The 72,089-nt window shown below is 36.9% G+C and overlaps 2 protein-coding genes across 2 annotated transcripts in view; both read right to left on the bottom strand.

The window, feature by feature from the left end:
* LOC139116515 (growth arrest-specific protein 2-like) overlaps positions 1–5,259 on the bottom strand; it is an 11,739-nt gene extending 6,480 nt beyond the window's left edge. Inside the window, exons 1-4 of the mRNA XM_070679132.1 lie at positions 5,107–5,259; positions 2,185–2,326; positions 756–877; positions 1–3 (exon numbers count right to left, since the gene is read on the bottom strand). The exon at positions 1–3 is cut by the window's left edge and continues 139 nt beyond it. Coding sequence (XP_070535233.1) covers positions 1–3; positions 756–877; positions 2,185–2,311 — 252 coding nt within the window. The 5' untranslated portion in view covers positions 2,312–2,326; positions 5,107–5,259. The remainder of the gene's footprint in view (positions 4–755; positions 878–2,184; positions 2,327–5,106) is intronic.
* A 37,494-nt stretch (positions 5,260–42,753) lies between these two features.
* On the bottom strand, positions 42,754–52,849 carry LOC139147414 (sialate:O-sulfotransferase 1-like). The gene is made up of 4 exons (XM_070718514.1): positions 52,663–52,849; positions 51,965–52,144; positions 44,957–45,163; positions 42,754–44,799 (listed from the first exon to the last, which is right to left on the bottom strand). The coding sequence occupies exons 1-4, from the start codon at positions 52,829–52,831 to the stop codon at positions 44,375–44,377; spliced, it is 981 nt and encodes a 326-aa protein (XP_070574615.1). The 5' UTR covers positions 52,832–52,849; the 3' UTR covers positions 42,754–44,374.
* Positions 52,850–72,089: the final 19,240 nt, after the last annotated feature.

The raw sequence follows: 72,089 nt of genomic DNA, 5'->3' as shown, positions 1-72,089 counted from the left end.
GTCCTGCAAACACGAGACAAAACAGTTACACAATTCCCTTCAGTCATGCACTGCTAGTCTTACAACTTGCTTTCCATGCGTCTATTTTATGTAAAACATAAATGACTCATGTCAAACCAAGCAACTTTTGTACAGGGATTGTAAATTAGAGTTGAAAAGTGCTTTTTACAAACTCAAGGATTGGGTTGTATTTCTCCTTTGTTTCATCTGACTTCTGAGGCAAGCCTTTTAACTTACTGGTTTCAAATACAGTGGGTTAAATTACCCTTTGGGGATTACATTTATACGGTATCAACATCCATGGACCACGGGGGAATGCACCTATTCGTGTGGCTATGTAATACTACCGTACATTGGGTAAACTTAAGATCTTTGAAAGTCAACAACACCATTACTCTTGCACTTTGTACTCCTATGAAGGACAGACATTAAATTTTAATTGACCACAATAAAGATGTATATGTTTTCTGAAGTACACATCTGGGAACTAGCAAAGGTCGATCAGAAACTTTGGCGATTTTTTGTTGATTGACCAAATGAAAACAGCATGCCTAATAAATTTACTTCATCCATTTTGAAGTATACTGAAAATATGGTAGGACCGACCTTCATCACAAGAGACATAAAACTTTTTTATTTGGTCTCATTGGCTTTTAAGTGCCAGACCAAGGCGAAATACGCAATGTAAACAAAATGGTAGACTTGTCGCTTGCGTACATGTGTAAATGACTGCATTCAAAATAATTATTACATACTTCACTGAAAGCTCCATTTTCCTTGCTTTCTTCTGCTTTCTTTTGAATAATCTCGGCAAGCTTGCAAGGAAGTACACCAGTGCTGAGAACATCATAAAAATTCTCACTTGTGACTTCAACATCTGTTGAAAACAAACCATAAACCTATAAAATGAGACTTAACAAAGACGCTATCAGTAGACTGTAAATGATGAAAACAAAATACTAGCAAAAAAATAAATGTTGATTAAAACAGGGAAATTTTAGAGATTTGTGGTATCCCTTTGCAATTTTTTTTTGTAGAGGTTGAATAAGAAAAATAAAATATTTTTGCTATGCCGTAATTCAATATCGTGATTTCAATAATACTGCATGCGCTACTGTACACGTACTGTACTCTACACCAACAAGAACATGTAAATCCATTTTACTGTATTTCTAGGTTTGAATCTAATCGTTCATTAGATCATATTGTTGTACATTCACCGTCACAATGTGACTTAATGGGTGATATTAATTCACTGTTGGACACACACATTAGATAACCAGTCTCATGACTAATGGAATACTGGAGCAAAAGGTTATCTCTCTCAGCATACAGATTGTATCTACAACATTTGAACACTGGATATTTTGAATTTATACATTGTAACTTGAGAACAGAAAAAATCTGTATTTTACAAATGTTTGAAGAAAAGTTATAAAAATATACTAAAAAAATACCTCAATGAAGCTTTAATTCATTGCTGTAGTTAGCAAGCCACATCAGACTAAATTGCAGAAAACCTGTCAATTGGGAAATTTTCTCCCGATTTCGATACCACTAGCAATGTGTCGTGTATTTTGGTACAGCTGTCCCCATTACACTTTTTCCTTTCAGAATTCTCATTAGGAGAATTTCAGTGTCCTACATGAGTAAAAGTTTCAAAAATGTAACCATTATCATACTCCTGCGCATGTCTTTGATCATAAACAGCACAAATGGAGTTGATCCAAGTGGCTAAAATACACACATGAACATGCTGATACATTTTTCTAAATAGGGAAACGTCTACTAAATTGTGCAGAACTATATTCTTTCAAATTAGTCTTCATATTGGGAAAAACTCGCCTGATGGGGGTCATTTCACCCGTTGAATGCCAAAATCAATTTTTGTCACCTTTATAAAATGTACCCAAGTCAATTTTTTTCAGATTTTACAAAAATTTTGATGAAAAACTGTAACCAATGAAATGTGATGTTCGTTTGGTCCAAAATTATCAAAGCAAATTACAGAAAAATTCATAAAAATTCTTGAAATGTTACGATAAAATTTTGGTAGGAAAAATTACAGCACTCAAAGGGTTAAGTTTCCATCAACATCAGGAGAAATCACCAGATCAGGTTTTCTCCCATTTGGTCTATAGTGTGCCTTGATGATACCGCCATGGGTCATGTACATGTACTCACCGAGCAGTTTAGACAACCAGTCAGCCAAGTCCTCCTTCAAAGGTGTCAGACTTGCATCAGCGGACGCCGCAATTTCTTGTGTCATGGCCATGGAACCGCCTTCAGCTCCATTTTGATTGCCATCCATCTTCACATCTAATTTCTTTAAAAAAATTGAAAGCCTGATGTTAGATTTAAACTTAATTTATCCAATATTTTTTTGCATTCTTCAAGTACAGAACATGTTACTTGTGTCCGTATATCATCAAATTTACATTGCATTTTGATCTTAATTGATGCAAATTTATGCCTGTACCATACGGGTATAGAATATACAATCCACTTAAAATTTTTGACATATCTTTTGCCAATGTCATTCACCTAATCAAAGTATGCCTGTGATGAAATCAAAGACATGCTTTCTTGATGATCTGGCAGCTGCTTCTGCAAGTGACAGTTCCAGAAATTCAGAATCAGAACAATTGCCTGCTGACTTGAAGAACTACAGTTAAGCTTCAAATCACTTAATGCAGAGTTTAAAATAGCACCACATGTCGCAATACTGACAGGTACCGTCATGCTGTGAGAGCAGTATAAAAATAACCAAAATTTCAAAATTTTAGGAATGAAATGAGCCAGACGTGATACGTACAGTAATCAATTTTATATGAAACAATGAACCTAAAGATTTACATATACCTTCTCAATTTAACAAAGCCATCAATCAGCAACATTATTTCTGTAGCGATTCACCAATTACGACCAATTGTATGAATTAATTCAGGAGGTAGACGCAAGAGACAATGTGGAAACATATTGCTGAGTGTGTTTACATGTGCTGGTACCATTACATCTATAGTGTTTTGCTGATGCAATTTGGAATAACACACACACAGCCACGTCACTAGAAGGTCACAGATTGGCACCAACACTGGCATTTACTCAAAAAGAGTTCCTGTGTGTGGTGTAGTAGACTTTAGTTTTTAAGCAGCCTTCCACCCCTGTTTCTGTGTATATGGGTTGACCCACCCTATAGAAAAGAATTGGGATTTTTCAAGAGAAGTCATAAAAGGCTTAAATTAACTAAATACCCAATTAGCTGTAATATTTCAGTGTTCACTGTAATATCTTGCATGCTTGTTGACTTGTCTACCAAGCCTGTATGTGTGTACAGAGTCAAACCTTGTTGTTGACAACTGAAATTTGGTTTAGAGAAAAATTCCTTTGTCAACCATAACCTTGCACATAGTAATACACAACACATTACATTGACAAGGCTCCAGGTACTAGATGTATGTCAGCATACTTTCAGGTTGAATATCAAAATATGTATGATTAAAAGGGCAAAAAAGGATGAAAATTTATCAAAAGTTATTGCTATTGTCACTTTGAATAAATTCTCTTTTAATTTTACTTTCAGATTCATTTGGGATCTTCTTATGAATTAGAATTCAATTATCCAGATGTTTGCATCTCCAAACATGCTTACACTGTGTCTCTGTCAATGCAGACCTAGAGATTACACTATAACAGACAGACAAGTGAAATCATTTATACACATATAATTTCAAGTGTCTATCAAATGGATGTACAAGATGCACAGAAAAGCATTGAAAGACCTGAAGTTCACATAGAGCTAGAGCAGGGTCACATTCAAGTTCATGATTGCTTGCTAGTACTAGTGCTATACGGAATCAAGAAAGAGACAATTGCATATTTCCTAGGATTTTCTGAAGTCAAGACAATGGAACTGTCAATCCCCAGGATTAAGTTTGTTCTAGTAAGAGTATTTAGCAGATGCCATAGCCTGTTCTGTTTTCCATTGAAATTGTAATCTGACATGGAAATTTCCTGTCAGTCAATCTGTTACCAGCTGGCACAGAATTTCTATAAGAACACAGCATAGCACATGTATCATTACAACAAGAGTATATGCATATCAAGAGACTTGGTGAAATTTTCTGTCCTAAAAAATGTCAGTATTTTTTGAATGCAATGAAGTGGCGAGACACAATGCTTGGCCAAGCACGGAGAAAAGTAGTGATTTTGCAGTATCTGAAAGCTCTTTTAATGGCATTTTAAGGGAAAAAATGAGTTTAGCAAACATTAAAAACTGAGCAACGGTTCATTGTTGTTTTATGACCTGAGAGTCAAGCTCCAGGTAACTGATTAAAAGTTCTAACTTGCGCCAACAACAATGGTATGTTCTCAATAAGGTACCGGTACGTAACGATGATGTACTGAATGTACATGTGCAAAACAGTCCGATACCTTCTGTACACAGAACGTCCACACTCTTCAATTTACGGTAGCGTCGTATGCAAGTCGACACTTCAACACCCATAATGTCTGTTTGCTCTATAGTCTGACAGCTGTTGAATTACAACGGGATTGTTTATGTGTCTCCTTCAAAACATAACAACACCCTACACCCGAATGGCTCAGTCGACGTTTCTTTATTTTCTACCTCAGTCCATCAATGCCAAAAGGAGGTAGGCCGGCTGAACAATAATGATGCTGGGGAATGACAGTGCATTATTGTTATTCAAACTGCCAATGTTCATTGTTATCGTAGTTCAATGCCTGCAGGTTGAGTTGAACGAACGTAGATTGAATATATAGCTGACTAGATACTAAAGCTATCAGTAAACAAACGTCAGCCTTGATTAGCGCAATGCTGTCTCGGTCGGTTTCCCGGTGGCCCAGTCGCCTTCACAATCATTAACTGTGTGAAACGATTGTCTAGAAATGAGGCAGATCTTATTTCAATTTTGAGGCTGCATCGAAAGACGCTGTATTGATAAAAACAGTATGGCGACAGGAGCAAGTTATACTCCATGATGGAGCCCACGTACAGCAAGAGTACCCTAACAGGTGGTTCTTGTCGACATGATCTCGCAACCAAACGAAAGAAATCGTGGTTATACCTCTTGCTAATCTCACCTTTCAAATATCCCTTTCTTGAAGCCTGATAACACTTGCGTCACTTGAACACGCATATTCGTTGCGTCGCTTTCTCAAGTGGGAGGTCTGTCTCCGACGACTCTCATTCAAATTCTGCCGTTGTTTATCTTAGCTCAATATTCAAGACTTCCGTTTGTCTGTTGGTTGTTTCCTCAGTAAGAAGAATCGAAGGCAGCTGGCTGATTGCGCAGCCTCGCCTCGGATACAGGTGACAATACATCATGATTAGTCCCATGAAACGGTCACGTAAAACGCAAAGATTTAAAACAATGTGGGAAACTACAGGTAAATTATAAAAGAGCTACAGCTTGACACCATCTGTATGGTTTCAACTTTGACCGACAGATGACATAAATTTAAATTTAACAGAGATCAGCGGCCAATCCGTTCATACTCGCGCCAGCGACGAAGTAAGCTTAGAGTCCATAAGCTTAGACCTCCACTGTCTATGCTTAGACAGTTCTCCGACTGTTTATTATTGTGGGCCTATGCTATATTCGTTTGCGTGATATGGGAAACTATGAGCCCTATATCACATACGGGATAAAACGACAATATCGAATTACTCTGGGCAGAAAGACACTGTATAAAGCTTGCAAGGACTGTACTGTGAATTTTACTATGTAATTCGAATGATATTCCTCTCAACTTCTTATTCTTCTTTTTCTCTAATCTTTTATCCATCGCTGAGTGTAAAACCAAAGGTAAATGGCGACAACATGCTCCTATGTGCTTCTTTCGTTTCATTTTGTCTTTCTGTTTAAAAATTCTGACTTATTGACGGCCCTGAATATCTCGGAATGGGTGACCAATTAAAGCTTATCGGAGGAAAATTTATTGAAAAACTGCGACTTTTTAGACCCTGTTAGTCTCCGGGTGAAAAAGGACGTGGAGATTTTTGTGTGAGGTGGGGATCCATGCGTGCCCTTCAAACCCGTAAAGAGGTGTCGAGCTTGAGCTACTACCTTGATAACAAGCACGTTCTGACCACTGTAGGCCTAAGCTTAAGCCTTTTCCAAGAATTGATAAACCATCGTTTATTTCAACTTGAAACACAAACGATATTATCTAGGCCTACATAAAGTAAGACTTATTTAGCACCAAAAGCCATTATGATTGTAAAACACTGCGACATAGGCTGTCGATGTACGCTCTGCACATCTGGACTAATTAGGTTTAAGGCCGTAAGTGCATTGATAGTGGAGTTGTGTTCGATGCGAATATTTTGACTTCTCGTCTAACCCGTTGAAATCAATTCTCGCGAAATAACAAACCGATTATAATAAAGTTGCTGCTTACTTCTCTCTCACTTTCCGTCTCATGTTTATTTAAAAGAACCCATTTAGGACCACCAACTCAATACAGGTTCAAAATTCGGTTATGTTTTAGCACGCACGATATTACTTATGTTTTTTTTACTGACTACCTTATGGTATTAACACTGATCATGAATTTTGTGGGCTTTTTTATACCTCTGACCAAAAGACACTTAGATTTGATTGTTGACGCCAACACGATAAATCAAATAGTCAAATCGCAGCACAGAGGGTTGATTATCGACGCTTACTCTAATATCTACAAAATTTGATAGTAGACGAGTAACCGCGAGCCGCGCACACCGCAAAGAGGAAATAAAGTGAAACATGATCATGAGCTTCATTTAAATTCACCATTCAGGACAATGGCGTTTCTAAATATGACGGGAAGAGGCAGTACTGTAATTCAGACTAAAAAAGTTCTCTTTTACAGAGAGTTGATTGAGAATATGACCAGAGATCCTCAGTGGCACGATCAGTTCCCGAGGATCGGTTTCAAGTTATAGCGCAGTACCAACACAATGGTAAGCTTATGATGCTATCAGTAGATGCACCGTCCATTGATTGAGATTTTTAGGGAGGTTCCGAGTTCAGGCCTCACCTGGGGGACGTGCTCCTTTGATGTTTGCCGTCGAATTGACGCCAGATGCGTCGACACACCTCTTTTTTTTACTTTAACATTTCTCGCCTTGAGGTAGCAAGTTCACACAGGTTGTAGAATTTGGCGTAAAGGAAGGAATGTTGAACTGACTTTGACATTTTCAATGAAAATAATTGACCCCTTTTTTCAATATATTCGTGATACCAACTTTAGCTGAAAAGCTAGTGTATAGCCCAACATTGTCAATTTGCGAAAGCGTTATTTTGCTTCGGTAGAATACGCCACGCGGAGACAGATGTCGGGTCATTCAAATACGCGTAGCGCCCGCACACGGCTGAATTGTCAATTCACCAGTCTCTCTCCTCTACTGTGATATTTTGACCTTTTACCCAAAACGATCATTTTATAACGTCATCACGTTGAATGAGATCGAGGGACGTTACATGAAATGAATATATCTCACGTGAAATGAACGTACCTCACGTGAAATGAACACATCTCAGTTAGCCAGATTAAAGGGGAAGTTCACCAAGGATGATTTTTATATATATGTGCAAGCTTTGTGGTCACATACCCGGGAAAAGCTATTTTCGCCATTTACAACTCGCACGATTTTTTACAAAAACCGGGAATCATGAGAAAAAGCAAGCTCCAGGCCTGGAGCTTTTCCCCATTATTCAAATTACATGGGCAACTTAAGCTTCCTGTACTATTTTTATCGTTTTTTGTAAATTAATTGCGTGAGTTATAAATGGCGAAAATAGCTTTTCCGGGGTAAGTGACCAAAAAGTAGCATATTTATGTAAAAATTATTTTTGGTGAAGTTCCCCTTTAAAGCAAATGTACGTTTTATGTCTGTGTTATAATTTCAGAACAGGAATATGTAAAAGACAATGATTTTCAGAAACAATAGAGTGTTTTTGTGAGGACCCAGACGACACTTCTCCATTATCCTGTACAACCTATCTTTGTAACCTGAGTACGAACTTAGTGCCGCTCTTCATTAGTACACGGTCCCTCTGTGACAGAGGGACCGTGATAAGTTATAAATCTCTGAAGTGGTGAGTACAACTGACTAGGCCTATACTACTTGGTGTGCGCTCCAGTTACTGAAAGTATTGCGATTCCCCGTAGTGCCTCTCAGCTATTTAGACTTCGAGTGAGTGAATACCCAAACAACAACTACAACAACAACGAACAAAGACGTGAGGCTGTTTGATTGCAATCTTGAGTCTGTTGAGTAATGAAATTTTACCGTCTTTTTGTGAAACTCGAAAATTCAATTAATCATATTCTGTGATCCCGAAATTTGTAGCGTTATCTTTTGTTTTCTGATTATTTTAACAGAATGTGTCTAAAATTTCAATTAGGAAAGCTATGAAACTTTGTAACTGTATCTTTCAAGACGCGTATCACTTCAACTCAGCTTGTGCTTAGCAATAGTAAGCGCGTGTGAAACCTAGTGTATGAACATGACAGTTCTTAGGCATTTCGTTGACCGATCACTTAATCAATTGCTTTCAACAATTAAATAAAAAGCATGTTAACTCCTGAGAACCTGTGGTGTACGTTTTAGGTGAGGACCTGATGATATTATAACTGAAAATTAGTAAAAGAAAGGAAATAAACTTATTCTCACTTGCTGGATTACATTTATATTCAATTGATTTAAATATTATCAATATGCCAAAATTACAAACCATTTTCGTCGGACCTTCTATTTCGGATAATATCTACGTGAAAATTCGACTTTCTTATCGTGAATTTGTGAATTCTAGGGAAAGAATAGACTGAAAGATCCGTCGCTCGAGGGCGCTCTCAACGCTTCCCCGAGCGCCCGATCTTTCAGTCACGGGAAATCACTACTCACGAACATGACTATAAAGTCACGGTGCATCAACCACAAATTCGAAAAATTAACTACAAGGATCAAAAACGCGGCTCGGAATTTAAGACGATGTTGTTCGAGCCAGTAGGTTAGAGCAGCTTGTGTCCTTGATGAAGTTCCTGCAGCAAAATCGGGAAATTGACCTCTAGTCAAAGGTGTGGCTCTGGTATTTGTTCCTATATTCACTGGCGGTAAAAAGTTGGATCTCCTTTGTTGTAAAACAACATCTGTCGTTTAATCTGAGAATGAAAATGTTGCCATCTGAGTGAAGATGTGATTCCTCAACCTTTCAACCAGGAATGTATGTGACTCCGAATTCATTTAAATTGCTATGTGGACATGCGTTCTTAGGGAATTACATGCCAGTCTCGCCTATAACTTAAAATGAATTTTTTGGGGGTATAGTGTCAGAGAAGGTAGCTCGGATTTTTTTTTATCTTTTATTGTAAAATATCATCCCGACTGACGGGTGAACCCCCATATACAACAAATATGCTCTTTACATTAATCTATTAATTCTCTCAAAAGCATGCAGTATGTCAACTTTTAAGTGCATCTCTTTAAGAAGATTGTATCTTACATCGAATTCGTTTTTGAAAACCGTCTCGATAGGTACATTTACATTTGCAATCCAAAATTTATGAATACTCCAATTGCTTACTAAAATTGTACAGATTTTCTATATGTGATAGTAATGGTACTTACATTACACTCTGTGAAAATAATATTTGAGGGTGATATTTCAATTTCTTTACCTACAAATCTTTTAATAACGTTTTTTGCTTTGGTCCAGCATCTTACAGCAATGGAACAATTAAAAAATCTATGTTCCAAGGAATCTATTTCTTGGCAAACTGAACACAGCATTGTATCTTTTATCTTCCAAAAATATAAATATTTGTTACATGGGAGTAGACGGTGCAAAAGCTTCCATTGGAATTCTCTTAGTTTAAGTTCATTTGTAATATCATATACGGGAAATTTAAGTTGTACATGTAAAAATAAATAATGTCGGTATCGTAAAATTGATCGTAGAAGAAATTATGCGTTATTCTCATGTTTCCATAATGTCAATTTACTGTGCAATGGAAAGCGAAACATTATATTGTAGCCCCGGATGAAAGAAAAATCAGCAATGCATTTGGCCGGAACAGTTCTTGAAAACAACTGAAAAAGATTGTTTAAATTTTATTTCATAGTATGGCATACATCGGTTACCATAGGGTCTTATGCAGTAAGCATTTGTGACTGTAAGATTGTAGGAAATGGTAAACAGCTGGTTATATTTTATTCCACCTTTAAAAGTAAATCCAAGTCCACTTATGGCCACTCTGCATTATTGTTTTCGGTATGTCTGAGTAACTGCACAAGACATTATAAAGTAAAACAGCGGAATGAACGTGTGGAGAATGAAAGAGTGTCGTATCTCGGACGTCGACAACAGAACGTGTATACAAAGTCTGTCTGTCTGTCTGTCTGTCTGTCTGTCGGTATGTATGTATGTATGTATGTATGTATGTATGTATGTATGTATGTATGTATGTATGTATGTCTGTCTGTCTGTCTGTCTGTCTGTCTGTCTGTCTGTATGTATGTATGTCTGTATATGTGTATGTATGTTTTTGTTGTATGTGTTCACTCGAAGGTCGTCGGCCAGAGTGCTCAACTTGCTTTAGAAGCGTCTTGTAATCGAAGGATATATACGGATAATTAAAATGAATGTCATTTCAGGAGGAACAACATACATGGAATAAAAATATTTGTTCAAAAATTATAAATCTTAACTTGCAGGAATTTTAAGTTGGCGCTTTAAAGCTATGACCATCATTGTTAGACTATAGGGCGTGGTTTAACCAAGGTTGCTTGTGGCAATAAGATTTTATCACTTCAGTTTACACTTAAACCTCACTTACGACGTGATCATATTTCAGTTAGACACCGTTGGTCCATAAACGAGATGACATTTGGACTAGCACTGTGAAATTAAGTTTGAGGTGAGTTACATATATTATGGTTTAAAATAAGTTCGAGAAATTTTGTCCCCTATACCCGTGTCTTTAAGGTTTATATTCCACGACTTAATCACTAACTAGTTGGCAAGTACATAGTAAAGAAGTTTAGTAATATGATCGGTAGGCTAAACATTGCAATCGGTCACCTTAAATATAAACGAGGATATAAAATAAATTCACAGTTAATTTCTTCTTTCGACGTCATATCTCCATCATGCACGGTTAAACTGGCTTATTCCTGTGTTTTACATCGAATACTGTAAGAGAAATGTAATTTTATTTTTGTCACTCAGCGACGTTGTCCTCCATTTGGCCTTGTACAATACTACAAACATCAGGAACATGTCACATTAATGTTATGTTGAAACTGAAATTGGCCAATCGGTACAAGAAGATTTTGACCCTAGCTCCCCCACCAGCTACGTATTTTGCTTTCAGTCATTTGTTACTAGTTTACGATAAATGACTATGACACATTCGAGTAGCATAAGTCAATCAAGGTGAAGTTCACTAAATGACACTATAGTTTTCAGGAAACATTTGCAAGACTTATACCTACAGCTTGCAAAAACTATACCTAGAACCACAATGCAAGTCAAAGTGATCGTCAGTTTGACAACTTATATGACAAATTAGCTTGTCTTAAATATAAATATCTTGTGCGTCACGCTGTATCGTCCTTCCATAAAGAGTAGGCTTGGTTGTTAAAACTATTATGGTATTAACCGTGATCTTTCTAACTGTGACTTACGCATTGATCTGTCTCACTGACGGGACTTCAATATTGCAACAACACTGTTGTTAGTGCAAATGCTGTCATTTTTAATTCGGAATATTCACATCCATAGCTACATTTAAATATATATTTTCCATAGTTTATTAAACTTTAACATTTATTTAATGCCCAAGATTTCAATAATATAACTTGTTTTATTCCAAAGCCCTGTTCGTTCAATGGTAGGTAGCAGCGAAGGTAAGGACAGGTTGTTCCACCCAACTGCAAGTAGTGATGATTTCTTTTCGAATTATGGACAGTGAATAGACTAGTTATTAATTAAATCTCTACCGACTTGAACGTAATAGTTGAAGAGATTGCACTGTGTATGTGCATTTTCCTTAAAGTCAAAACATTAAATTAAGAAGATAACGTGATTTTGAAGAACGCGTTAAGGTAGCATGCGTCTCTAAAGTGAACGATTTACACTTTTGCTTAAATTTTCCTTAACTCAACTTTCGACCATTCTCAAATCAAGCAAAGAAAATTGTGGGTCATCGTGTTAAGTTTTTACCAGAGAAACAAATCACCTGAAATTTACAGATATTTGAAATCGAAAATGATTGCAATTCCTTTCTCAACTCTACGGAGAAATTCAAATTTTAAAATAACTGAGACGGTCAAATGCTTCTTACTCCAAGAGCTTTAAAAATGAACCCACACAAGCGCTGGCCAGAAACGTATTGTAGATCTAAAAGTACAATTATATTCGCTATGCGTATCCCACCTTAAACCATGTTGCCATGGCACTAGCTATAGATTTCAAGAAATGAAGGCAAAGTTTGTTCGTATATACAAGAGCCTGCAAAACAGATCTATTTGAATGATTTTGACTAAGCAATAGGTAAAATTTAACCCAGAAGTAAGCAGTTCACTTCTTCTAATATATCTAATAAATATGTTTCTCAGAAGGTGAGTGCTTTCAGCATATATAAAGATATTTCATATTCAATTTCAATTTCAATTTTGTGTCAAATAAAAGGTCATACTATGTAATAAAATGTGATGTATCCAAACAAATGGGAACAGAAACACCAAATTTAGTTTTCCCGTCACATTTCTTGTCATCTCACTGTAACCAACAACAATTTCGATCGGCAATATTTGCCTTTGCAGAGTCCTCGATATTAACTTTAAGTTTTAGGCTAGTTATAACCTTGAACAAAATGCACGTACGATTGTGCTTAGCTTCGCTACAGATGTGCCACGGTGTGTTCGGCATTTTAGATACATCAAAGACAATGTCATGCTAAAGGGCATCATCTGCCACAGGAGTATGATCTCTGTGTTAAACATCTGTTGTCGTGACAGCTACTTACTATATGATTTGTGATGGCAGTATGTCGGGTTAAATGGTCATATACATTATATTTAACAAAAACTAGGCATGCCTTTCATTTAGTCACGGATTTTCACCGTCTTCGGTAGGTAAAAATTCCGTTTTGCGATATGCTTAAAGTTTAGTTTCGATTATAACCTGAACAATGGTAATGATAATTTTTTTCGTCTTGTGGGAGATAATTTAAAAACTTCAAACCACCAAGCGTTTTTCTTACAAAAAATCACTTTTAAAAAGTCTCAAATATGCCAAAAGCTTCAAGTTATGTGGTTAACGAAAGTTTTTCAAAAAGGCTCTTCAACGACACTTTCTCTTTTCTTTTAACACAGCGGTCCAAAGGCCATCGTGTTTTTAATAGGGAATTCAAAAAATGTGTTAAAGTTCATTTCTTTTCTTTATACTTTACTTTACTTTAAATTTAATTTTATTTACTTTTGACTTAGTAAAAATTTAGATTCTAATTTTTTTCCCTGAAAATATAATCAAATGTTTCTTTGTTGATTTTTTTTGTTTCGGTTTACTAATGATGTTTTGTTCTCTGCTTTGTATTTCTAAAAAATCTTCCTTTTTAATACTTTTGTTACATTCCTTTTCAAGAACTTAAACGTTGGTTTTTCGTTTGTAATGTTTGATTTTCTGTTTGTATTTTTTGTAAGTCTTTTTTTTTAACAATTTGTTTCCAATGCTTATCGTGACTAAAATATTGCTTCTTTAATGAGTAACAAACTAATCGCATTATTATTTACGTTTTTAATCGGTGCAAAATAATCTGCCATCGTGTATGTTAAATATGGTTCATTGGATTTTACAGTTGGTGATATTGTCAATGTGAATTTTCTGCCATTACAGGAACCCAGTGACCTATCAATGAGCCGAATCGTCTTGTTTATTCGTTATTACGATATTTGGGCCTTTGTTGAAAAAAAGACAAATGTTGATGTAAATTTATTTATTTATTTATTTATTTATTTATTTTTGTGAATGCGAAGGTAAATGCGTTAAAATGGAAACCATGAATTTGATCCTGATGTGGTATTGTTCCTACGCGATTATTGTATTTGCAACCCCTGTGGAAGTGGCCGACGGAAAGCAAGAAGACAACACTAAAGGTAAACTAGAACTATTAATCTAGTATGCATTAGTGATTTTGTATCTGATTTTGACGTTGAGGCATTCAGGCTGTCAGATTACTGTAGAATGCGTCACGGGGACAGGTATTCAGACACTCAAACTTTTACAATTCTTGTCTCCTGCCTGTGGGGGCTCAATTTTAAGCTCTTGCATGGAGAAAGACAATTTTCACCGAATTAGTTTTTAGAAAATCGAAAATAAAATGAGGGACAGAATAGGCATAAGAGACTGTCGACAGTCTGGCAGTAAACACTCCAACAGCGCAATCGGAAAGAAGAGTACGCCCGTTAGCGCCATGAAAGACATGTCTATCAGGTTGTACAGTCTGAGTAAGGAAAAAGAAAGGTCATCATACAAAAATTAATATATCATACATTGCATGTATAAAGCTGTCGTCTCTTGATATCATTGTACATCGCTTTTAACCTGTAAATAACTTTCACTTTAAAATTCACCCATACATGACAGCATCCAATTTACGATTGGAAAAGATTGATTGTGGAAAAGTGAAATTATTGGATGTAGTTTGAACTGCCGAGAACGTCTTCTTTTGCTTAACGGAAAATCTCAAACAAGAAAGACTTGTGTATTCCTTTTCATGTTACATTTTATCATTAATGGAGCAAAGTCACTATCCTTTGACCCTTTTTGCACTAATATTGTTGCAAACGAGCAGTTGCTGATGTTATTAGACATATTGAAAAATGTCTAAACAAGTCGATCACAGACAACTCCCATCGTGTTGGCGTACACTGTATAGGAAAACGTCGGGTGAGGGGTTAAAGTATAGCTGGTTTTGACTCCAGAGTTGACAGTCATTGAACTGCGACCAGACCATAGTTTGCGGTCGTAATGCGGTTTGTCAAAACATGGCGGTGTGTTCAAATCGCGGCGATGACCAAAGAACATTGAATGGTGCACTGTAAAGTTAAGTGTTCAAGGATAGAACACCAATTAATCGCCTTTTTGTAACACTTTTTGAACGCCTACAGACGTTCAGAAATTTAACACTACGTGTTCAGCCAACGTTCAATTTTTGAACACACGTGTGCAGATTTTGAACGCTACGTGTTCATCAGACATTATATTGAACACCATGGTGTTCCATATCTGAACACACGTTGCACGGGAAATGCGTTCAAAAAATTGAACACTTTTACGCGTTCAAAGGGCTGTAACACTTTTTGAACGCATGGACGCCGTTCAACGACAAGTGTGTTAAAGGCTAGAACACGTGATGCGCGCTTGTTGAACACCTTTAATTTTGGGCGTTCACGGGGTGTTCAAGCCTTGAAATAACATTACAGACCATTGATATTCAGTAAAATTATTTTATTCTAAAAACACACAAAACATTTCGAGAGTAAAATACAATAATTTACTGTAAAATGGGTAATTAACATTGCAATTTTGTATGTAAAGTTTGTCAGACGAAAAAACCAACAGTGTTAACACCTTCCTATCAAAAACATAAGCAATAAAAATCACCATATTGTGGATTACGTTTTATGTTCATACTTGTTTAAAACGTACAAAAATCATCTGAAAAAGCTCAAAATTTGGCTTATTTATTGTCTTGAAAAGACGTATATGTATGAAATGCATACTCCATTTTTGTAAGATGGTTTCTTAAAAGACATTTCCTCTTATATAGACAATAGTAAATTTTGAAGAAAAAAGAAGTTAGTCAAGGCTTCTCTGGTGCACATGGTATATAGTTGTCCACACTAAAGTAAACACAGCATGTCAAGTTTTCAAAGTGTCACAGTAAGGCCAACATGCAGAAAGTGGGGAAAGTGGGTCCTTGGCTAGGTAAAACCTATTTTCTTGTCCAACAAAGTCCTTCATAAACAAAAAGGTTTGTTTGTTTGTAATATAAATAAACCCTGAAATAAATGGGTGACATTTCAAAAATATACTTCTCAGAAATTTAAAACATATTCGTAAAGACCTTTCAAATTCTGATGTACCCTGCTATTAATTTTTATACAATTTTTTTTACCAAAATGGTAAAAATCACCCTTAAAATGAAAACAATGTACATTTCATCATAACTTGAATATATCACATTTTGGTAATCCCTAATGTCTTAAAAATGTCTGAAATGTCTTTAATGTCCTAGAAATACAAAGTTCCAAATTTCTGCATAATTTGAACAATCTGAAATAGACTATCAGTAGAGATCTACGTCCTAAATATCAAAGCTGTTCGATTAGCAGTTTTGAAAAAAGATTTTTTAAAGACTGTTTGACCAACAATGACAAAAATTGCCATGAAATATAAAAATTTGAATATTTCGTCACAACTAGCACAAATTTAAAGAAGGTCATTTTTAGGGACATGTTTACCAAATATTGAAGACGTCAGTAAAAGAGAAGAAGATTTTTGCCAAAAAATAGCAAAATAGCCTCAAAAAATAAATTTGCATATTTCATCATAATTTGAACATATTATTATATAATTTAACATATCTGATTAGGGTAATCCCTTGGGACCTGTAATCCAAATATTAAAGGATTCGTACAGGCTGTTTTGAAGAAAAACCTTTGGATGTACAAATTTGAGGACAATGCTACACATCCACCTATTTAGCTGACAGCAAAGCTAAAAACCAGTTGCTAAGTACAAGAGACGTGTTGAGCTACGATACAAAATAATTTACGGTTTGGTAGCAGGCTATGATCAACTAAATGTTACAAGGGCATAAGCTTTCAAAGTACGTGAAGTCTCCTTCATCAGATGCAAGGGGGATGAAAAATTGAAGCAGAAAGTGACAGAAAATTCAGAGTGAAAATTTCAGAAAAATCAGTAATTCAGAGTGGACATTTTTACTCTGAATGGTCTGTCGCTTTCAGCTTTAATTTAAATAAGGAAGACTACACGTCTGTGAAAGCTTCTTCCCCGGCATTATTTAGTTGATCATAGCATGCTACCAAAGCTTAGATTAATTCAGAACAAAAATACAGAAATTTATCAAAATTCAGTTACTGACCCTTGGAAGTTTAAATCTACATTAGAGATGAACTGAGGTTCTCAAGCTTGTTTCCAGACAGCTATCTGTACACTCAACTTCTTCGTTATCTGTACCACCAGCTTCTATAACAACTCTTCGATTTTCAGTTAAATCCAACTTTTTACATCCTGAAAAAATGCAACAATAGGTAATATGGCGAGATGAAACTCTAAATGAAAGACAAGGTGCTGATTAGGTTAAAGAAAGGGGAGACTTTCATATACAGTGCCTCTCTTCAATACTGTTACAAAATATTTGCTGCTTCTTGTCATGAACTGATTAAAATTAAAAGCCAAACTCTCATATGCTGAAACAATACATTGTATACTCTACGATGTTTAACTGATGTTTTACATGCGATTGTGTTTACTAAAAGACATGTGTTAGCTGTGATTACGCAGCGGTACTATGCAAGGCGTATCGATCGCGCTCAGGTCAAGGGTTATCGCTTCAGTTGTGTTGCGATGACCCTCGACCCAAGTGAGATCGATCGATAGGCCATGGCTAAAATTACCACTGCGTAGTCACAGCTAGTTGTTGGTATAGCAGCCACTGAAAGAAAAAAGGTTTCTTCACGTACTTAAGCTATTTCAAGGTAGAATACAATTAATTTCAAAGGAAGATAATATAGATGCTTCAAAAATCTAATACCTTTTACTATATTGGAGAGGAAACTTACCCTTTCTGGTCTTGCTTCCGCACGATCACGACTTCAGGGTGCGCTCACAAGAAAAATGTCGCAACTTCCGTTTTGATGCATCATGGGATAGGAAAAGACACCAAACTTGAACACCAAGTGTTAACAAGTAGAACGCCTCTTGCACGCCGATGTTAAAATTAAAACGTTCATGGTGGTTTTCTGATTTTCTTTTCTAATTTTAAAACTTTCAACCCGTAATAAACGTGTAAAATTATTTTGTATACTTCCTTATTTAGAAAAAACATGCTTTCAGTAATTATAGGCCGTAAATATTTTTCACTTAGTGTGAAATTCGTTACACCAAAATCCGTGTACTTTTGCCGGACAGTGAAGCAATAGTAAATTTAATATAGCCATTGTAAAGAAAAAAACACAAAAGACTGTTAATTGTTTCACAGTATTGTAAAATTTCTGTGATGCTGAGTTTTTGAACACTTGAAGGAGATCGTTGTTAACACATAGTGTTCAGGTTTAGAACATCATTGTTAATATTATGAACACTAGTGTTAACAATATGAACACTAGCCGTTCAAATTTGAACACCGACATGTACATTTTGAACGCGTAAAGACGCGTCTAGCGTCCGCTATTTTTACAGTGTGGCGTATACCTAAATTGTGTAACTTTAAACACTCTTCATATGATACATCGGCATTTTTTAAGTTCCCATTTACATTCCAGTAAATATTTATAGGTTTTTGAAATAGAAAAAAGGTCAAAAGATAGTGACTTTGTCCCTTTAAGTAAAGATCTTGCTTTTAGAATTTCAATGAGTTCCCTCAAAGTCCGACCTTATGAATGATAGGCCGACCTTGGTATGTGAATATGTTGACAGTTTTACATATGTGCATCTCCTGCATGTACAGAAGTTTGCACACTTCCTCGACAACAACGAATAACTTTAAGCTTCCGTATACTAAAAACTGAATTGATAAACAACATCCTTAATTTAAATAATGACGCTATGTTGAAATAGTTTACGCGATAGTACTGGCTAAAACAAGATTCATTGAATTTCAGAGCAATGATTGTTTATTAGGACACAACGATTGGTTGAAAGGATAGGCTAATCACTAAAGAGTAGACCTAAACTTTTTGCTTTGAAATCAATATAGAAAACTTAAAAACTATGTAAAAAGTCTAGGGCCGATGGGTGTTAAATTTGTTTTCTGTGTTTTTTTCTAATCATACAAGTTTTTTATTTTGCCTTTACATATATTACCAGTGGAAATATAAAACAACTCACTTTCATTAAACTCTTTACTAGTGTATATGGAACCTTCTGTGAATTAAATACCTGATATTTTGGTGTTGCTTTATTCACAGTCTAATGGACAGAGAAACTGACTTTATTATCAGATTATATAAACCTTATGATTTCTAATGCACCTTTCTGACAGACGATTTCTTCGTTAACGGGCTACTTCAAGCTGAATATATCCACGATAGAGCAAAACGAGCGGCTCCTGATTTTTTATCAGGTGTGGACATGATTGCAGTAACTCCGGATTACGAGTTGGTTGGTATCAGCTCCAGAGAGAGAACGATAGTTGGCCCATACCAAGGAACCGCTAAAACAAAAGATATCGATATAAATCGCGATGTACTGCTTGGAATACACCCAAACGGTACTTTGTTGGTTAAATATTCCATGGCTACGCCTGGTTGGCAAGTTATCCCAAATGGTTGCTGTGCGATACGAGTGGCATGGTATGTGAACCAAAGTATCATTGGTATAAGGCATGACCTCACTGTTTCGATTCGACAAAGCTTACACGCATCTTGGATTAAAATGAAAGGCAGTGACGGCATACATCTACGCTCTCTCTCGATTGGACCTTTATATGAACTGATTGGTCTTGCAAGGGAGGGACGTACATTCTTCTCCTTACAGGTGAACACTGACGAGTGGGTCGACCGTAATGAAAACATTACAAATTTTAAGGCAGCTATTATCGACTTTACTGTAAATGATAACACTCTTATTATGCTTCCTGATGGGTCGTTTCTTGCTATCTGCCATGGAAGCTTGCCGTCAGCTTTTGCGAATGAAGAGGGTAAGTGTCTCTTTTTTCTCTCATGACTTCCAGCTAATTCCTGGATCAAAAGACACCATATAATTCAAAATATTTTTTTCTGGATTTCAAAACCAAACATTCATCAAATCTATAGGACACTTTGGGACAACAGTAACGTTAAGCCTGCAAGAAAAAAAACTTGTAAGCATGTTATCAGATAAGCTTAATGATAGGAGTAACTTGTTCGTTAGAATTGAATATATTTGGTACATACTTTGCTGTATTTCTATGCTGCTACAGAGCAAAATGCGATAAAAAAGAAGTGAAAATACAGAACACATTTAATCTGTCTGTAAGAATGTGAGTAGGGAGTCATGCAATGTTGCAAATGTGTTTTGTTGATATCGCACAAAAACGGACAATTATTTTACTATTATAGTACATCCCCATCGAGAAAATGAAAGTTTGCCTGCGCTTATACGCCCTACGGTAAGGAACGCCGAATCCGCAACTTTTACCGTGCCAAGGCATCTACTGACATACCCAGTGTGAAATGCATTCTGAAAGGATTCCATGAAATAATTGGAAGATTACTAGAATGTACTTCGCGCTCCGCATTGCAATTTTATTTCTCAAGCTACCCAAAAGCGTGTACAAGATTATAGCTTTCCATACTTGCACTATAAATTGGAAGAAAATTTCTCTTGGACTTTTTCTTGGAAACCGTAAGTAATTGCTCAATTTCACTCCCAGTCATAATAAAAGATATATTATGAAAATATACCAAAGGATGCACTCTGACAATCGCGCATTTGTTCGCCCTTCGCTTTGCGTTAGGGATACCGCCAATGTCCATATTGGTATTTTATAACGTCATATAAGTGTGTTTAATGACATTTTCATGAGCACAAGTGAGCTGACAGAGGCTACTCCGTCATACTCATTTCAGAATAGGATAACTGTCAGTCAAAAGTACTTAAAACCACAGAGAATGAAATGGATAAAGGTAGAAGGGTTTCTGCTCAAAATATTCGTGATCATAGGGAGACGTTCTATGTTTTTGAAAAGGTTTTTGAATTATTGATGTTCAAAATTTGAATCTACAAAGCATCAATGAAATGGATTGCATTTTGATTGCATTATGGTTGTGTATTATATCTTGTAAAAATCAGATGTGAACTGAAAGTGCTCATATGGTTTACAACAGGTTCATTACATATTAGTACGCTTCACAGAACTATCAGATATCTGTCAGATCATTATATGTAGCAGGTTTCATCAACATAAGCACAGTACTTTCGCAGTTAAATCACTAATTACAAAACTTCATTTAATATGCAAATGAGCTGTTTATTAACTTGACACTGCTAATGCTTCATAGATAATTAGATATCTATTGGATTAACATCTGTAGCACGTTTCATCAAGTCTAATGCTGTACTTTCGGAATAATATCACTAATTACATGGTTCATTAAATATGTAAGAGAAACCTTAATAAACTTCACACTACTAAATGCTTCACAACACAGTCAGATTTGGTAGACAAGTACTGTATGCTAATTGCAAGAAGTAATCAAAGTTTGGCTAGCGTGATTTGCATATCAATGAAGTTATGAACGATATTGATTTTCATATAATGGTTTCTTATAGAGACAGTAATGACAGTGTCGACGTATATCAAGCAATACTGCACAAAATTTCATGAAACTTTTCACAGATGACAATCTCAGAACAATATGTTGATACTGTGATTGTTATGTCAATTATCTGCTCATTGGCATATTAATGACCTTTTGTAATTAGTGATAAAACTGCGAAATTCCTACACCAAATTTGATGACACCTACTACAGATATTAATCTGACAGATATCTAACTGTAATGAGAAGCATCGGGCAGTGTCAAGTTAATAAACAGTTTATTTGTGTATTTAATGAAGTTTTTTAATTAGTCATATAACTTCGAAATAATTGCACCAATTTTGATAAAATATGCCACATATTTATCCGAGAGATATCTGACTGTGTTGTGAAGCATTTAGTAGTGTGAAGTTAATTAAAGGTTCATTTGCATATTTTATGAATTTTGTAATGAGTGATATGACTCTGAAATTATTGCACCAAATTAAGTGAAACCTGCTACAGAGATCGATCTGATAAATATCTTATTGTCGCGTGAAGCACTGAGCAGTGTCAAGATAATAATAGCTAATTTGCATATTTAATGAAGAAATGCAATTAGTCATATCACTCCGAAATAACCACACCAAATTTAATGAAATCTGCTGCAGGTACTGATCCGTTAGATATCCGACTGTGTTGTGAAGCATTTAGTAGTGTAAAATTAATTAAGGGTTCATTTTCATATTTAATGAATTTTGTCATTAGTGATATAACTCTGAAATTATGGCATATTGTTTCGATAAATATCTAGTTGCCGCGTGAAGCACGTACCAGTGTCAAGTTAAAGGGTTCATTTGCAAATTTAATGAACTTTGTAAATTAGTGATATTTCACCGAAATTACAGCATTAAATTTGATGAAACATGCTGCGATGTTGATCTGCTAGATATCTTATTGTCCCATGAAGAATTGAGCTGTATCAATTTATTTAACAGTTCATTTGCATATTAAAGTTTTGTAATCAGTGATTTAACTCTCAGAGTACTGTGCGTAAGTTGAAGAAAAGTGCTATATATAATGATCTGACAGGCATCTGATTGTTCTGTGAAGCGTAGTACTATGTAATGAACCTGTTGTAAGCCACGTGAGCACATTCAGTTCACGTCTGAATGCTCAAAATTTTCCATCGCGTTGTCGTATTTACTTGCTACGACAACTTCTTGTATCTTTCCGTTCAGTCTTTGCTACTAACATACTGGTATATATTTAATGCGGTAGAAGGACTTTCAACTTCTTTCCTATAACCTCCATTTCACGATCACAGGCCGTTTACAAATGATCTGCCCGCGTTCATACCAATACTGAATTGACATCTGTGCATTAAAAAGCGTCGCCCCCCCCCCCTCGTGACTAATCAGTGTCTTCTTTCAGATTCAACACCCCTCCTTTATGTTGGATCGGACAATTACATTTATTCAAGCACGGCCGACAATAGTTATCGTAATATGATACAAGAAGACATGACACCGGTCAAAGATGTGGACGTAATGAGCAATGGTGTCCTCATTGCTTTGGACACAGAAGGCAAAATAAAGTACAGGGTCAATGGGCAATGGTCAAATTCAATCAATACCTCATGCTGCATGATTGGCATAGCGGTTGCACTGAATGACGTCTTGGTAGGAGTCGGACTAGACTATCATTTACACTTGTGGCACGCTGAAAATGTTTCATGGTCAGCACAACTGAGCGGAAGTCGTGGTGTCCTGAAAGTAGCTTTCACTTGGGACAAATCATCTCTTCTTGGTTTGACAACAGACGGCAATAAAATCGTTTACGCAACATTTGAAGATCCCTTTTGGGTTGAAACAGATATCTATCTTGAAGATTTCACATTATTTGATTTTGTTATTTCTCATTCTAACATGATGTTCATATTACCCGATTTCATGTCACAGTCTCTGAGAGTCCCATCAATTGCCATCGCCCTTGCCAAATATGAAGACCACTTAGATATTAGAGAAGGTAAATAGGCATTTAGTGTCTTTTGTTCCATACTTTGAACATTTTTTTCGTAGATTTGTCAATCGAGGTGAAGGACCACCAACAAATATATATTTTTCGAATAGTTGCACCGCCGTAGTTTTGATTTGTATGTCTCTCTCGTTCATGAAAATCAAAAATCAACTCCGAAACCTTATCGAGAACGCTTTAACTAAAATCACAAATTGGTCAGCTTAGAGAACATTGTAAATCATTGGATTGGATTATATATATATTAGGTAAGGGCTGAACATGAGCGAAGTACCAATGATATCACACTTTTATGATACTGTCACTGTTTAAACAGGTTCCACTGATCATTAGCAAACCCTTTCTAGGAAAAGGTATTGGAATTATCAATAGAGCTCTCGAACCTCGAGTGTATGGACATACCATTCAACATGTTACGTTTTTTTATATCTTGTTGTCTTGGAGAGAGAGAGAGAGAGAGAGAGAGAGAGAGAGAGAGAGAGAGAGAGAGAGAGAGAGAGAGAGAGAGAGAGAGAGAGAGAGAGTTTAACGAAAACTGAGGAATGTCTTAAGTCCCACACTTTACAAGCAGAGTTAAAAATGGTTTCTTTATATATAGCTAGACATCCCTTGTAGACCATAAGCCTACTGAATTCATACGACTTACATTTAACAGCTGACCTCGTTGTTCATGTTTTACAGAATACCCCATGGTTTATATAGGAAATGATCATATTGTCTACCGTGCAACTTACCCAGATGGACCAAACACCAAAGACGAAATACAGTACTCAGAAATTGTTGATTTTGCTTTAGGAGAAGAAGGAGGATTTGTCGTTTTAGACTCAAATGGGTCACTGGTAATATTCACCTCTCTCGGTAGCTCGGGTCCAATACCGAGCTCGCCTCGAATTATCTCTGTAACCATCTCCTCATCATTTATTATCGGGGTAGGATTGGACTCATATTTGTATTACCTTTCCCACCCTTATTTACAGTTGGTAGGTCCCATACCGAACACTGAAGGTGTTAAAAGGATAGAATATGATCTGGCTTCAGAAGCATTGTGTGGTCTTGCCCTTGAAGGCCTGGAATTAGTGTGCGCAACCAATTCTATTCCGTTTTGGTCTTTATTTTATCATTCGCATAATTATGTAAAAGACTTTGCATTGTTCCGAAACACTGTGATTATACTCCCAGAAGAGGTTGAGTCATTCATTGCGATATGCAGAGATGACCGGGTTCGAGATGTGAGATATGGATTGAGGATAAGTATATATCTCATTATTTGATTTATCATGCACGCTTTGTCCGTATTGATATTCTTCTATTATTAAGAGAGTATAGGTATGAACCCGTATTTCAACATGTTAAACTATGAATTGTATTTTTATTGTTACCGGCACTACTTGAAGTGCAGTACTGTGTTTAGTCTAGTGGATTGTTGGAACTCTTAAATCTCCTAAGTGTCGCATTATGGCTAGAATGTCCTTCATTTTCATTCTTTGGCTATTGCACAGATTTACAATTAATACTCACATATTGAAATTTGTACGACCGACACTTGTCACGACTCTTCCAGTTAGTGTCTCGTCTGCTTCTAGAATAGGGCATACAGTGCATCCTGGAACTTAGAAAAAGACTGTAGTCTGAACGCAATTTCCCGTTAACCAGAACGTCCAAGTATATGTAGCATGACCGACAATCAACCGTCATAATCCCACGATTAAAATAGCTAAAATTATACAATAAATGATAAATAAAGTAGACTAACAAATATTTCGCAGAGGCACTGATGGTTCACATCACCAACACCTTACTAGTTATCTTTTGTACTGCGGTAATGCATGATTATCAGTCAGCCGCCTGCATCGATTCCATATTCTGCGCTAGCTATTGACAGAGGTTAACTTCGTCGATAAGTAAGCTGGTAAATACAAAACAAATTGATATAGAAAAGTTGTATAGCTACAAAGGAGTAGTAAAGCTAAGGGAATGGTAACACACTTTCATCAACCATATTTGAAATTAACACATTTTACCAGTAACATTCGCATATAGCTAACAGCGTCAATAGCATAAACATGGCCAAAAAATAGTACGTTTGAGCTCTGTTATCGGAAGGTTAACATGGCCACTAGGAACTAAGAAGGAAGGGATTATGCTTCCTTGGGTGAAAATATTTTGGGCAGGACCGATAGAACAACGAGAATACGCCAAAGACGTATAGGATAATTTTGTTCTGATTTTACAGACTCCTTCACATTCACCTCTTTCCTTTCTTTTATCGCCTTTTTTGATAAGGCAGAGTTCAGTTGTTCTAACTATACTGATATTATCGTTTTTTTAACTACACCTCCCCCGGATGACATATTCCTTCAAATGTGCGATGTCTCGGTGTAATTCGGTTTGGAAATATGTGCAATAGACGTACGCATGTGATTACAACCACTTCTTCGTCTTTTCGCGCGTTCTTTAGATCTCCTTCTGAAATAATATTCAATTCGCTGAAATGTGTATGATTTGTAAATGGTTCTTTTTTTGATTCTACAAGTGTTTATGCCGCTGCGTACATAACTCTTCAGAGATAGAGGACCAATTTTTGAATACAGGTGGCCAGCATCTTTAAGATACTGTTTCCTTTTCATACCTTGTGGCAACATATATGAAAACCGATTCCTCTGATGATATGAGTTTGAAATAACTCGAGGGTTGCTTTTTATTCCCAAGTTCGTATCAGATAGCCTGCCTGCTTGCAAAAATGCGAGTATGAGCAGAAGTTCGCCTTCAATTTATCAGACCTTATGCATTTAATCCTCGCGTGTACGCTATAAATAATTCTCACATAATTTTATGTCAAAAGAAAGTCTAATTATTCGAAAATGTTGGTATGTATATCAAGCCTTGGCGTTGTTAAAATTTTGCTCCAGAAACATCGTCATACAATCCTCAGCTGTCAGCGTTCTTCATTTGGCAATAGCAATAATGTGTGATCTCACACTGCCGTTACAAAATCAGAGTGATTCCTACTCAGTCTGTAGCAGTATTGTTAAACAGCTTAAAGTGTACAGTTGATTGCCAAAGGTACAGAATATAAGTTGCGCCATTATATCATTTTTACAATATCAACTTTGATTTGTTTTCACTGAAATTCACGGCCCCGTTGTATATAATATACTGTAGTCGTCTTCATGTGACCAAATCGGTAATATAATTCTCATTTCAACAATAGCCTTACAGGTACATGAAACTGACAAGCTTAGTTCCTACTTAACCAACCAGGCGAATTCAAGGAATCTTCTTGCGATTGGATCTGATGGCAAACTGTACACCGGCAGATATATTTCGGAGGGTTTTTATGATTATATTGGACCGATGGAAAACACCTGCTGCATCATTGATATAGACCTCTTACCTAGCGGCAAACTTGTTGCAGTCGGGAGAGACAACTACCTGTACACAAACCTCAACGTGCATGACATTGGTTGGAAGGATGTAATTGAAAACAGCTGTTGTGTCATAGACATAACCATATCGAACAGTGGACGTTTGATCGGTGTAGGAATCAACAACAAATTGCTCGTTCGAGACGACCTTACATCACCATGGACTGGACCGTTGCCACAAATGACTGACATGTTAAAGGTTGAAGCAAGTCCAGGGAGTTTCAATTTAATTGGGATCGATACCTTGCATAACCTACAGGTTCTGAAAAACAGTCGCGACGAATGGATCTCTGTTACTGATGATTTGAGTGCGCGAAAAGGACTAATAATAGACATAGCAATTGGTAAAAAAGATGGTTCTTTTGTATTGCTCAGTGAAGGAGAATTGGTAACAGGAGACATTCAAATAACATCGATTGCTATTGTTGACGAATTTCTTGAACAAGGTTAGCCATTAATCGCAGAGTACAAAATAGGGCTTGAACTAGCAGATTAGGACGTCACTGTCCTTGCCTTCTTAAGGAGAAATTTCTTAGCATTTGTACTTAAAAATTTGCCAAAGGTTTACCAGAAACACATGACGTACTTATATTTCCGTTTATTATCGATATAGTCATTATATTCAGTAAGCCTTAATTTTATTATTGTTCACAAAAGTACGTCTTTTTTCAGACGTGCCTCACTCGACCTTGTTGGAACATGTCACAAGGAAAATGATATTGTTTGCTAAAAATACCACTATAGTTCAAATTAGCTATAATTAGTAGCTTTTGACATTTGGAGGTCAATCGAGTATGATTGAATAAAGCATGCCTGTTGTTGGCCATTTCCTTTAATATTTACATGATAGATTGTTACTGAACATTTAATCACCGCTTACTGTCACCCCATGCTTGATAATATACTATGAAAGAAAACGTGCAAACAACATTCTCAGTTTTCCATGAAGTGTTCCGGTAAAAAAACAAAACAAATGTTGACTCTCTCAGTGAGTAATGGTCAACGATATTAGCTGTCCTTCGTGGTCACACAAATGAGCAGAAGTCGTCTGTCTCTTCGTTTGTCTGTCAGTTGCTGAGAGAATGCCATAGGTATATAAAATATGGCTGATGAGTTGACTTTGAATTCGATACACAGCTGCAGTTCTCAATTGGCAGGCATTTATTACGTTTTCCGTTGTGTACCTTTCACGATAATATAGTTATCAACAGTTGACATTTTGTTATAGTGTAAACCTATGAGAAAGCTTTTCTCCCAAAGAATCAAATTTGTGTGAGCACCTGTCGGCGGGCGTGATATCTCAATAACAGCTCTTCTGAAGTATATAACAGTTGGTAATTAGAGTTTGTTTGGTAATGGCAAGACCCAGTTAGCTTTTGACGAATAGGTAATATTAATTTGTATAATTATTTGTTCATAAACCAAAGATATTCTCATAATGACAAGATTAGATCTTATTAATCAATTATACATGTTAAAACATAATAGATGTCAAGGTCATTTGGCAGTACCTTGACAAAGACGTTCGTTTGAATATTGACTTAATTTTCACAATTAGGGATTCATATCAGGATCGACTAGAACAAAGGTAATGAATCTTAGTACATGGATCTTGGATATAATGATATTACAGATGTGAAAGCCCTACAATCAAATCAATAATTTGCATATTCAACAGATATAAAACTGAAAGGACTTCAAGAATTTCGATGAATTTTGCTATTGTATGGATACTGAACAAATATATTTTAGTAGAAGAAGACGTTTGGCATTCATACATCACGCACTTTGTAATTTACTTATTAAGGTTGTGACCATATTGATGAAAATAACTATTTGGATTGATATTACTATCATAATATGATCTAATGAAAGACATTTATCATATTCATATCAACCAATTTTTCATTTGCATTGATGAACCATCATGAATACTTATGTAAAACTTGAAGTATTTGGAAAGAGGCAATTGAACTAATTACCTATAATGGTTGCACAAAATGTGGAAAATTCTCCTTATTACATTGATTATAACATATTGAAAGGCATTTGAAAATTAATGTTTGCAAGTCACTTATGGGAATTTAATAAAATGGAAAACTTGCTTAAATGGTGTCCTAGGAAAGACTCAATTTGGTAACGAAATTTCTACGAAGTACGGTAACAGTTTCATTTCATTCTTGTTGATAGTTTTTGGCAGGACCGTGCCCCGAACATGATATGATTTGTTTCTCTTTCTTTTTACGGAGTAGTTTAGTTCGAATGGTGAGAAATCATGTACAGTCGTCAATGGGAAGAAATTAATGATACTTGCACTGTTTGCAGTAACGACATCCAGTTTTGCATATTTGTGGATTTGCAGATTTGAAACGTCACCCAAAAATAAATTTAATACCTAGCTATTAAGTTCCATCAAGTTAATCATACATGTATATGTCAAGTCATTTAAATTGACTACTAATTTCATAACAACAAATACCGCAAAATAAGATAGCGAAAATCTTTTGCGATTGATATTTATCAAGAACTGAACAAATAAATGTTGGTAATTGATACACTTAAAGACTCGTTGAAAATTTCGTAAAATTTACACTTTTTCACCTTCTGTGCAAAGATCCAAGAATTGCATTAGCAAGTCACTTTACCAGAGTTTAACATTTTATAAATCTTCATCTGTTCTATTTATTAGATCGTGAAAATGCCTTAAGCACGAAAATGTTGATGGATTTCTCTGCCCAAGGTAAATCAATTAATGTCTATTATTTTGGTGTGGCAAATTATCGATACGTAATATCTGTAACTATGGATTTAATAGCCATTTCATTTGACATAGGCAAGTACGTTCTTAGTAAAGGTCACAATGCTAACGCTATGCATTCCATCTACTCGACTGCAATTATAACAATTGTCATAGCTAAGGCGCAAACAACTAGATTTCTTGCTTTTTATCATAGCGCAAATATTGGGGTTTCTCCAGATACGACAATATCGCTACATAGTGTCTAAAATGTTTTATTATATCAGACTGTGAATCGTGAAACTTGCGACAAATTATGTCCACAATTCTAAGAACGCTTTAAATTCCTGTTCGAAAGTCTAAACCATGAACGTTACAATGGAATCTCCTATAGGATGTGTACTGAATTTGAACTGTGTATAGTCACATTTGTTGGTGTGGTATGATGCAGCTATCCTACCACAGGTAGCATCAATTAATCGTGATTCTTTACGTAAGTGAATACTTTGTTTTGTTTTGAAACATTAGTTGCAACATAATCTGGTTTAATCAGTTAATAATTCATCACATGTTCAAATGGTGTTCCGCAAAATCTGTCGAAATATTGTCGAAATATTGGTTTCCTCTTAAAAGAAGTATTATGAGTTTGCCTGACTTCGAAAATATGTTTTGATTGAGAAATTTAACATTTCTCTTTTATGTAATATTTTAAGGTCAAACTAAAAACATAAATGAAGGCTTGCTTATTTCAATCGAAGTTGTCCTGTAACTTTTGCATTGTTAAGCTTAATGCGCTTAGTGAAGAAAATCTAAAATGAAACGTGATAGAAAAAAAAAACTTTATTATCCAAATTAAGCAAACTCAGGAACTGCAAATAGTCTGATACTTTCCATCAAAATTTATTTAATCATTTAAGACCAGGTTGATAAAACTAGGAGAAATAAAACTTCAGCAGGAATCCGCATTATATCTTTCCTAAAATGCACATGTATATTATGTTATTTGCTTGAGGTTTTTCGTTTCCCTACCTAAGTGTGCACAGTGTTTCTATATGTATTAACAACCCAAAGACTACATTTTTCATCTGACTCTTCCGCTGACCTGCACCTGAATACCATAAATACCATAACTTAACGCGAGAACCACACAAGAACAGAAATAGCTGATTATCAATTTTCATAGATTCTTTTTCTTTTGCTAGCGACAACTACAAGTGGAACAATAATGACGGCGTCTATGTATCAACTGCCCAAGGTATTTTACTCATTTTTCAAAGAAAATGTAATTTGTCGATGTGATCCGCGAGTCTAGTATTTCTCAAAAATCGATTTTAAGGAATGTCAATATTAACATTTGCCTACTATAAATCTGCATATTATCTTCTTCTAGAGAAACTAATTTAAACCGATCTAATGATTTACATTGAACAAAATATTGCGGTTTGTTCAGTTCAGAGTAACTGTGTGAAGGTTTGTAAGTTTGTAAGTTTACTATTGGCTGTAGCATATGGTATGAGAAAAAGGAAGCCTTATCGAAGTATAATTCTCTAAGCAATGGACATTGGTCCATTTGAACAAAACAAGTAAAAACTTGTGAGTCTGAAAAATTCAGTCATAGCCTGTTGAAAGCAAACGTGTGGTAAATTTGATATATTAAAATATTATCAATCAGTAGGGTCTGTATCCTGACATCGAGGAAATCACAAACTTAGAATGCACATTACCATCGCCTAACCTTGAAACTAAATCAGAGACATCGTCTAGAAGAAATAAAAAATCAATAAATACAAGTGATATAAATATATACGAGTATATAGTAGTGAGCATCTTTACTTGGGAACACATGCAAATAAAACAAGGAAGATAAAGGGCAATTTAAAATTAAACTGTATAATTATCTTTTTTAACAAATAAACCGACAGTGACTTCAGAGAAGAATGATTCTATTCGGAAAGAGTATTTAGATCCACATGCAACCCCAGTGTTTAGTAGCAATGCGAGTGATTCAAGAAAGAAGAACAATGATCTTCAAACAGATCATCCATTCAAAACAGGTAAACACATTGTTGCGGTTGTTGTTGATGCAAATTTGTTTCTAAGACTTCTAAGGACTACTTTAAGGTAGACTGGCAATCATATGAAAGTATCTCTGTTTTACTGGTAGCTCACATCATTAAGGGGTCGATTCTCTAAGCTACCTTTACAACATTGACCTTAGAGGATGGAGCAGGCAAAAATAGAATACGAGTAATATGTAGAAATCAAGCTCAAGTCGCTGTTATGTTTTACAAGTTTTTAAAATAATGCGTTTAGCGTGTTGAAGTGTTAAGACACAGCTCACCTTGCCCAAGGCAATCATTGTAGAAATTGTGGTTTCTCTCGCGAAAGAATTATAGGACATTGTAAGAAACATAGATATTTCTTTGCTAAATCAAGAAAAATTGATAAAACTGATTATACGTGATTAATATTTCATTGCCTCAAGATGAAAGGATGTTTGTAATATAATTGATGGTGCATACCAAAAAGGTAGTTTGAATAACTTACAGCCACTCGTAAAACTCGGATAGTCTGATTACAGCAACAAACTATATTAACATTGTAGTGTTTGCTAACCCCTCTTAACCTGTATTATATATGTCGCCATTGAGTATGCTGGTCTTTTATGTACCGCATTATTACGTTCATTATTTTTACGTTAAAAGTCAATAAATGCCTGATAATGTTGTATTTATGTTCAGTTTTATCAAACTTGCTTGCCAATATTTTGACTTGACAACTTATGTCAATAACGCTTTCATTAGGAACATTAGTTATACATAAACCTTGTAAAAAATCGTAAGTTCAGATTATAAGGCTTTCCCGTGATGAGATGTGTTTTGAAAAAAAATTGTTAGATACATACCCGGTATATCTCTTTAAAGGAACGTTTAAATACATCGAAATATCATTTCAGTTCATGGTCAAATACTCATTACCAACATCGTTAGTAAGTTTTTATATAATTAATGTTTTTAATGTTTGTTGAAAAAGGTAAACATTTGTTGGTCTGGAATCATGCTGGTGCTGTCACCATGACCAAATTGTAAGTCAACCACTGCTGGCTTGAAAGGACTTTTCAAAAAATATGTTAACCTCGTTTTAAAATCGAAAAAGCAATTGACATTACTTTTGATTGTGAATTGAAGTATGACATCATAATTTCCTACGTTGCCTTTCCTTAAGCTAGAAATATCGCTATACCCATTGTTGATAAGACTCTCTAACAAATCTAACTACAAGACAGATGTAATTTTCAGACTTGGCAGACCGATATATATCAGTGGACAGGAGGCCCCCACAAGATATGACATTTCTTTATTGGCAGCTGGAAGACAATAATGTTAACGTCAGCCATTGTTATCTTCTGAACTTGTAATTTTCAGTGCCATGGCTGGGTCATCCTTTTTATAACAAATCCACGAGACAACCAGCAAACATCAAAACATTATCAACCATTTTATATAAGATAAAGCTAGGTATCAGTAAACATGCTTATTCTTTAGTTAACTTGTTTTGCCAAACGATGAAAGTATAACACGATAAAACCGTTTGAAAAATACGCTATTTTACCGACTACTGATAGTATTTAATCAATGTGGTTTTTCTCCAGTATCATACAATTTTGTCCTAAAAGTTGGCATACCCATTGTTGTCTGCGTTGGATTTGTGATGATGTTTCGTTTCTTGAGGAAATGCAAGAAGACGAATGCAAGCAAGACAGATGAGTCGGAAGTACGTAAAGGGGATAGAAGGAACACCAGAGTAGGTCGAAGAAAACGGCTAAAGATTCGAAATATGTTACGTGAAATCATTTAGCTCTATATTAATTAAAAGGCAGCTTTTCATCTGCACTCAATTCCAAGGCATGTGTTCAAATTTAAAATGATTTTACACACGCTTCACGGTGTACATTTTCTCTCGTTATTGTATGAAAATTAAAAAAATTCTTACTTTCTAATTTTCTGACTTTTACATGTCTTTGTACTTGAGACACCTCCAGTACTCCGGTTCTGAACAGCTTAGCCCATGGTTCATAGTTATGGTTACTATTTGTCACTAGTGTTCATCAGAGGAACTTGCTTAACATCTGAAACTTTAGAATGTATTTGGGCTGTATATTTTTGAGGCGGTTCAATCTGGCTCCAATCTTCAAGTTGTCTTTGTTAAACGAATGTTATGTCGACACAAACGTCGCCTTCAAACGTTGGTTTAATAAAGACCTCTTGAAGATTGGATACTGGTTGAACCGCCTCTTTTTACTATATAGTTATTGTCTGGACGTGTTTCTGCCCTCTGTTTACGACTTCAATAGTTGTATTCAATATTGTTATTAGACTGACTCACCTTGCAACACTATTCTATATTGAAGCAAACCAAAATAATGTAGGAAAACAAAGAGTTGCAGAATAAATATCGATTGCACAACTATCATACCGTATGTGTCCATTTTCTCTCAGAGTTTGTTTGCTACCTATAATTTCCTGTACGTCTTTTAGCTTATTGTTCCTATATAGTTTATGATTTCAATTTTGAAATCATAAACTTTCCCTTTTTGTCAAGCAATATACCATCATCTCCAGCTTATGGTGTGTATATATCACAACTCCTTAGATACAGTAGAGCATGCTATTCATATCAAGACTTTCAAGTTAGACACAGCCTATTAGCTCAAAAGTTAGTGAGGCAAGGATTCTCAGAAAGTAGATTAATGAAATCATTTAAGAAGTTCTATGGTAGATACGGAGATGTTGTATCAAAATATGACCTGTCTGTTTCTCGAATGATGAGTGACAGCATACCAAATTTTGACTCACAAACGTAATTTGGTGAATTCACCAAATAACAATGGATTTGTCGCTTTGGGTCAATCTTGACTGGTGCAGCTAGCTGGCAGGGTACGCTTACCCATTCCTGACACCTGGTACCACCACTTTTTCGTGGTTCAAGATGACCCCATTGCCTTTGTCATTTTCGATATATTCCTTGAACCTGGTAAATTTCATAGTTACCTTGAGTGATAATGATTATTGGACCTGATTTGTTGTCTATTTTTACATAATTTACTTCTATGTATCAAGAGAAGCTGTCCACGTAACAAAATGATTCTTCTGGCAATAAACTTAATAAACGATTTTCATCTAGGTTCATGAATTAGAAGGTGCGAATCGCAAAATGAAGATTAATGCCCAGTCTGTGAGGGCAATATTAAAGAATTTAGTCTGCCGGCAGCAATGTCAGATCTGATCAACAATATCTGATGTTTTCTTCTCTTTATCATAGTGCATATGACCGCAGATCTACTTTCAAGTTCTTGGCATTTAAATTGAATACGTCCCTTTCATTGTCTGTACCTTTATTTTAAAGGATACCATTGACAAACACAAGCTCACTATTCCTTAAATTACCAACAATTCACTCTCTTTGGTACTATTGAAGATAAATTAATCGCAATCATACCCATCCGTAATCCGATAACACTGTGTCAACATTCGTAATACACTAGTTATAAACATAGACACAAAACGGTACAGAACAGACAGTAAAGTACCGGTACACACAACAGAGTTAAATTCATGAAAGAAAGATAAATGGACCTCTGGCCAAAAGGCCAAGGTTTACGATCGTATGTGTTTTTGTTCTACATATTACCAATCAAGTGAAGCATTCCAATCATTATTTGTTTATGTCCAACAACACTGCGTTCAAAGACTGCGGTGATCATGATCGTCAAATAGCAACAAAAGCCGTGGTTTTCTGGTACAACTAATGCCATAAGCAAATTATGACCTGCTGAAGTGATAATTCTCTGCGAAATTGTAATACGTAACTTTCTGTTGTCATTTCCATCGGGAAAAATGTCTTATTGTTTTGAAAAACCACTCCAACTCTCCCTGCTTTTCCTTTTGCTATTCGATATTGCTGGGGACACGGTGATAGGGAAATTTTACTGAAAATAATACTGTCTCGATTTTCAATCAAACATTCTTGTTTTTTTTTCAAATCATTCAGCATGACAACTGAGATATGTGGTGTACTTAAAAATAGGTTGCCGAACTGATAAAACTCGTCAACAAATTTGCCTACACTTGAGGGACATGGTAGGTATTTGTCGAATATTGAACAGGAAGAGATATACACCTCTCAATTACTGTTCGAAGTGCTGGAAGAAGTCGTCAATTCTGTTAGGTGGACGATAAAAAAATAACAATTATTTTTCAGTATGTAGTAAATTAATGTTTTGATTTGGAGTATTAAGTATAAGGAACGTTTGCTGAACATTTGTAGACAGTTAGCCGCGCACACCTTAAGTGGAAAAGAGGAACATAATGAGTTTTTATTGCCACCTTCAGGACGATGGCGTTTCTAAATATGCCAGGACAACACACCAATATAATTCAGACTTTAAAAAAAGTTGTTCTTGACCGAGAGTTGGTTCAGAATATGACGAAAGATCCCCAGTGGCATAATCGAATAGCATGCCCTAGCTACAAAACAGTATGCTATCAACAGATGCACGGTCCATTGCAATGGTTACCAAGGGAGGTTCTGATTTCAGGACTCACCTTAAGGACGTCTTTCTTTGACGTTTGCCGTCAAATTGACACACTTTTGGTGTCAGATACGTCGACAGACCACTTTTTTACTTGAACACTTCTCGCAATGAGGTAGCAAGTTCGCAAATGTCGTAGGATTTGGCGTCCTTCATCTATTCTTGCAACTAAAGGAAGAAATTTTGGGCTATCTTTCACATATTTAACGAAAAGAGTTAGCCCTCTATTCGTGATTCTTACTTGAAGGACTCTACAGCCCAACATCAGCTTTTTTCAAAAGCTTTGCATTAATAGAATGTGCTTGGGAACAGATGTCAGGACACTCAAATTTGAGCTATACTATCTGGTTTCTGTAGACTGAAATATCCCACCTTGTCCGTAGCGCCCGCAAATAGACATGCCTTGAGCATATAGACTTTCTTTACTGACTTTAAATAGTTTGATAGGGACTGCAAATTAATAATCTGATACTTTCCGTCAAAATTTATTAAATCATTTAAGACTAGATTGATAAAACTAGGAGAAATAAAATTTCAACAGGAATCCTCATTATATCTTACCTAGAATGCACATGTGTATGTATATGTTGGTTATTTGTTTGAGGTTTTTCGTTTCCTCACAAGTATGCACAGTGTTTCTGTATATAACACGATTGGAACTAATTTGGGATAATTGGATGGTGAAGTTATGTCGATTTAATCTACAAATGTAACCTCATCTGCTTTTCTTTTTTACATTACACACTTGTTTTTATGAGTAATTTGCACTATTTGCAACATTCAGCTTTACGGCACCTAACACCTTTAAGAAATTTGAAAAATCTGAAAATCCAATTATCCCAAATTAGTTCCAATCGCTTTATATGTAGTAACAACCTAAATACAACATTTTTCCTCTGATTCTTCCGAGAACCACACAAGAACGAAAATAGTAGATTGTCAATTTTCATAGATTCTTATTCTTTTGCTAGCGACAACTACAAGTGGAACAAGTGGTTCGTTATTACGTTATTTGTTGATTTACTACGTTATCGGTAAATTTTTACTATGTTATCGGGTTTGATACGTTATCAGTTAGTTACTATGTTATCGGTTGTAACAGGGCGCCGCAGTGCAGCCTTCTTGGTTCACAAAAAGGAGGTATTAAAGGGTCCCAAACTTGACATAGTGAGCGTCAAACAGCGTTACAGCGCTCGATCGCGCACTTTGTATAAATCAGCAAAGTGAGCGCAAAGTAAGCCTCAAACTGAGCGTCATGGCGCCCCCAACGATAGGATGAGATCGCTGCGATCAGCTTTGTCAGATCGCGTCGCTGCAGCAGGCTTAGATTTGGCATGCAGCCAGAGACCTCGCACATTTCGCCACTTTCACGCACCGTTAATGATATGTGAGGTCGAATATTTCAGATCCCTGTCGCTATTACTTGATTGATAGTTTTGTCCACAACGCCGTACGCTTGAGCTGCCGTATGCCTATGTAAATGTATTGTTCATGACGAACCTATCATGTTGTTAAAGAACAATTCCTGTAAAAACTGGAGTTGTGAATTCAGTGATGATATTTTAGTAAACCTAAATACACGACACTTTTGCCCACTTGCTCAATCTGTCGTGATAACTACGCATAGTATCGATCGATCATCTCAGGTCGTATCGAGTCAAACTCACATCAGATTTTTATTCAGGGCCTGGCACATTGTTTCGCTGCATAGGAAACACGAATATCATCACTCTGCCACATTGTACCGGTTAAAAAAATGAATTTCTGTCTTATTGCTCAAGACTTATGCTGATAAAGTATCACATAAGTTAATAAGCTTATTACTTTTTAACATTACGTTTTAGCCCTCCTTTCTTATAGATGTTCTGAACGAACATAGTCTCATTTCCTATTGAAAGAAAAATAAAAATAAAAAATAAAAATAAAAAATAAACAATTTGCATGACATTTCGATGTTGGGACAATGTAGTTTCCGATATTGCGTATTTCTAACTTTTATAAAGAAGCTTGATCTTCTACAAGATAGAAGTAAGATTACCAGTGCAACACATCCATAAGTTCATGTCGGAAAAATAAGCCTATATGGCTTTCTTTTAGCTGTGGTTGAAAGACGATAATATCATTCGTAACTTTAACCAATCCCTCCCTTGTCCGATGTCTTCATGGTTTAACACTGTAATATAATTTGGTCTTCGCACATATCGATGAATGCCGTGACTTTATTTCCTTGCACTTTTCTAAATGTAAAAGTACGAAGTTTTGAGCTTCTGGCCTACTTCCTTGAAGAACTTGAATGCTTGCAAACTTTATAAACTATTATGCGAGAAGGCTATATTCAAACTCGCTAAATTGAAAGGTCAGTTTCGGTCACAGTCAGGCGTTTCTATCGATTAAAAAATGAACAAAATTAAAAACCCATATGTGGAGACAAATTTTCGTAACAAGTTATTTTTACTCGTTGCCCTCATTCATGATGTCGACCTTGGCCTAATACGCTAGCAAAGTTCACAGCCGCAACACGTGTTTAACCAGGTTACTATAAGTAATTGTCACCTTTGTTGTTCGCAAAATCATCGTAATCTATCAGTGATTGTCTCTTTTGTGAACATATGGTATAAATCATATCTGTTTACGAAATGTACGCGATCGTATAGTGCAATGACTTAGGTTAAAAACATGATCAGAACATAGTGATTGTCCACAGGTCATCATACATGAAGTGTGGTAGTCATGGTTTGGGAACGACAGCGGGACCGCCATGTATATGAAAAAGGACGTCCACAAAGAAAACAAAGAGTACAGAAATATAAGAAATGTTGCAGGCGTAGACAAGAAAACCCATTTACATGCACGCGGTCATTTCCTGGTTGCTTTCATTCCAATGCCTGAAACGATATAAGGTTTCGACTATGATATCTTTCGATTACGAATATATCACCTCTTGTTGCACTACAATTCAATAATTATTATTTCATATCAGACACAAATAAAAGTCATCTGTATTTTATGAAAAAACTCAAAAGTTGTATTTCGGAACCTCTTGCTCAAGTATAATTCGCTTATTTTGTCGATAGAACATGATAATGACACGAGTCGGCCCTGTATGCGATTTTGACAAGCAACAACTGAAGTATTAATGAATATATTTATTGATGGTATTTGATTGACATGTATGCGATTGCATCGATTCGTTCCGGTTCAATGATGTATACGATGCTGATGCAAGCGATCGGCGATAAGATATGGAGGCCATGCAATACGGTGAACTGTTCATTTTTTATTCGACAAGTGTTCTGTACAATGTAGTGTATTCTTGCTTTATATCCGACCACGGAGGCTGGAAATATACCTTCCATGGTTTCAAGTGGATTCTTGATCATTTGGTCTTCTGACAGTTCTGAGACCAAAGGCGAACTCGTAGTGATTGAAGTGATGTCAAAAGTTCCTAAAAAAATGTCGTATATATCATTCGAATTCTCTGCGTCGCAGAACGTGTACTCTACAGTACTCGCCGCGTCATACTCAGCACTAGCTCCACAGGTGCTTTGCATTGCGATGTGGTATTAATATAATAATAATAATTATAATTAAATATTTAATTCTTAAAAATCGCACTCCACAAACGTCTCAGTGCGCTCTACACAACTGTTTAAAAAAAATACCAAAAGACAGCTAAAAGCTTGAAAAACTACAATTACGAGTAAAATTTAGTAAAAAGGTGAGTCTTTAAAAAGCGTTTAAAGGATGCAATATTTCTGGCACAACGGATTTCCGCAGGCAGTGCATTCCACAGCAAAGGAGCACATACCAAAAATAGCTCTCTGACCGTAGGAATTGTTTAATAGCCGCGTGGAGGAGTCACACGCAATATATCAGAAGATCGTAGATCTCTTGTCGGTACATACAGGTCAATGAAATCAGTCAGAACAGAGGTGCATCACATCTGACAATCTTTAAAGTAGTTAGTAAAATTTTGAAATGTATACGAGCTTTCACAGGTAGCCGGTGTAAGTTAAAAAAAACAGGAGTAATGTGGTCATATTTGCGTGTACCTGTGACGAGACGAGCTGCTGAATTCTGAACAGACAGCAGACGGTTCAGTTGGTCATTTGAAATGCCATAGAACAGACTGTTGCAATAGTCAAGTCTGCAGGTAACGAATGCTTGGATGAGTTTCTCTGTAGTGTAATTTACGAATTTTACTTATTCTTGACAAAGAGAAATATACGTTCCTACATAGCTGACTGATATGGTCACACATAAAGCCATCCCTGTTGAGAATAATACTTAGATTCCGAACGAAAGGAGAGGGAGTGATGTTAAGGTTACCAATCCTGAGGCTATTCATCGTTTTTTTTTATCTGCAATAAACCTGACTTCATCAGGTTTATTGCAGATAATGTACATCTGTGCATCATCAGCGTACATCATGCAGTCAAGATCATGGCCGTCTATAATATCCTCCAGTGGTGCTGTGTAGAGCGTGAATAAAATCGCCCGGGAAATGATCCCTGTGGAACGCCACATTTCACTTACAAATGGGGAGATAACACAGTTCCAACCTTGACACGATGACTGCGTTCGGCAAGATATGATCGAAACCACGAAAGTACTGTACCAGTGATGCCAAGTCTAGATCGGAGGCGATGTAATAAAATATCATGGTCGATCGTGTCAAATGCGGCGGACAGATCAAGCGTAATGAGAAAAACATCCTTCTTTTGATTCAGGGCAAGCATAGGCCTAATGTCGTTATGGACGCATAGTACGGCAGTCTCAGTGCTATGGTTAGCACGATATGCACTCTGACATCTTGTGAAAAGCTGAAATCTGTTGAGATAATAATATAACCGTTGGGCAACTATTCACTTAAGAACTTTAGATAGAAAAGGTAAGTTGGACACTGGTCTGTAGTTCTTCAAGATATTCTGGTCAAGATATGATTTTTTCAACAATGGCCGGATTATAGCAGATTTAAAGTGACTTGGAACGATGCAAGATGAAAGTGATGCGTTGAAAAGTTGAGTGAGAAATGAACGAACTTGAACGAACTTCGATGGCAACACGTCAAGGTTACATGATTTTCTGGACGACTGCTTTGTTAGTGTCGTCAACTAATACTGCAGCAAAATCGGTGAAGTTATGACTCGGTAACATATCGTTCTTCCAGACATTAGAGCATTCACAACGGCCTTCCCGAAGTTTGGAAACCTTTGACTCAAAGAAGTTCAGGAATTTTGATGGCATATCCTTCAGAGGTATATTAAATAGTAACCTATTTGCATTAGTTGCCTTTACACTTGACAGCTGAGCAACAATATCAAATAGTCTCTTGTTGTCAGCTTCCTGGATAGGGTCCGGTGATAAGCCGATTTCAGAGCGTCGCAGTGGTGGACGTATTCGAACCTTTTCGACAGAAAAAGTTGGCGATCGATCTCGAGTTTGACATTCGCCACTTATTCTCCAACTGACGTACATTCTTCCTCAACAGCAACAGTCCTTCACAAAACCATGGTGCCCGTACTTCATCAATGATCAGCTTTTCAGTCATAGGCGCGACAACGTCGAGTGCTTCGGAGACAGCATTGTAAAAGAAGCGGGACAAACGCTCGGCATCATTATGACACGGATATCTGGCAAAAACAAGGGTAAGTATGTTTCTCAAGTCAGCGTTGATTGCGCTGAAGTCACGCCGTGATATCTTGATCGTGTTATTGGGTGGCCGCTGAACGTTTAGTCCAAAACGCATGTCTTACTTTCACATTACTGTACAATGAACACTGTACACGCCAGTTACAAGCTTTTTCTTTGCCAGCTTTAAATTTCAAATATTTTTGTCTCCCGTACTCGGTTTGACGCTCACTTTGTCATTTTCAGCTCACGTTCTCACACACGTGAGCTAATGTCCCAGCGATATGTGTGCTTGTGTCTCTGTGTCTGTCTGTGTGTCTGTCTGTCCGTCTGTCTGTGGGCTCGATATCTCAAAAACGGCTTATCAGATCAGAATCAAATCGGGTACATAGATTCAGTTTACAAATAGCAAAAACTAATTAGTTTCTGGTGGGTATGCCTTGCTTACTTTTTGCTCCTTTGCATACTTAATGATTTAAGAAAAAAACTGATATACATTGAGAACAACTGCACATATTTTGATGAGAATTGCTAAAAATGTTGATCATACCAAGATATGTAAGCCATGAAAGACATTTGTTAATTTGCATATTTAATAAACTTTCCTAACTAGGGATATATATCTGAATTCACTCGATCAAAATTGACGAAACTTGGCATGTATGTTGAAGATACAACTTTATAACAGTATTAAAATCACTAAGCATTTTTACATCAGCCAGTGAATGCTTTATTTCCGCAGATGCTTCACAGTATATACAATAAGAAAAATGAAAAGAAAAGGTGTCATACTGAAGTTGTACAAAGTCAAAAAAGAAAGAACATTGCAGTACTGTACAATCTGGTGGGGACCATGAAATTAGTCTTATGGGACTAGTCGAGTTCGTGGTCCCTGAGTATACTAATAATTATTCAGTACAAGCTTAAGAGAGATGAAAGATAGCAACAAACACAGCTTTAATGCAGTGTTTCAATGGGGACTTGGAAACTTGTCTACTTGACAATTGTTTGACATAGCCACCAAATTTGATAAAATCTGCCGCAGACACTGTTCTGACTGATAACTGATTGTGTTGTGAAGCATTTAGTAATATGAAGTTAATAAAGGGTTCATTTGCATATTTCAGGAACTTTGTAACTAGTGATATAACTCTGAATTATGGCACCAAAGTTTATGAAATCTGCTTCAGATATTGACCTGATAAATATCTAATTGTCACATGAAGCACCGAGCAGTGTAAAGATAATTAAGGGTTTATTTGCATATTTAATGATTTGTAATTAGTGATATCTCAAGGTAATAAACAGCTCATTTGCATGTTAAATGAAGTTTTGTAAGTTGTGATTTAACTCCGAGAGTTCTGTACGAAAGTTGATGAAACTTGCTACATATAATGATCTGACAGATATCTGATTTTTCTATAGAGCGTACTACTATGTAATGAACCTGTTGTAAACCACGTGAGCACATTCAGTTCACATCTGATTTCAAAAATATCGAAGTAGCTGACGATAAAACAACTTGAGAGCAACACATATAATATGGAAACGGACAATAACAATGATAACACTAATTCTCAATGGAAAATCCTGATGGATTCAAATGATAACACAACAGACAGCGTGAAATCCTAGTCACAACATGTATTACGTGATAGAATGTGGTTTTCAGGTGAACTGAAGGCTACTCGATCTTGAAACACCATCAGAGAAGTTTTATTTACTAAGTTTGTCGATGCTCGAAAGAATAGATGGTTGACAGAGTGCAGGTCAAAAGTCACAAGTCATGCCGATATGAAAGTTAAAGAAATATATCTATGGTAACATTAATAATATGACACAAAACATGTTACCTTAATTTACTGTTATAAGCTTTAATTAACTCGTTCCAGTACACCATATAGCCCGACAGAATTAGTGACCAAATAAGATGTCAAAGTGTTGTGTTGTAATTCGCTTATCGTTTTAGTCAATATTATGTGGATATGAGAGAGAGAGAGAGAGAGAGAGAGAGAGAGAGAGAGAGAGAGAGAGAGAGAGAGAGAGAGAGACTCTAGTGGAGGGGGAGTGGAGACTAAGTAGGGCAAAAGAGACAGACATGTAAGCGAAAGACGGTGACAATGAGTGACTGATCGAAAGAGAGAATGGTCACAAATTGAGGTAGATCTAGAGGAAGAGAGAGTCAAACAGTCACAGTGAAAGGAGTGGAACCAAAAAGAGACTGACCAGTACATACTGTCAGAGAAACCTATAGACGCCGTCGCAGTATAATGCTGAATACTTATTTTGAGGAAACTGCATGCATATTTTGTGCTATTGGCACATAAGTCTCCAGCAACTGTCGAAATATTGTCCAGTTGTACTGTTATGCAAACATCATGAATACGCAAGGTTGTCAACTGTGGGCTCAATTTAAGACAGCGTGGAGTTGTCCGCTGTGCAATTGGAAATAGATGACACTGCCTTTGAAAACAAATCACAGCTAGATACAGGATGTCCCTGTAAGCACGGTAGTGGGTCATGACCTTTCTCCACAAGTACCATTAACACCCTTTTCATGGCACCCAATGCTTCACATTTCATTTGGTCTGTGAATGCTTCATACGGAGCTTCGACATCACCAGTTTTTCGGTGAAAATTACCTTCCGTATTGTGCTTCACACATATTTCCCGCTCTTTGCTGATGGTCATGTTCAGGAACTTGACTATGCGCCGTACTTCTTCCAGGGTATGCTCTTTTAAGTTTTCGTAGTGAACAACCAAGGATGGCACTTGCAACTCAACGAAATCGTTAACAATGGTTTCTAAACGCTCGAACCAAACTTGGCGATTCCAGCCTGAAACATATAGAAAAGTAATATGTAATGCCTATGAGACGGCTGGGAGTCAAAAGATGCCACTGATTCCAAAATACAAAATGAATTGAGTAACAAAAGATTCCAGTTGACAGACTCACACATTTGAATATTATTCCCGGAAAGATGAATCAATTACCTTTGTCGAATCGTAGGGATGTATCCCATGATGCAGCTTTAGTATGGCTAGAGGTAAGTTTCCGGTTTCTTTCCGCGATTGTTGAGTCGATTGGATTGCGAATTATCAAAATTGCTGCTTTGCAAATTGAAGACAAACGCGTCACACTGTGCGCTTTTACCGTTAATGTGGTGCCTGCCATGTAGTCCTCCAACTCACCGAGAAACCCTTAACAATAAAAAGAAAAGCAATACTATAATATAGTATTTTAATATTATCAACATTTCTTAAATATCTGAAGCGCGTATTCTGCAATGAGGTATTCAAAAGCGCTGTAGACGACAGTTAAACGTTCAACGGTTATAGGAAGTACAATAAAATCAGAGCCATCTACAAAAATTTAAAAAGTACGAAGACTAAAACAAGAAGTCATTACAATCGATAATATTCCTCAAAATATGTGTTTAGCTTTCGCTTGAATTGCTCAAAATTATGTAAAAATAAAGAATTAAAACAACCACATAACTTGGTCATCCATTGATGCGTGCAGTTCACACACGCTTTGTCAGATCTAGACAGGTGTAGGTTTTTAGCTCACGTGTGTAAACACGTGGGCTATTGTCATAGCGATGTCTGTCTGTCTGTCCGTGTGTGTGTGTGTGTGTGTGTGTTAGTGTGTGTGTGTGTGTGTGTGTCTGTCTGTCTGTTTACACGATAACTCAAAAACGCCTGAACAGATTCAAGTCAGATTTGGTACACAGGTACCATATGCTACTTGCAAGAACTGATTAGATTTTGGTTAGTGTGGCTTGCATATTAATGAAGTTATGCAATATCGTTTTTTTCCGTACAATGGTTTCCCTATGGAGACGGTAATGACAGTGTAGACATATATCAAGAAATACTGCACAGAATTTCATGAAACTTTTCACAGATGACAATCTCAGAACATTATGATGATACTGTGAGTGTCATGTCAATCGCCTTCTCATTTGCATATTTAATGAACTTTTGTTATTAGTGAGATAACTCTGAAATTCCTGCACCAAACTTAATGATAATTGCAACAAATATTGATCTGATATAAATCTAATTATACTTTGAAGCATTGGACAGTGTCAAGTTAATAAATAGGTCATTTGCATATTTTATGAAGTTTTGTAATTAGTCATATAACTTCGATATAACTTCACAAAATGTAATGAAATCTGCTGCAGATACTGATCCGACTGATATCTAACTGTAGTGTAAAGCATTCAGTAGTGTGAAATTAATTAAGGGTTCATTTGCATATTTAATGAACTTTGTAATTAGGTATATAACTCTGAAATTACGGCACCCAAGTCTTTGAAATTGGGTACAGATATTGTTTTGATAAATATCGAATTGTACTGAGAAGCATTTGGCAGTGTCAAGTTAACAAATAGGTCATTTGCATATTTTATGAAGTTTTGTAATTAGTGATATAACTCAAAATAACTGCACCAAATGTTATAAAATCTGCTGCAGATACTGATCCGATAGATATCTAATTGTGGTGTAGAGCATTTACTTGTGTGAAGTTAATTAAGGGTTTATTTGCATATTTAATGAACTTTGTAATTAGTGATATTACTCCAAAATTACAGCGTTAAATTTGATGAAACTTGCTACAGATGTTGATCTGATAAATATCCAATTGCACTGAGAAGCATTGAACAGTGTCAAGTTAATAATTAGCTCATTTGCATATTTCATGAAGTTTTATAAGTAGTCATATAACTCCGAAATAACTGCATCAAATGTGATGAAAACTGCTGCATATACTGATCTGACAGATATCTAACTGTGTTGTAAAGCATTAAGTAGTGTAAAGTTAATTAAGGGTTCATTTGCATATTTAATGAACTTTGTAATTAGGTATATAACTCTGAAATTACGGCACCCAAGTCTTTGAAATTGGGTACAGATATTGTTTTGATAAATATCGAATTGTACTGAGAAGCATTTGGCAGTGTCAAGTTAACAAATAGGTCATTTGCATATTTTATGAAGTTTTGTAATTAGTGATATAACTCCAAAATAACTGCACCAAATATTATGAAATCTGCTGCAGATACTGATCCGACAGATATCTAATTGTGGTGTAGAGCATTTACTTGTGTGAAGTTAATTAAGGGTTTATTTGCATATTTAATGAACTTTGTAATTAGTGATATTACTCCAAAATTACAGCGTTAAATTTGATGAAACTTGCTACAGATGTTGATCTGATAAATATCCAATTGTACTGAGAAGCATTGAACATTGTCAAGTTAATAATTAGCTCATTTGCATATTTCATGAAGTTTTATAAGTAGTCATATAACTCCGAAATAACTGCATCAAATGTGATGAAAATTGCTGCATATACTGATCTGACAGATATCTAACTGTGTTGTAAAGCATTTAGTAGTGTAAAGTTAATTAAGGGTTCATTTGCATATTAATAAACTTTGTAATTAGGTATATAACTCTGAAATTACGGCACCAAATTTTGTGAAACGTGCTACAGATATTGATTTGATAAATATTTAATTGTGCTATGAATCATTGAACAGTTTCAAGTTAATATAGGGATTATTTGCATATTTAATGAACTTTGTAATTAGTGACATTACTCTAAAATTACTGCATTAAATTAAATAAAACGTGCTACAAATGTTGATCTGATGGATATCTAATTGTCCCATGAAGCATTGAGCAGTGTCAAGTTAATTAATAACTCATTTGCATATTAAATAAAGTTTTGTAATTAGTAATTAAAATCTGAGAGTACTGTGCGATGTTGAAAAAACCTGCTTCATTTAGTGATAACATATATCTTATTGTTCTGTGAAGCGTACTACTATTAATGAACCTGTTGTAAAACACGTGAGCATATTCAGTTCATATCTGGTTTATTATGTCAAAAATCTTGACAAAAATGGCAATCTTTGTATAAAGCATTTTGCATAATCACCACGATACTTTCGGAAAACCTATTGTGTTCAATAAAGAGTCTTGCATAATTAAAACAAGCGCACGGGAAATGCAAATTCTGTATTTGGGGAGTAGGCTGTATTTTGATTACGTTCCAAAAAATTGCAATATCTCCCTATACTCGTTTTTATGTATCGCAAATATCGCGCTGTATTTCTCAAGTTGAAATGCACCAGGCCAGACCGGCACCGACGCTGCACCAGCATTCTTTTGGCGTACATGTGGTTCAGTGTACGTGTAAAAAATCGTAACAATAAATCATTTTGGATGTACTTTTTCGATTCGATTCATTCTGTTGGTTGCGTCATTGTCGAGTTGGCGTTGAACAAAGATTGGTTTTAGACGGGGTAGCGTATGCGTGATTTCATAGCGACGTAATTATCTATTGCAGGTATGCTGTTACAAAATGAGGCTTTAGTGGAATTTTTCGCACTTCCACATTTTTCGTTTGGAAAGTGGGGGGTGTTGTTGAGGCCCAGCGCAAGTAGTTTACCGGGCGCAGGGCGCCTAAGGGATGCATTGTGCCATTATCATAGTTGCCATAGCAACTGTATTTCCCATCAATCTCGAGCTTAAAACCTTTAGTCTAAAATGGCAATTTGTGCATCTATTTATTGACTTAAACACTTCTTAATTTGTGGGCTGTCGTCTGCAAGTTGAATCCCGGCATTCTTTGCGTGTGTTCTCATTTATACATGTATGCACGACAGTTTTCTCTCTTTTTGTATTCACAGTACACAAATGCAGCCTCGAACACCTTGCCTATGGAATCCAGGGTTAGGTTAAGACCCACTTTGTATTGTACATCCATGCCAATATCGCTCTATTCTGTCGACGTAAAATATCAGCCGTGATATTTCACGGAAAACGTCAAGATATGCATGATAAACGTCATCAGTTTTGGAGCATTCATTTTCAAGTTGACAGTAAACAAAGTAAATAAACAACTTGCCTGCCGCTCTCCACCTAGATGCACTGTTGCCGAAAGATAAGTTTAAAGGGCCTCGGGTAGCTGAACACGGGAATAATAGGTTGAACCTTGTAATGTTATTCCGTGATTGTTCCATTTAAGTTCTAGTAATTTTTTGGACAAGCTCTTGCAATTATTCTACCATTCGCGCGCCACAGACGTCTACTGCCGAACAGGTAATGAGCGTTTGGCGTAAAAGTGATGCGCAACTCAGTGCAACACAGACAAATAGAATGACAAACTAGCAACGGGTATTGTTCAAAGTGTGAAGCGGTTAGGTAAACCCTCCATGTACGCCTTGCCTAAGGTAGCTCTCGACTCTCTTTTCCGGAGAGTGCCGACCATGTACTCATCGGTAGTTTCCGGATTTTCGCTAATTTTTAAGTGAAATATGTTCGGCAAAGTTCGTGTTGCTGTTATTGTGTGGTGCTGAGCGGAATTGGCGTGCTGGCGAAAACGGGAAAGATTTGACCTTAGGGGAGATTAGTTTTATCATTATAAAAATTCCTTCATAATGAATGTGTTTGAAGCAAACTTGAAAGTTTTTTATCGATACTGTCAGATTTTACTCAATGGTTAGCGGTCAGTCATATCGTCTTTTACAAGTTCGTCATGGGAAGAAGTGTTTATGAAACTGCTGGCGTGTTATGTTTTGATTGGCGTGAAGCAGTGTTTCTACCCTGAGAGCACATAAAGTAAGTTTGGTTGCTACGCGACAGGCAGCACGATGACTTCTTGTCCTACTTTTCGCATAATCTCGTGTAATTATCAACCACGAACAAAGTCTCCAAAAAGCTACACCTGTGAAACTCATTTTAATAGGAAAAGGCCATAGTTTATCGATACGACCGTAAAACAAAAGGCGTGCCGCGTTGCTAGTCTGTCTTTCTATTTATCTGTGGTGCAAATGGCCTCCGCTCTTCCCTGTGTATGATAATCGAGCACCATTGCAATTGGGATAGATTTAAAACAGAGGAAGTTTTTGATCTGTAACGGATTTGAAAAATATATGCCGCCATAAATAATTCTTCCCGTGCGACTGCTTTGAGTTCCTGTATCCTTTCTGATAATGTTAATTGAGATATGGAGGATAAGTCGCGCGATGATAAGAAAGAGAAATGCCCGGCCACGGTTATTTTACGCTACTCAAAACACTGAAGGAAGCTTCTGTTTACACAAATATTTCTATACTCATGCGCCAGGCGAAATACAAGTAAAGCCTTAAAATTTAAGGTTTTTCCTATCATTTGTAAAATAATAGAGTGAATACATAATAAGTCGGTTATTTACGCAATAATGTATCCCCTCCCGGCCGATAAATGACGAAAGAAAACTTTGCACGACATAAGGACGAGGCGTAGCCGGGTACACCATGCGGTGCAAAGTATGTTTGAGTCCATTATGGGACTGAAGGGGGAACATTATTGCTATTATTTTACAGTTTTCGCAATGTAAGTGAATTTTAAAAGTAGAAATTGCGAGAATATAGCGAGAAACCGACACTTTCTGTCTGTTTGCGAAAATACTGCAAGATTTCATTTTTTCTGGTAGTCTGCGAGAATCAGATATTCTTGCATTCTATCTGTGAACAACAGAATTCTCGCCATCTAACCGACAGAATCAGTAATTCTCGCAACTATCTACGAGAAACAGAATACTCGTATATCAATCTTTGAGAATTTTGTTTTTCTCGCAATCAATCTGCGAGAAATAGAACTCAACCTGATTTGAAGAATTTTTTGACCAAATGTCAGGGTTAATGCAATAAGTGTAACATTACAGAGATCTTCTCAATTTGAGAATATCTTCACTTCACTACCTTGAGATTATTTATCAGAATTGAATTAGTAGTATTGACAAAACTATATCATAATTAAGCAATAAAGTGATTCATTGCTATTATATCATAACAGTATATTGAAATTCTGGCGTTGAACATCACAAACGGAGTTTTGCTCAAGCTGAGAGCTGGCGTGTGTGCCAGCCTTGGTATATCGCCCAATATAGCACGGTTCTTTTCGCGTCTCGACCAATCAGATCGCTGTATTTGCACCATCAATATACTGGTATGATATAATACCCAGTATCGCCATGCTGAGTTTCTTTGCGTCGAATTAGCATTCGTGTATTTTATACCACGTCGGCAGACACGAGACGAATGATACGACACAGGAACAGGTGATTTCATCAAGGGGGTAATAGCCCTATCGCGGAATTATCACGTTAATGTGTTCGACATCTAGCCTGCATCTATCGATGTTAAGGAGGGAGAAGATATATAGAGTGATGCACTTAATGAGTATTAAGTTTGAATTAGTGATATTGCCAATAACACTTTCATTGGCTACCGATGGCCTCCTCGCGCTTTAGGCTTAATCTTTAATAATCACTTTCTTGCTGATTTCTGCACTTTCTTGCTCACCTTCTTTCTCATCCCTCCGGGCCCACTGTGCCATTTGTGAGCTTATTAACATAATTAGGAGATATAATCAATGCAAATAGCTAGGTAGTATGAGTGTGAAAGAAGAAAAGAGTGAAAATTGACATCCCGTGTCAAGAGAATGAGTAAAATTCTGAATGATTATTCAAGTTATGAGAATAGGCGTCTTGCAAAGGCTGCGTCCTTTAACTCCTCATAGTGTCCTTAATTTAGTTTACAATGCCACTTTTCTTTCTGTATTCGATTATTGCTGTACTGTATGGGGAAACACCGCAAAGAGTAATTTACAAAGAATTTACAGGCTACAAAAGAGATGGCGCTATTGTTGCTCGTAAATTACGTATGTTTTTAGCAGGATTACTGTATCAGGTGGTGCTTGCAAAACAAACGAGAGCTTTACATGTTGTGATTCCGTAAGAGATCGAAAATGCAACTGGCTCCCTAGTATAGATGTGGGCCTCTTAGTGCATCAAAATAGTGAGGCGCAATTGCATGGAGACTATATATAATAGCAATGAGGGTAGAATGCGAAGTGAAACATTTAAAATAGAACGGAAGAGAAAAATACAGAGAAGTGATTTGTAGGCGAAATGATAATGGCATGATTCAAGTCACTTACCACCTTCGTAAAGTTTCCTATCGGAGAATTTGGAGCCGGTGTAAAACCCAGTGGCTTGTTCTATGAGATGTCGGATCCATGTATTGCCTGAACCTGGTAGACTTGCTAGCATTATTAACGGGAATGTATTAGGAGCGGCGAACCGAACGGAACAGTTAGTCGTACTCGAGTTTTGGTTTGCTGAGAGAAGACAAGGCAACATTTGAAGCAGGTTAGCGAACAAAATGCAGCTGTATTCTTTCCCAATTTCAGTTTGTCGTAACAAAACGTCATATGCAAAATGCAAAAATGAAGTTCTATAAATTATGTTTTCACGTTCCGATCGTGGCCCCTCATCTGAAGAACGTTGAATTCTGAATGCCAGATCGACCTAAACACAAATTAAGGCCTTCATACAAAAAAGAACTTCAAATGAAGCTGAGAAGATTTTAGTAGAATATATAGAAGGGGGCTAGAAAAAAACACATTATGATTAATATACGAGCAAAAAGATATTACAGTTAGCGAAAACTTAAGTGGCCAACGGTATAAAAGGTTTCCGTGAGACCAACGTTTGTGTAATGAGTTTCAGTAGACATATCGGTATACTTCATTCTTTTGATAAAATTGCAAGATAAATCAGCAAATCATGACTGATTTCACTTGTCGCACAGGAATATGTTGCTATAGCATATCAATTAGCCTAGAAGGGATATTACCTTGGCGATTTTTGTAAATCTTTTCTCGAAAAGATTTAACCGTGACGGAGTCTAGACTGTTTGCCGTCTGTTCATTTTCCTTCCTCAAATTTACGTTGAACTTGGACCATCCGACAAACACAAGAAGTAGGGCTACACCAAGTGGCACAATCACTTTTCTTCTGACCATTTCAACGAGGTTTATTTAACGAATATGGAAGTTTCGTGTCGTGACGTGCCGAACGCATGCCCAGAACTTGTCAGGATAAAAGCTTAGCGGCGCATGCGTATGTGGTATTTTCTTCAACTGGTTCTAATGATGATAAAACATCTCGCTGATTGTTCATATGTTAAGCTGCATTAAATTTGTTGCACTGTGGATCATATTTTAGTACAAGACTGGTTTTGCAATTTTATTTTATTTACGTATGCTTAGCTTTGATGAGGCTGGGAATAAGTCTACTCACTTTTTAATCGGGAAAACATGCGTGATTTGTAGTTTTGTCATAATTAAGGGAACACGGAAACGAGGAAATGCTACAACCTGTATATAAAATTTCAAAGTCATAAAAGAAAGGCATTTTCGTAAAGAGCATTTTATCTAAAGAGTTCGGACCGGCGATTTTTCTAAAGAACATTTTTCAGCAAAGGAGTGTGCTGAAGTATACAATGATGCTGATTACGTCATCAACTTTACAAATTTCAATAGTATGGTGTCTTACTAGCACTATTAGCCTGAAAAAAAATAACAGGCAGGCATTTTACACGCCACTACAAATTAGTTAGGGCAATGTTAAGTGACTACTATTGATCGTCTGTTTATTTTGTAGCCTACTACACTGAACACTTTAGGCGGCCATTCACTATGTTTAAAGGCCCTTTCTCTCTTTCGGTCGTCTCATCATGAAAAAATTTCACCCCTCAGGGCTCCCTGCTCTTTCGTGGTTATATCTTATTCAGGATAAAATGCTGAATGCGATTGGCCTACCGATATCGAAATTATATATTATGTATTCTACAGTAACTAAAGACGTTTTGCTGACACAGCCGTTGTCAGATATAGAGATTTCTGCGTAGATTCCAAAATGGAGGTATACAATTGTACCCTGCTATCTGATCCTCACGGGGAAGGGAAATTAACGTAACTTACTCGGCGGTGGGGATCGCACATTCTCGCCGACAAATGGTGAGTATATGTTCTGTCTCACTGAGCATGGTGAGAATTTCAAGTCTAACTATTTCTCCTTCGACGGCGGTGAGAATAGTAAGAGATTCTAAGCATTTGAGGTAGAGCGACACTTTATCACTCTAGTCTCGCAAGGTTTCCGCATACTACTTGCGTGTCGCCCTTTGTTTTGATTGGTATCACTGGAATTCAATTTTGAATTTTTAACATCTAAACAAGTACAGGCAAGACCGGCTGTTGTTTGTTGGCTTTCATTTATCTAGTCACCGTCGAGAAACTACTTTTTATCCCCAGGCCATATAAAAAAATTCTTTCTTTGCCGTACTTGGATTTTGAAAAACCTACCAGCCAGCCAGCAAAAAACGAAACAAACAGAGGAAAACCACACAAAATAGATCAATCATACAAACTTTGACTTTCCATTGGAATACAAAGGACAAGAGAGAAAAGTACAACAGACAGTACAGGAGGAAAGAATGATGGTGCAGGAGGACAGAATGACGAAATAGAAGTCCAAGGCATTTTGGACAGAGAAGCGTATCTCCGGCGATGGCACCTGTCGAGCTTGTCTACCGAGAAAAGAAGTACCAACGAGCTCTGAACATCTCGTATATTCCTTTTAAGATTCCCAGTATCTCTCAGCAAGCCAAGGCGAGCCCATGAGTAAAAGCAGGCCAAGACGATATAACGAGATAAACAACAATAGGAAAACAAATAATAATAGTTGTTTTTACAACCGAAACATCTTGGTAAACGTTGAAACTACTGTCATACAATTACAATTTTGTAGTAAAAAGAGTGGGTAGCTGAATAAATCATTACAGCCTTGAGTGTAAACCCTCATTTTTAAGTGTCCAAATTGTCAAATAATACAAGTCCTGAGCACAGTTCCTGTTGAGTTAAATGTTCAATTAGCTGTAATTTTTGGCTTTTTATTCTGAATTCTTATTTCTGTGTATCAACTTCTTTTTTAGCCTACTTCCAATAGCGCTGATCGGGATGTCAGATTTGTTACTAAATATAGCTGCAGGCGCGACATCGGACACCGCTGCTTGAAATTCGGACAAATTTTGTTGTTGCATGCGCTATTGTTGCTGCAGCTTGAAGTCTGAGCCATAAATTCATATGAATTAGTGTGACTTTTAGTATGCATTGTAACATGACAGGTTTTATTTTCATCATTGCGGAAAATGCGGACAAATATTTATTTTTGCATATTAATGTAAGAAAACTGACGTTAAGTGGTCAGCGCTATAGCTTACTAAAGTGCAAAATATTCTGCTTGTCAAGACAGGGAAGACCCAATAACCATTGCTGTTTTTAGAACCTGAATTCTAATCCGGACTTCTAAAATGACCCAATTGTTTGGTAGCAGGAAAATGTTCGAAGTAAGGGCAACTTCAACTGCGTACGAACTATTGGGAGCATTCAACAACGAAGTTCACATTTCATTGTACCTGCTTGCCCCGGTGTAGATCCAATATGCATAGATCCAATATCGTGATCAATCGCGGATCGCGGAAAAGTTGATGAAAATTCAGTTCCGTTTCATTTAAAGCCAAACCAGTCAAAAATCCTACCCACACGCGGACTGCAAAATTAGAATTTATTTTACGGCCCCGTGCTATAAAACTAATCAGCACGATATTCGCGGAGTGCTCATTCGAACGAAATTACACCTCTTGTTAACGAAAATTCCAGTCCAGCTGGTGCCATTCAATCGACAACCCATTGTTTGTGATGTTTTGTTTGACTGTCATCTGTCCTGAATACACAATATGCCCAATTTATCCAGCCAGTGCATTCTGGTAATATGCAATGGACTATTTTCTAACTTTAGCGATCAGCGGAGCAAGAAGAAGTATTTTCCGTATAGTTCGTCAGAGCAAGCCACAATGTAATCCTCATCCCTCGTCGGACTTATTTCGAATGCTCTGCTTATACACAAAACAGAGACTATGCAAAAGTGAACTCAATTAGGCAACATAAAAAATGATAATATGTTTCCAGTAAAATGCCTCCGAAAATTTGGCTAGGCTTTCTTTCTTTTCTATTTTGAAAATGCGAAAAAAAAACGTGTAGAGTCGGCGGTTAATTCTATGGTAGGTCGGGTTACCGGAAACACACATATTTATTAAAGGTGTCCTTCTGTCTACTAGAAGGTGTCTAAAGTTACCGGATAGTATTAAAGGGCGCTTGACAAGTTGTGCTATTGCTACACCTTTAAATAGAAGCATTACAAGTCAACATTTACATCAGGGGAATTATAGGCACAACTTTTTATTTCCACAACTTTTATTATATTTTCATTAGTTTTAGTGGAGAAAACGCGGATTTTGTCACGTTCTGCTTCCCAAAGTATATTAATTCACTGAGTAATATACCTTTTCCCGGTTATTCCACAATGCATCGCTGTTGTTGTATCAAACATCGTGTACACACTGAAAACAACAAAAGCATATTGATTTTGTCTTGTACGACGGTTTGCTATATAAGAATGGCACAAATTTGCAATGCCAAAATATGTATGGTACCTTTTTTCATCCATTGGCGACGAAAATAGGTCAGGGTGTAACCTGATATAGTGTTCCATTAGTACCGTACCCTGGTTTTACCCTATAGCTAAAAATTTCTATGAGTAAAGAAGGCTTTGTATACCCTAGCGCGCAATGCATCATAAAACCGGTAAAATAATTATAGCCTTACAAACATGGCAGGTGTACATGTTGTCTTTGAAAAAATGAATTCCAGTCACCAGTCAAGACTGCTACCCATGTATCTCAGAACAGCATCGGACATTGAATTTAAATATTGTGTGTTGATCGAAATCATTCTGATATAATTATGTAGGTAGAACAATTAATTATGTTTCATTTACAGAACTAAATGATCGAAGACACACACAAGGCAACAGCTTGATTAAACGAACAATGCACATTTTACCTTCGCAGAACTCGGATAATTAGCGGCAATAAATAACCTCCTAGATTTTGTATATGAAGGGAGAATTGTTATGCAATTTACTCCCACATACAGATGTATTCACGAACACCTCTGGGCCGAGAGAATTGGCCGGGATGAATATGAAAATGTAAAGGGTATGTTGGGGCAATTGAAGGGATTCGGGGACTCAAAGGCGGGACTGGAAACAAAACTGTCTCTGATTGATATGAAATATGTGTTGGGCTATCTATTTAAGCTATAATTTTTGGCTAATTTTTTGGTGGTTTTGCTTTGTTTATCCACTGCAGTTTCTTGTTCTACTCCCTGGAGCGTTTTAAAAGTCCAGTACAGCCATGTACAGTCAGCATTGTTATGGAATTCAAGTCCAGACTATAAAATACCTGTTGAATGTGTCCTGCCTTTATTCTTGACCGAAATAAATGCACTTATCATAATAGAATCTTACCTCTGTCTAAAATAAGCAAAATTTAGAAAACAAAGTTGGCACAATTTAATGAATATATTTTTTCTTCTCTCTTTGGCAGCTTCTGTTTCGATACAACTATATTACATCGTCGTTTCTACCAAGGTGTTTAGTGTCAGCCGTTGCTACAATGATGTCGTTTATGGCAGCATTGTATTTCCCTGTCACATTGTCTGTTACAGATAGCAGACAATTTGCATCGCTGAATAAAATGAACGGAGAAAGTGATAGCACTAGAATGATAAATTCCTCGCATTGAAAATGATCAATATGACACTGCTAAGACTACACCGCTAGTATAATCTACTATCAATAAAATCAATTAATCTAAGTCTATTCTTTTCTTTGTATCATCACACAAACTTTCACGTTCGGAGACTAATAGGGTTACAACAAGGCCAATAGCTTGATCTCTTTATTTGAAATATGTCATCATTATCATGTGATTATTTGGTTATTCGGTCGTTTTATTTCGCCTCATCATTCAGAATTGATATCAATATTTGAACTTTGTGTCATAATTCAATACATGGATTACACCACGATTTTATGATTTGGTATTTACTCGTTATTATCCCATAATTCACGGTACACGCTACCTCACTGCTAAGTTGTTAAATAATGACGTCATCGTATAAACGATCTGTTACAGCTAATAGCAGTAAACCACACTGCAATGTAAACGGTACCTTCTTTGAGGTACCCTGCTCAATGCAACATTGACATGCCTGTAACTGTATTTCGAAATTATCTCTCCCTCTTCTAGATTTTGTAAATGAAGGGGATATATTGGATCCAATTTACTCCCCAATACAGATGAATTCACAAACATCTCTTGGCCGAGAGAATTGAGGAGGGGGGAGACTTGAAAATATAAAGGGTATGTTTGCGCACTTGAAGGGATTTTGGGACTTAATGGCGGGACTGGAAAACAAAACTGTCTCTGATTGATATGAAATATGTGTTGGATTGTCAATTTTAAGCTAAAACGTTTGGCTAATTTTTGGGCGATTTTGTTTAAAGAGATGTGAACGTCCAGCACAGTCATATGTATAATCAGCATTGTTATTTAATTCAAGTCCAGACTAGAATTCATTAATTTTGTCATCGATAATAAAAAATGATTATGGTCTTTACACATGCATATACAGAGCATTTGCTAAATACAATTTTGCTATTATAGCATGCTGTCGGGAGTAGAACAAGAAACTGCAGTCGAAACGTAGACAGAACATACATGATTGGCCAAAAGGTACAGCGAATGTTTATGCAAATATGTTAATTGCGTTTTAATTATACAAGTATGTTATTTCCGGACAGGCGAGTGAAGTCATCCTGTTTTCAAACCTTTCTTATGTTCTCGCAAAAGGGATAATAGCTGTATGTTTACGTTCATATAAAGCTTGGCTTGTACTTTTACAGAGAGCACAACTGTTTTATCCAGAAACTACTTACATATATACATACTTACATATCAGAGCTATAGCAAGTTTTGTCAAGGAAAATATTTATTGGTTAACCTGTACAGTACCATGAGAATAAAATGAATGAATCTTTATTCAACCAGATTAAATACAATGTTGAACATAAACCAAAGTATTACAAACTTACAATTCGAAAAATACTGAAATATATCTGGTTTGGACCGTGGAAGTAGTCCCATTGGACTAATCGAGTCCACGGCCCAAAATTATAACAGTAATAAAATTTACAAAATAGTCACACTGTTGAGGAGAGAAAAAAAAACTAAAAGGAGTACACAGAAAAGTTTTCACAAGCTTGATAAATATGATTTTAATCTCTTTAAAATTTACGTCTAGATTTTATTTGTTTAAGATGATACGGCAGTGAATTCCAGTGTTTGACTGCAGCAAAGACAATGTTGTGTTGAGTAATACTAAGTCTGGCATTCGGTATTCGGAGATTGCCACTATCAGATGAACGTGTAGAATAAGTATGGGTAGGACTTCAAAATAGTTAGAAATATTAGTCGGGAAATTATTATTTAATGAATCAAAGATAAATAGGCAGGAAGAAATATTTACTGAGTTTCGGAAGAGGTAAAATATTTAGTTGACGAAATAAAGGTTCGGAGTGAAATTGAAATAATACTGCTCGGTGCAATTCCAATATCATATTTTTGTCCACATCTGAACTTTCAAACACCCTATTTGAATCAAGTACATTTGTATCAATCGTCAAACACTTCTAAAAGCACCGATTTCGTTCTTTTAGTATTGTAAAATATTATTCATAGTTTTTGCATGGACTCCAATGTATAGTGAATCAACATTTTAGATGAAATTCCAAAATCAAAAATCAAATTTCTAGTAGACATATACACTTGTCGCCACCCTATTCTACACCAGTACATTTATGTAGATTATCCAATGTCTGTATCTGCACAAGTATAGCAAGTTTTATATCGGAAAAATATTATACGCAGTTTTGTCATAGATTCCAATGTATAGTTATGCAGCAATTTCGGTGATCTTCAAAAATAAAATTTCTTGTACACATATGCACTTGTAGTCACCCTATTTTCATCAAGTGTATTCATATCAATTATCAAAAGCTCATAAATGCACAGATATTACTAGTTTTATATTGGAAAAAATTACTCACAGCTTTGTCATAAAATACTCATTATTTTCGGCGGAATTCCAAAATCAAATTCCTTGTACACTTGTGCACTCGTAGCCACCCAATGCGGAACAAGTATATTTATATCAAGTATCAAATGTCTATAAACGCACAGATATTGCTAGTTTATATTGGAAAAAAATTGTTCATAGTTTTCTCATAGAGTACCGAGTATAGTGATTCAACATTATCGAAGAAATCCAAAAATCAATTTTTTGACACATATTCACTTTTTACGTGCTACTTCAAGCAAAATACATTTATATGAATTATCAAACATATATAAATCTACAGATATATGAGGAAAGTTTTAACAATAGACAGGTTTGGCTACACGTTTTACGTGAACGAGAAGGCGTAGAATCCACGTTGGCGTTGGTGTACACGTTCACGTGCAAAAATCCCTTTTGCTACGCGTTACGTGACCCGTTCGTGTAACACGTGCAAGAAATGATTCTGCTCGGCTCGAGTTCCAGTAGTCTGTTTTCGCATCACAGAGAAAGCTCAATGGTTACCCGGTATGTCGCAAAATCGACGAAGAAATTCTACATAAAATAACGAAAATACATATATCTGTGAGGATATCGATGTCACTATCATATGTCCAACTAACAACGTGCATGAATGATTCACAGTTTATATCATGTTTTGATACCTAAAAATGAGAATAAATTTACACGTTTACAAATTACGTGAAAACAGCTGTCTCCACGTAAATACGCGACGCCGGCTCCGTGTATGTGGAGAACGTACGCACAAATCGATGACATCATCGCAGAAATTAGTGACGTTACGCGTTCACGTTTACGTAAAACGTGTAGCCAAACCTGTCTAGTTTACCCAATAACTTACCATGTATTACGATTTGATATTTTTGAACGAAACACTACATCTGTCACATTTTGCCGTCTAATTGTTGAGCAGAAGATTGTGACATCCGCCGTAAAGGTGTGAAATTTCATGACCCATAAAAATTGCGAACCCACCTGTAATTTCTGTATCATCCCTTAGATGGATATTTCAAAATTATAGCAAATCAGAAGTGGGGACTTGAACGTATTGCGAGTTTGTTAGGAGTGCCTTTGAAAAATCTGAGAATATTTTTGGATTCTCCCCACCCCCCCCACCCCGAGGTGTTTTGGAATGCAGCCTAAGGGTATCATTGTTGGTAAAAATGCCAGAGAGGAATGAGGGATGACATCTTGTGAGTGTTATCGACGGGACTGCAAGTGGGAGTGTCATTTGCCGTTCCAAACGCCCGTCACGCCCCACGCCGTATGTGTACGCGACATGTGGTTATCATCTGCACAGCAGCTCTCTCTCTCTCTCTCTCCCTCTCTCTCTCTCTCTCTCTCTCTCTCTCTCTCTCTCTCTCTCTCTCTCTCTCCATGCCAGAAAATGCCAAGGCATTTGACCGGTTGACCTCGCTGTTAATTTTATGCAGGAAATTACAATAACAATGCTTGGTCGAATGACGCAGTGCCTTGAGGCTGGATCGCCAGTGGTATATGGGGAGGAGTACCTTCCCGATGGTGATAAGTGGTGCAGATTACCGTCGCCTAGGTGACTGGAGTATACGCGTGCCAAAAGACACCTATGGTTGATTTCCTGTTGACCAGTCGGATGGCAGAGTTGCAAATACCTGGACTGAACCATTTGGTTTTTTGTGGGTGTCGGTGGTACTTTGACAATATAAGTAAAGATGCACATATATTGAGTTTATTGTCTTGTTTATGAGCGGCCAGTATTTCCAACAGCATAATTATGTGCATTTGCCCTTGAAGAAATAAATAATTTTCGAATAAAACATCGCGAATGTAACTACATTCCTTAAGCTCGACGTACACTTAAGTGCCCCAAAGAACCATGAAATCGCCCGACTTTCGATTGAAGAGATGAGTTTTGCCAAACCGCGTATACAGAAAAAGTGGCAGATGACTTTATTTTTAGAATCATAGACAGTATAGCGAGATGTAAAAAATGTGAAACAGGCTCCCCACCTAACTATCCTAAATGTTTTTGTGTCGAGTTTGTGTTTGATTCGTTTCGAAAATGTGTTCCTACATTCTTATCCGATTGTTTGTGTTAATGAAATGTTTGTTTCGCTTTGGATATTTGTAGAGAAGTTGGATTAGGCCTAGTGTGTACGGTAATGTTTTGTTTGTGTGGGGAAAGCTTATGGCGAGACGCAGCCGGACCTATGTTGTTACAAAAGTTGATAGAGTCGCCCTTTGACGCTTGCGTTTCGAAACCCGAGTGTGGTTTCTCATCAGTCGCAGTGTAGATTCTTTCCTTAGTTTGTGTTTGTGAAAATTTATTTTAATGCATTTTAGTGGTCTTGCTTTCCGATTAGCGAGGCAAGTATATTAATTTTGGTCACGTTGTGAGTCCGTTTGGTGGTTCGGTTTGTTTGTTCTATATTTCTTTACTTCGGTAAATTTTGTTTTGACTGGTGTGTCTTTTAGATTTTTGCGGAGGTTTGTGAATTTTTAGGCAATAAGTACCACTGCGGGGTACGGATTTTATGTTTATTGGATCAAGATACTTACAAGTATCCTGGTTGATGTGCTTGTTCTCGTACATTTTAATTAATAGTTTCGTTTACTTTGTTTACTGTTTGTTCTGGCTTGTTGTGTATAATACTGAGTGTTACGTAATTGCCTTTCGCATTCGAGTACGTAATCGTTTGTGTTGACAATAACGAAAAACCGACCCTTGTCGAAGGGTTATTTTCCCCAAATTTGTCCATTGTTTGCAAGCTGGTTTATCGCGATTCTTTTGGCACGCGACATGTTTTGTTTCCTTGTTTGAAAGGGTATCTCTAGAAGTGCGAGTTTAGAAGCTTCAGATAGCTTTCAAGTTTTTGTTTTTTTGTTGTTCGTGGAGTCCAATTTGACTTTTCTTTGAATTGGTGTTGCGATTGTTTGTGTCTCACGATGTAGCGTAGTCACATTATACGACTTTATTTGTTGAAATCCTGAGGTGGTTTTATTCTTTTTGATTTTTTTTGGTGTCCGAATGAATTTTAAGGCTTTGCCTAGTACTATTTTTCGGAGTTTCATAATTTGAGCGATGATAGGTTGTTGTTGAATTTCATGTTGTTGTCGGCTTTTCTTTAGAAATAGCTGATTTATTTCCACGGCCATGTTTTCTGTTACGTTACTGTGATTGTTTATTTTGTATTTAATGTTGTGTTTCAGTTGTTTGTTATGTGTACGATTTTTGTTATTTCTTTTAAGTGTTTGTGTGTTCTATGTCATTTTATCGTATTTTTTGGTAGTTCTCTTTTTGGAGTATTTGGTGGCCCTGAAAAGGGCCGCTTGGTATGGGTTTTTGTTAGCGCTTGGCGCGTTTTGTTTTGGCGATGAGCCTAGCTTTTTTATGCTTCTTTTCGCCGATTCAATGTGCTTGGTGAGTAGGTGTTTGCCGCCTTCTTGTCACTGTGTGTGCGTACATGGACAGTCTGCATAGCCCTTGAATGTGGTCTCGATTTTGATCAAACTTACAATTTAGGAGTATATATCAAAACTGATAAATGATTTATGTGATTACTGTAGCTATAGATAGGCTACATTCAGGACGGGCAGCGACGGGCAGTAATTAGTAGGCAAAACAGGTGGTTTTCACCGTGGGCAGAACTCGGTGCAATGATACTGAACATTAATAGTAAGCCTGTCACCTTGAAGGTAATGCTGTAGGTGAAACAAGGACTTCAAACGCACGATAGTACAAACAACACCACAAGTGAAACGTACACATAGAAATACACGCGTTCCTACGTTGTGCCCACCCGGGCCACGCGATTAAAATATGACTGATACTGCTGGATAGTGTTAATTGGGTCGGTAAACAGTCAATTAATAGTTTAATTGACTACCTGGGTGATTGGCAGGTCGTGTCCAACGACGCATATGCAAAGCAGGCCAAAAGACAAAAGCCCCCAAAGTTATTGACAGCTGGCCAGGGGTCACCATGAATACGTAATGAAGCTTCACTACGCAGAAACTGCGTAGTCAAGCCCTTCTTAACCGGTCAAACCCTCTTGGCATTTTCCCTCATGTCTATCTCTCTCTCTCTCTCTCTCTCTCTCTCTCTCTCGTCTCCTCTCCTCTCTCTCTCTCTCTCTCTCTCTCTCTCTCTCTCTACTAAATGAAACTGAAAATGGTCAGAGCTAGAATATTATTGAACACCAGAAGTACAGCCAAATCACTGTAACGTTAGGCTGTAACTTTATTGGAGCTGATAAACGCTCCAGAAATTCTGTTTAAGTAGTCCTCCAAAGTTAAGAAGACAAGAGCTACCATGTCGCGAATGCTACAGTATGACCATGAAGCAAACGTATCGCCCACAAACAACCTTTCACACCGACAGCCTCAATGGCGTCTACAAGTCTGTCAATGTCATCGGGTTGTTTTTTTTTGGGGGGGGGGGAGTGATAGCGACTTTTTGACACAATTTGGGGAGGAGTAGAATAGGAAAACTTTACTTGACATGAAAACCCATGACGAAAAATCATACGATGCAAACGTTTCAGTTCCTTTCAATATGTAAACGTCATCATTCTCATCTAAAACTTACGCTTGAATATTATTGACTGGGCTGAAATCACGCATCTTGGCGCGATTTTAAGGGCTGTATCATATACTATACCATGGTCTCAGGGATTACTTAACTGCATTGTTTGTTTCATCCCATCTACCATAGGTCAACCTGGTTGGGTTAAAATTTGTAGGTTAAGCATCGCAAGGCTAGGGCTGCATTCGTAAACACCTTTGGGTATTCCAGAAAAGTTTGTGAACGATGTAGAGTTTCGTCGAAAAATATCAAATCATAATACATGGGAGTCTATGGGAGTCTAGCTCTATCTTTACATTCCTATAAAAAGGCATATGTGTTCCAAAAAATTGATTTTTTGATTACAAGTGCATATGTATCCAAAAATTTGATTTTGAAATTTCGCTGGAAATGTTGATCCACTATACATGGGAGTCTATGACAAACCCGTGAATAATATATTTCCAATGTAAAAACTTGTAATATTTGCTCATATATAGACACTGGATCTTGACATACATATACAAGTGCATATATGAACAAGAAATTTCATTTTTGAATTTCGCCGTCTATGACGAAACTTTGAATACTTTAAAAGAAAAAAAAACTTGCAATATTTGTACATGTAAAGAAGCTAAATAAGTGACATCAATGTACTGATTAATATAGGTTAGTTACAAGTGCATATGATTACGAGATATTGCATTTTGGAATTTCACCGAAAATGTTAATGTACCATAAATTGATGTCTATTAGAATTTTTTTTACAATACTAACCTATTAAACATACGCTTTTATAAGTAATATTTCAAAGTTAATAGGAAATTGCTAAATTTTGTGAGTGACTAAAAACTTTGTAACAGAATAATAAAGAGCGGCATACAATATGAACGCCAATTCTAGTGATTATGTAATTAAATATGGCTTTCGCAAAACCATTTTAAGGACTGACGGTGATAGGTCGGAAACCACACGGAACTGCCCTCAACGACAACAAGAGGGATACCCCTGTTTTGACCTAAAGGAAAGGAAATAATTGGCAGGCGAAGCTGGACATAGGTCAGCAGGTCACGGCATGGCCGGCTTCAAACAGTACGCCAACGCAAGATGGCAGAAGCGATGAAGCTTTACTACAGCGAAGCCTTGGAGGAATTCGGATATTTGCGCTGGAAAGACTTTCATAGACAACCTATTAACGGTTATGCCGCCTCTGCCTCAGCCCTATTTTCGACGTCATAATTCATGAATAATTAATAGGAAGCCAAATCCTGCAAGTGAGGACAGTCCTCGTGCCTCCGGCACTTTCAGTAATGCCTGCAGCATTCACAGATCACGCCTTTGGCGCTACGTTGTACATCAATAGTTGACAGAAGAGGCACGAGGGACTGTCGACAGTCTACTCAGAGCCAGTCCTGATGCTGGCGAGAGGGAACTGTTGTGATCATTATTGGGAGCTTAGAGAGAGCGCCCTCTATGGTCAGCTCCTGTCATCGGCTGTTTTACTGGTTCCCGCCACCTCTTTGGGAGCAGTGCGCTTTGTAAACGTTGGTGTTTATGTGGGCACAACTGTTTAAATAAGTGTACCGCACTCCACAACGCTTCAGCCTGAATCAATAACATAACAGGAAAAGACTGTTGAACTTTGTTCACGTGTTTTACGAATTGGCACTTAAAAATCAACCACATTTTAGACCTTGGTTTACAGTGGAATCAATACCCCAAATTAAGACCAAGTTGCTGAAATACCCACCCCATTGGGCGGCACGTATACGTATTGGCAAGTGATGTAAATCCTCCGAAAGCACCTCCAGCAAGCCCAAGTTCAGAATGATCTACATTCTTTGCGTCACGGCAAGGAACCCGCATCACCCCTGTTTATTGAACTAGACCAACTAAATACTGCAAATAGTTCATTTTCAGTTTGCAGAGCATGCAATAAGGGAAGTGTCATTCTAACCGACAGGACAACTGTGCTCATTTACTTTAAGTGCAGAAACACCAAAAATAAAAGCAAGTCAGAGCATTTCCCTTTATCTTTCTACCACTCTGCTTGGCCAATCTTCTATACATCTTTCCCACTAATGCATGGGTGTTCCGCTTCACCATCTTCCTCGTCATGTGTATATTACATCAAAGAGACTGTCTGCAATTTTCGTTTTAGGCTGTCAATCGATTTTATGACGCGACAATTTTTGTGGCCGTTGACTGATGTAGACTAGATATCTTCATCATGAGAAATCAGCATTAGTGGATCCTGAAAAACGATTTAATTTTGTCTTGGTCAAAGTATTATTTCCGATGGAAGTAAAAACACTATTGAAACCATTTGCAATTTCTAGTATCTCCTACTTTTAAGGTAATTCTCCAATAACGAGGATGAACTGATCACAAATCCTTATGATCGAGAAATCAGCTGTTATTACCCCTGACTCGCCAATCCGGTGACTTTCGGTGACTTAGATATGACCAATACTTGCAGATAGCTGAAACATTCGTTGTCCGTGTGGCAGATGTGATGATTTGACATAATTTGTAAGTTTCATTATCTTTGTTATTTTACATTGTCGACGACGTAGATCGGTGTTAAAGTTACCTAGGATATAAAACTCACGACTATTGTTCGAAGTTCCGGAAGAAGCGTCATTACTGTTAGGGGACGAAAAAACAACAATACTATTAATTTAGTCTGTGGTAAATTAATCTGAATCCGAATTTATTCATTTTCATGTTTAGATTTCGAGTATTGAGTATTAGGAATGTTTGGCGAACGCTTGTAGATGAGTAGCTGCGCACACCGTAAGTGGAGAAGAGGAACATAATGATTTTTTTATTGTCACCTTCAGAACGATGGCGTTTCTAAATATGCCAGGGAAACGCACCAATGTAATCCATGGCATATTGAAGTCCTGATACGTCAAATAACGATTGGTGCATGGCAATCGCACACGTCTAAATTAACAAAACATGCTCACAGTCCCCTGAAAAAAAAGTTGTTCTTGACCGAGAGTTGGTTCAAAATATGACCAGTGATCCCAAGTGGCTCAATCGATTAGCGCGCCGTAGCTACACAACAGCATGGTATCAACAGATGCACCATCCATGGCTATTCCTGAGTGTGATTCTGAGTTCAGGTCTCACCTTAGGGGCGTCTTCCTTTGATGTTTGCCCTAATTGACACACGGTGTAAGATGCGTCGACAGTCATCTTGTTGTTTTACTTGAACATTTCTCACCATGAGGTAGCAAGTTGGACTAGCTTAACATATTTAAGGAAAACAATGAGCCCTCTTTTCGTGATTCAAACTTTATCTAAAAAGGACTCTACAGCCCAAAATTATCTTTTTGCAAAAGCATTACATTAATAGATATGCATGGAAACAGATGTAGGGACACTCAAATTTGTGCTTTACTATCTGGTATCTGTAGACTGCAATATTCCGCCTTGTGGACAGCTCGCACTTGGCTGAATTGTCAGTTTTCTCCCGTTTGATAGAAATCTTGAAGTCTGTGAATTAATGAAGTTTCACCGTCTTTTTTGTATGAAAATTAAAATTCAATTTATCTTATTCGGTAATACCGAAATTTGTGACATTTCCCCAGTTTGTTTTCTTGATTACAACAGAAGGGGCTAAAGCTTCAATAAGGAAAGATTTAGAAATAACTTGTAACTATATGTTTCGAGACGCGTATCACCTTAACTAAGCCTGTGCCCAGCAATTAATGAACATGACATTTCTACATTTTGCTGATCGATTATTTAAGCAGTTTCTTTCAACAGATAAATGAAAAGCATGTAAAATACTAAGAACCTGTGGTGTACGTTTGAGGATTTGATGAAATTATCACTCAAAGTTAGTCCATGTGAGGAAGTAATTTTATTCTTGCTGGCTATATTTCATTTATATTCAATCCATATGAATTTTGTCCATATACCAAAATTACATAACATTTTTGTCGTACTTTCAGTATCGGATAAAAACGTGAAAAATAGATTTTCTTATAATTGTGAATTCTAGGTACAGATTTACTCACGAACATGACTATAACGTGCACCAATCACAAATGCAAAAAACAAACTATGAATATTGAAAAGGCGGCTTGGAGTTAACAACAAAGGCGATGCTGTTTGAGCCAGTAGGCTGGAGCAGTTTGTGTTCTTGATTAGTTCCTGCAGCTAAAGTCGGGAAATTCACCTATAGTCAAAGGTGAGGCTTTGGTTTTTGTTCCTATATTAGCTTGATGTAAAAAGTCGGATCTCCTTTGTGCTTAAACAACATCTGTCGTTTAATTCAAGAATGAAATTGTTGGCATCCGAGTGAAGATGTGATTCCTAAAACTTTCAGCTAGCCATATATAAGTGACTCCCAATTAATTTAAATTGCTCTGTGGACATGTGTTCTTACGGGAATTACATGTCAGTTCCGCATACGACTAAAAACGCGTCATTTTGGGGTAAAGTGTAAGAAGAGCTAGCTAGGAATTTTGTACGTTTAAAAAAATAAATTCGGCATACTATTGTTGATCGTAGAACAAGTATTACGTTGTTCGCGAGTTTCCATAATTCCATTTTACTACGCAATGGAAAGCGAACAACAGGTTGTACCCGAGATGAGAGAGATATCAACAATGATTTTTTGCCTGAGCAGTTAATTAAAACAAGTTCTGGAAAGAGTGTTTGAATTTCTATCACGGTATGTCTACTAGCAAGAGTGCGGTATACATCGGTTACGGTAGAGTATGCCCAGTAAGCAATTGTGACTTAAAGATTATGGGAAATGGTAAACAGCTGGCCATGCGAAATTCAACCCTATTACAATTGACCTTTAAAGGTAAATTGAAGTCCACTTGTGGCCAATCTGCCTAATAATATAGAAATCCAAACACGAAAACTGTCTGGAGAATAAAATAATATTGTATCTGGGACTCCAACAACAGCATGTGTATACAAAGAATATTGTCTTTGCATGGGTTCGAACAAGATCGAGTAAAAGATTCCAAAAATTGCATGCAATGTTCAAAATTACAGTAAAAAGGCCTCATAGCAGACAAACGTAGTTACCATATTGCTAAACAATGTTGCTGCGTATCTCAGAAAAATATCCTTAAATGTTTAAAAATAAATGACATAGCGTCACCGTTCCATGCCCAGTTTCTTGGTCTTTTAAGCTAGGTAATTGCTTTCTGCATGTGAGGAAAGAACAGATAATTCCCGATGTATGAACCCAAACCAGTGAGGCTCGTTTAATAGTTAAAGGGACAGTAGCTGTAACTTTTGACCATTTTTCCGTCCGACCACATGATAAAAACCAAGCTAGATTATATCTATCCCACCCTAATTGTCGATCGACAAGGAAATAAGTCGAAACTAACACCCGATTGTGAATAACGAACGGTAATAACTGGCCTGCGCTTGTGTTTACAAAATGTTAGGCGATCACGTGGTATGGAGCACAAGGAGTGATGATATCACTAGCCACGCGAGAGCGGGATTTTAAACGTGATCACTGTAACAATGGAGACGGAGAGCGTCGTAATTAATGCATATTTATATCCAACTTACGCACATGTGTTTTGATTGTGATGTACGTCCACTGTTCGTTTGAATCTGGAGTGCTATTTGTTCAAACTCTTGTTTTCTGTTGCTTGAGTATGAGAATGCTTTTTACGTTTCAAGTGGTGATGCATTAGGTCAGAGTAAAAAGAGGTAATTAGCCCGACCCGGCATCGGCAGTCGGTGCATCGCCCGAGCCAGCGCCAGGGCCCGAAACGACTGTCACCGCGTCAAAAAACCCGAAACGTCGAGCATTTTTCCACCAACTATTCATTACCAAAGTTTAAAACTAGTGCATTCATAATTCGGTCAGTTTGCGTTGTCATTTATCGGCGAACAAGTCAACTAGTTCAATGTAAAGGTGACGATGCGATGCTATACTTCAAGTTAACCGGATTGGGAACAGCTTCACTTACACTCGGGCCCGCGGACACCAGTTGTGTAGGTACGTTTGACGTTGACCTATGTGATGGAATTACTGCTGAAATCACTAATGCATTCAAAACGTAAAAACAGAGACCCTGCCGCCAGCACGTCTGATTCTCTGGATTTACTTACTGGTTTACTAGACTTGGTTCAAGTGCGTAATTTGTAAACGTGTGAGTTGGGTGAACGCTTGGAATGCGATGATTTGTTTTCTGTTTTCATGTGAAACGTGTGAGTATTATGTGAACGCGTTCAGCGGGGTGACACGAGGTGTGAGAAGCCGATGGTCAGTTGGGGAATGGACTTTTAAAAAACTAACGCCAGTAGCCTACAAAAAATTCACCGATGAGAATATTGCTTATTGTGATGAATATGAGATTTTTTTTCTGAACAACACCCAAACAAAATCCGGTTCTTTGACTTCCAGTTCTTGCATATTTCACAAAGTCCTAGTCAATGTTTTCGAGCCATGCTTCTAGTTATTTCTCCCACGGCGTGTCGATATTCAGTTCGGGTAAATCCTAGCTGTTCATCGTCGCACAATTTTCCAATTTTCCAAAGATGAACGACAGAATGGCCGCCGGTCGCGCCAGTCGACAGGACCACAATGTCTGAACAACGTCTGAGAAATGGGTTGATCTTGAAATTTTGAGGTCAAAATTGGAATTGCTTTTGCGGTGAACTTCGCTATTTCGCGCCACGATCTTTTGAGTTTGGCGGGTTGATGTTTTCACTTGACAAGTTGAGCGACAGCTGGGAATATCTTGCGGTAAGACGCGCTCGCGGCTGGGCCTTTGTCTTGACGTTTTGAACCTATCAGTGATTTCAGCAGTATTTTTTGAGCAAAATTTTGGTGGTACTTGTAGTTGAGTCATTACATTTGCTAACTCTGGTTACGTTTCCTAAATATCAAACCAATAAATTTTAACATGCCACGTTGTTTCTTCTACAGCGACCACAACAAATACAGTGAGCAGTGACAGTTCGCGAGCTCGGACGCGGGCCCGGGTCACACCATCAATGATCGTTCAGTGTAGCCTACAGCCGTCGACGTCCGCGATGTGTACGGGCTGTTTTATCTGCTTAATTTCCTGAAAGAGTGTTTGCATTTTGGCTAATCACTCTGAAAGGCGCTTTCGTCCTTTAGACATTTCCACCGTCAGTATTGCCTATTTCAATCTATTTTTAAATGCATGTTTATTGTTTGTTTGTTTTATGGGGGGAATTCTTATAGAAATTTACTTCCGGCGCGAGCACCACCACTGAATATGACAACATACAACACAAGTGTACATGCATGGTTACAGAAATAAGATTATTTCGCAAATGAAAAAAAGACAACATAACTGCAAACTATAAGTCATGCGGAGAATTTATCTATACATAAGTGACCAAATTTTACCCAGTTACCCGCAACTCAATTTGGTCTGTCACGTTTGTAAATTTTCAGTGATTTTCGTAATGTTCAAGGGTTATGACTGTGATGGCTAACATAAACATTTTACATTGCATAACCACACAGTGGTGGGCATGTGAATAGGCGTCCTTGTTTAGACATGATAAGGATCGGATATTGCCAAACTGTCAGTTATATTTCCAGCTGTCAATGTGAATGACAGATACATTGTTTGGTCGACCCACTGTACTGTTCGCTTGCGCTGC

The sequence above is a fragment of the Ptychodera flava genome, chromosome 2 (assembly GCF_041260155.1).
Source record: "Ptychodera flava strain L36383 chromosome 2, AS_Pfla_20210202, whole genome shotgun sequence".
In the NCBI taxonomy this organism is placed as follows: Eukaryota; Metazoa; Hemichordata; class Enteropneusta; family Ptychoderidae; genus Ptychodera; species Ptychodera flava.
This window is presented reverse-complemented; position numbering and strand designations above follow the sequence as displayed.

Excerpts from the sequence above, each read along its gene's own strand:
- LOC139147414 (XM_070718514.1), bottom strand. The coding sequence starts at position 52,831 with ATGGTCAGAAGAAAAGTGATTGTGCCACTTGGTGTAGCCCTACTTCTT. Across the intron at positions 52,145-52,662 it reads GATTTACAAAAATCGCCAAG|CAAACCAAAACTCGAGTACG; the intron begins GTAATATCCCTT and ends GTCTTCTCTCAG. Across the intron at positions 45,164-51,964 it reads TAGGAAACTTTACGAAGGTG|GGTTTCTCGGTGAGTTGGAG; the intron begins GTAAGTGACTTG and ends TTTATTGTTAAG.